A 72,089-nucleotide genomic window follows, 5' to 3' on the forward strand; every position below is an offset into this window, starting at 1 on the left:
TGCCACCTTGGGTCTGGGAACCATCCTGCGTATTGTGGATTGTCAGGAGCCAGCTGAACATTCTCGGCCACAGACCCCAATCAAAAACAACGGCCCGTTTCACAGGCAAACAAAACTCAGCTGCCCCTCTTCTGGATGGCAAATTGCAGGAGCCACTTGGTACTACGAAAACAGCCCGACTTGGCAGTGATGCCACCTTGGGTCAGGGAACCATCCTGCGTATCGTTGTTTTTAAGGAGTCAGCCGGCAACGTCCAGCCATATACCCCCAAAAAAAACCCACGGAACTTTTCTCCAGCAAGCAAAAATCCGCTGCCCCGCGTCTGGATGGCAGATTGCAGGAGCTATTTAGTATTATCAAACCAGCCCGACTTGGCACTGGTGCCACCATCGGTCTGGTCACCATCCTGCCTATCGTAGCTTTTCAGGAGCCAGCCGGTCACTCTCAGCCATAGGCCCCAAACACAAACCACGGCCCTTTTCTCTGGAAAACAAAATTCAACTGCCCCTCTTCTGGCTGGCAGATTGCAGGAGCCACTGGGTACTATGAAACCAGCCCGACTTGGCACTGGTGCCACCTTGGGTCTGGGAACCATGCTGCGTATCATGGATTTTCAGGAGCCAGCCGTCCACTGCCAGCCACAGGCCCCGAAAAACAAACAACAGCCTTTTTCTCTGGCAAACAAAATTCAGCTGCCCCGCTTCTGGATGGCAGATTGCAGGAACCACTTGGTACTAACAAACCAACCCGACTTGGCACTGGTGCCACCTTGGGTCTGGGAACCATCCTGCGTATCGTGGATTCTAAGGAGCCAGCTGGCCACTCCCAGCCACAGGCCCCAAAACACACACAACGGCGCTTTTCCCTGGAAAACAAAACTCGCCTGCCAACTTTTTGATGGCAGATTGCAGGAGCCACTTGGTACTATCAAACCAGCCCAACTTGGCACTGGTGCCACCATGGGTCTGGTCACCATCCTGCCTATCGTAGCTTTTCAGGAGCCAGCCGGTCACTCCCAGCCATAGGCCCCCAGAAAAAAACCTCGGTCCGTTTCCCTGGAAAACAAAAGTAAGCTACCCCGCTTCTGGATGGCAGATTGCAGGAGACACTTGGTGCTATCAAACCAGCCCGACTTGGCACTGGTGCCACCTTGGGTCTGGGAACCATCCTGCGTATCCTGTGTTCTAAGGAGCCAGCCGGCCACTCCCAGCCACAGTCCCCCAAACACAAACAACGGCGCTTTTCCCTGGAAAACAAAACTGACCTGCCAACTTTTTGATGGCAGATTGCAGGAGCCACTTGGTACTATCAAACCAGCCCAACTTGGCACTGGTGCCACCATGGGTCTGGTCACCATCCTGCCTATCGTAGCTTTTCAGGAGCCAGCCGGTCACTCCCAGCCATAGGTCCCCAGACAAATACCTCGGCCCGTTTCCCTGGCAAACAAAAGTAAGCTGCCCCGCTTCTGGATGGCAGATTGCAGGAGCCACTTGGTACAATCAAAGCAGCCCAACTTGACACTGGTGCCACCTTGGCTCTGGGAACCATGCTGCGTAACCCGGATTCTAAGACGACAGGCAGCCACTGCCAGCCACAGGCCTCCAAACAAAATCAACGGCGCTTTTCCCTGGAAAACAAAACTCGCCTGACAACTTTTAGATGGCAGATTGCAGGAGCCAGTTGGTACCATCAAACCAGCCCAACTTGGCACTGGTGCCACCTTGGGTCTGGGAACCATCCTGCCTATTGTTGCTTTTCAGGAGCCAGCCGGTCACTTCTAGCCCTAGGCCCCCAGTCATAAACCTCGGCCCGTTTCCCTGGCACACAAATGTAAGCTACCCCGCTTCAGGATGGCAGATTGCAGGAGCCACTTTGCACCATCAAACCAGCCCGACGTGGCACTGGTGCCACCTCCGGTCTGGGAACCATCCTGCGTATCGTGTGTTCTAAGGAGCCAGTCGGCCACTCCCACCAACAGTCCCCCAAACACAAACAACGGCGCTTTTCCCTGGAAAACAAAACTGGCCTGCAAACTTTTTGATGGCAGATTGCAGGAGCCACTTGGTACTATCAAACCAGCCCAACTTGGCACTGGTGCCACCATGGGTCTGGTAACCATCCTGCCTATCGTAGCTTTTCAGGAGCCAGGCGGTCACTCCCAGCCATAGGCCCTGAGACACAAACCTCGGCCCGTTTCCCTGGCAAACAAAAGTAAGCTGCCCCGCTTCTGCATGGCAGATTGCAGGTGCTATTTAGTACTATCAAACCAGCCCGACTTGGCACTGGTGCCACCTCTGGTCTGGGAACCATCCTGCCTATCGTGGATTTTCAGGTGCCAGACGGCCACTATCAGCCATATGCCCCCAAAAACAAACCACGGCCCTTTTCTCTGGTAAACAAAACTCAACTGCCCCTCTTCTGGATGGCAAATTTTAGGACGCACTTTGTACTACGAATACCGCCCGACTTGGCACTGGTGCCACCTTGGGTCAGGGAACCATCCTGCCTATCGTAGCTTTTTAAGGAGCCAGCAGGCCACGCCCAGCCATATAGCCCCAAAAACAAACCACGGACCATTTCTCTTGGAAACAAAAATCCGCTGCCCCGCGTCAGGATGGCAGATTGCAGGAGCCACTTTGCACCATCAAACCACCCCGACTTGGCACTGGTGCCATCTTGGATCTGGGAACCATCCTGCCTATCGTAGCTTTTCAGGAGCCAGCCGGTTACTCCCAACCATAGGCCCCCAGACAGAAAGCTCTGCCCGTTTCCCTGGCAAACAAAAGTAAGCTACCCCGCTTCTGGATGGCAGATTGCAGGAGCCACTTGGTACTATCAAACCAGCCCAACTTGGCACTGGTGCCACCATGGGTCTGGTCACCATCCTGCCTATCGTAGCTTTTCAGGAGCCAGGCGGTCACTCCCAGCCATAGGCCCCCAGACAAATACCTCGACCCGTTTCCCTGGCAAACAAATGTAAGCTACCCCGCTTCAGGATGGCAGATTGCAGGAGCCACTTTGCACCATCAAACCAGCCCGACGTGGCACTGGTGCCACCTTGGGTCTGGGAACCATCCTGCGTATGGTGGATTCTAAGGAGCCAGCCGGCCACTCCCACCAACAGTCCCCCAAACACAAACAACGGCTCTTTTCCCTGGAAAACAAAACTGGCCTGCCAACTTTTTGATGGCAGATTGCAGGAGCCACTTGGTACTATCAAACCAGCCCAACTTGGCACTGGTGCCACCATGGGTCTGGTCACCATCCTGCCTATCGTAGCTTTTCAGGAGCCAGCCGGTCACTCCCAGCCATAGGCCCCCAGACACAAACCTCGGCCCGTTTCCCTGGCAAACAAAAGTAAGCTGCCCCGCTTCTGCATGGCAGATTGCAGGTGCTATTTAGTACTATCAAACCAGCCCGACTTGGCACTGGTGCCACCTCTGGTCTGGGAACCATCCTGCCTATCGTGGATTTTCAGGCGCCAGACGGCCACTATCAGCCATATGCCCCCAAAAACAAACCACGGCCCTTTTCTCTGGTAAACAAAACTCAACTGCCCCTCTTCTGGATGGCAAATTTTAGGACGCACTTTGTACTACGAAAACCGCCCGACTTGGCACTGGTGCCACCTTGGGTCAGGGAACCATCCTGCCTATCGTAGCTTTTTAAGGAGCCAGCAGGCCACGCCCAGCCATATAGCCCCAAAAACAAACCACGGACCATTCCTCTTGGAAACAAAAATCCGCTGCCCCGCGTCAGGATGGCAGATTGCAGGAGCCACTTTGCACCATCAAACCACCCCGACTTGGCACTGGTGCCATCTTGGATCTGGGAACCATCCTGCCTATCGTAGCTTTTCAGGAGCCAGCCGGTTACTCCCAACCATAGGCCCCCAGACAAAAAGCTCTGCCCGTTTCCCTGGCAAACAAAAGTAAGCTACCCCGCTTCTGGATGGCAGATTGCAGGAGCCACTTGGTACTATCAAACCAGCCCAACTTGACACTGGTGCCACTTTGGGTCTGGGAACCATGCTGCGTAACGTAGATTCTAAGGCGCCAGGCGGCCACTCCCAGCCACAGGCCCCCAAATACAAACAACGGCGCTTTTCCCTGGAAAACAAAACTCGCCTGCCAGCTTTTTGATGGCAGATTGCAGGAGCCACTTGGTACTATCAAATCATCCCAACTTGGCACTGGTGCCACTATGGGTCTGGGAACCATCCTGCCAATTGTACCATTTCAGGAGCCAGCCGGTTACTCCCAGCCATAGGCCCCCATCACAAACCTCGGACCGTTTCCCTGGCAAACAAAATTAAGCTGCCCCGATTCTGGATGGTAGATTGCAGGAGCCACTTGGTAGTGTCAAAACAGCCCGACTTGGCACTGGTGCCACCTTGGGTCTGGGAACCATCCTGCGTATCGTGGATTCTAAGCAGCCACCCGGCCACTCCGTGCCACAGGCGCCCAAACACAAACAACGGCGCTTTTCCCTGGAAAACAAAACTCGCCTGCCAACATTTTGATGGCAGATTGCAGGAGCCACTTGGTACTATCAAACCAGCCCAACTTGGCACTGGTGCCACCATGGGTCTGGTCACCATCCTGCCTATCGTAGCTTTTCAGGAGCCAGCCGGTCACTCCCAGCCATAAACCCCAAGACACAAACCTCGGCCCGTATCCCTGGAAAACAAAAGTAAGCACCCCCGATTCTGGATGGCAGATTGAAGGAGCCACTTGGTAGTATCAAATTAGCCCAACTTGGCTCTGGTGCCCTCATGGGTCTGGTAAACATCCTGCCTATCTTAGCTTTTCAGGAGCCGGCCGGTCACTCCCTGCCATAGGCCCCCAGAGAAAAACCTCGGCCCGTTTCCCTGGCAAACAAAAGTAAGCTGCCCCGCTTCTGGATGGCAGATTGCAGGATCCACTTGTTATTATCAAACCAGCCCGACTTGGTACTGGTGCTACCTCTGGTCTGGGAACCATCCTGGGTATCGTGGATCCTAAGGAGCCAGCCGGCCACTCCCAGCCACAGGCCCCCAAACAAAAACAACGGCGATTTTCCCTGGAAAACAAAACTCGCCTGACAACTTTTTGATGGCAGATTGCAGGAACCACTTGGTACTATCAAACCAGCCCAACTTGGCACTGGTGCCACCTTGGGTCTGGGAACCATGCTGCGTATTGTGGATTCTAAGGAGCCAGCCGGCAACTCCAGCCACAGGCCCGCAGACACAAACAACGGCGCTTTTCCCTGGAAAAAAAAACTCGCCTGCCAACATTTTGATGGCAGAGTGCAGGAGCCACTTGGTACTATGAAATCAGCCGAACATGGCACTGGTGCCACCATGGGTCTGGTCACCATCCTGCCTATTGTAGCTTTTCAGGAGCCAGCCGGTCACTCCCAGCCATAGGCCCCCAGACACAAAGCTCGGCCCGTTTCCCTGGCAAACAAAAGTAAGCTGCCCCGCTTCTGGATGGCAGATTGCAGGAACCACTTGGTACTATCAAACCAGCCCAACTTGGGACTGGTGCCACCTTGGGTCTGGGAACCATCCTGCGTATCGTGGATTCTAAGGAGCCAGCCGGCCACTCCCAGCCACAGGCCCCCAAACACAAACAACGACGCTTTTCCCTGGAAAACAAAACTCGCCTGCCAACTTTTTGATGGCAGATTGCAGGAACCACTTGGTACTATCAAACCAGCCCGACTTGGCACTGGTGCCACCTTGGGTCTGGGAACCATCCTGCGTATCGTGGATTCTAAGGAGCCAGCCGGTCACTCCAGCCACAGGCCCGCAGACACAAACAACGGCGCTTTTCCCTGGAAAACAAAACTCGCCTGCCGACTTTTTGATGGCAGATTGCAGGAGCCACTTGGTACTATGAAATCAGCCGAACATGGCACTGGTGCCACCATGGGTCTGGTCACCATCCTGCCTATCGTAGCTTTTCAGGAGCCAGCCGGTCACTCCCAGCCATAGGCCCCCTGACACAAAGCTCGGCCCGTTTCCCTGGCAAACAAAAGTAAGCTGCCCCGCTTCTGGATGGCAGATTGCAGGACGCACTTGGTACTATCAAACCAGCCCGACTTGGCACTGGTGCCAACTCAGGTCTGGGAACCATCCTGCGTATCGTGGATTCTATGGAGCCATCCGTCCACTCCCAGCCACAGGCCCCCAAACACAAACAACGGCGCTTTTCCCTGGAAAACAAAACTCGCCTGCCAACATTTTGATGGCAGATTGCAGGAGCCACTTGGTACTATCAAACCAGCCCAACTTGGCACTGGTGCCACCATGGGTCTGGTCACCATCCTGCCTATCGTAGCTTTTCAGGAGCCAGCCGGTCACTCCCAGCCATAGGCCCCCAGACAAAAACCTCGGCCCGTTTCCCTGGCAAACAAAAGTAAGTTATCCCGCTTCTGGATGGCAGATTGCAGGAGCCACTTTTCACCATCAAACCAGCCCGACTTGGCACTGGTGCCACCTCTGGTCTGGGAACCATCCTGCGTATCGTGGATTCTAAGGAGCCAGCCGGCCACTCCCAGCCACAGGCCCCCAAACACAAACAACGGCGCTTTTCCCTGGATAACAAACTCGCCTGCCAACTTTTTGATGGCAGATTGCAGGAGCCACTTGGTACTATCAAACCAGCCCAACTTGGCACTGGTGCCACCATGGGTCTGGGAACCATCCTGCCTATCGTAGCTTTTCAGGAGCCAGGCGGTCACTCCCAGCCATAGGCCCCCAGACACAAACCTCGGCCCGTTTCCCTGGCAAACAAAAGTAAGCTGCCCCGCTTCTGGATGGCAGATTGCAGGACGCACTTGGTACTATCAAACCAGCCCAACTTGGCACTGGTGCCACCTTGGGTCTGGGAACCATGCCGCGTATCGTCGATTCTAAGGAGCCAGCCGGCCACTCCCAGCCACAGGCCCCCAAACAGAAACAACGGCGCTTTTCCCTGGAAAACAAAACTCGCCTGCCAACTTTTTCATGGCAGATTGCAGGAGCCACTTGGTACTATCAAACCAGCCCAACTTGGCACTGGTGCCACCATGGGTCTGGTCACCATCCTGCCTATCGTAGCTTTTCAGGAGCCAGCCGGTCACTCCCAGCCATAGGCCCCCAGACACAAACCTCGGCCCGTTTCCCTGGCAAACAAAAGTAAGCTACCCCGCTTCTGGATGGCAGATTGCAGGAACCACTTTGCACCATCAAACTAGCCCCACTTGGCACTGGTGCCACCTCTGGTCTGGGAACCATGCTGCGTATCGTGGATTCTAAGGAGCCATCCGTCCACTCCCAGACACAGGCCCCCAAACACAAACAACGGCGCTTTTCCCTGGAAAACAAAACTCGCCTGACAACTTTTTGATGGCAGATTGCAGGAGCCACTTGGTACTATCAAATCAGCCCAACTTGGCACTGGTGCCACCATGCGTTTGGTCACCATCCTGCCTATCGTAGCTTTTCAGGAGCCAGACGGTCACTCCCAGCTATAGGCCCCCATACAAAAACCTCGGCCCGTTTCCCTGGCATACAAAAGTAAGCTGCCCCGCTTCTGGATGGCAGATTGCAGGAACAAGTTGGTACTATCAAACCAGACCGACTTGGCACTGGTGCCACCTCTGGTCTGGGAACCATCCTGCGTATCGTGGTTCTAAGGAGCCATCCGTCCACTCCCAGCCACAGGCCCCCAAACACAAACAACGGCGCTTTTCCCTGGAAAACAAAACTCGCCTGCCAACTTTTTGATGGCAGATTGCAGGAGCCACTTGGTACTATCAAACCAGCCCAACTTGGCACTGGTGCCACCATGGATCTGGTCACCATCCTGCCTATCGTAGATTTTCAGGACCTAGCCGGTCACTCCAAGCCATAGGCGCCCAGACAAAAAGCTCGGCCCGTTTCCCTGGCAAACAAAGTAAGCTGCCCCGCTTCTGGATGGCAGATTGCAGGAACCACTTGGTACTATAAAACCAGCCCGACTTGGCACTGGTGCCACCTTGGGTCTGGGAACCATCCTGCGTATCGTGGATTCTAAGGAGCCATCCGTCCACTCCCAGCCACAGGCCCCCAAACAGAAACAACGGCGCTTTTCCCTGGAAAACAAAACTCGCCTGCCAACATTTTGATGGCAGATTGCAGGAGCCACTTGCTACTATCAAATCAGCCCAACTTGGCACTGGTGCCACCATGGGTCTGGTCACCATCCTGCCTATCGTAGCTTTTCAGGACCTAGCAGGTCACTCCCAGCCATAGGCGCCCAGACACAAAACTCGGCCCGTTTCCCTGGCAAACAAAAGTAAGCTGCCCCGCTTCTGGATGGCAGATTTCCGGAGCCACTTGGTACTATCAAACCAGCCCGACTTGGCACTGGTGCCACCTCTGGTCTGGGAACCATGCTGCGTATCGTCGATTCTAAGGAGCCAGCCGGCCACTCCCAGCCACAGGCCCCCAAACACAAACAACGGCGCTTTTCCCTGGAAAACAAAACTCGCCTGCCAACATTTTGATGGCAGATTGCAGGAGCCACTTGCTACTATCAAATCAGCCCATCTTGGCACTGGTGCCACCATGGGTCTGGTCACCATCCTGCCTATCGTAGCTGTTCAGGCGCCAGCCGGTCACTCCCAGCCATAGGCCCCCAGAGAAAAACCTCGGCCCGTTTCCCTGGCAAACAAAAGTAAGCTGCCCCGCTTCTGGATGGCAGATTGCAGGAGCCACTTTGCACCATCAAACCAGCCCGACTTGGCACTGCTGCCACCTCTGGTCTGGGAACCATGCTGCGTATCGTGGATTCCAATTAGCAAGCCGCCCACACCCAGCCACAGGCCTCCAAACACAAACAACGGCGCTTTTCCCTGGAAAACAAAACTCGCCTGCCAACTTTTTGATGGCAGATTGCAGGAGCCACTTGGTACTATCAAACCAGCCCAACTTGGCACTGGTGCCACCATGGGTCTGGTCACCATCCTGCCTATCGTAGCTTTTCAGGACCTAGACGGTCACTCCCAGCCATAGGCCCCGTGACACAAAGCTCGACCCGTTTCCCTGGCAAACAAAAGTAAGCTGCCCCGCTTCTGGATGGCAGATTGCAGGAGCCACTTGGTACTATCAAACCAGCCCGACTTGGCACTGGTGCCAACTCTGGTCTGGGAACCATCCTGCGTATCGTGGATTTTAAGGAGCCAGCCGGTCACTCCCTGCCATAGGCCCCCAGACAAAAACCTCGGCCCGTTTCCCAGGCAAACAAAAGTAAGCTGCCCCGCTTCTGGATGGCAGATTGCAGGAACCACTTGGTAGTATCAAACCAGCCCAACTTGGCACTGGTGGCACCTCTTGTCTGGGAACCATGCTGCGTATCGTGGTTTCTAAGGAGCCAGCCGGCCACTCCCAACCATAGACCCCCAGACACAAACCTCGGCCCGTTTCCCTGGAAAACAAAAGTAAGCTACCCCGATTCTGGATGGCAGATTGCAGGAGCCACTTGGTACTATCAAATCAGCCCAACTTGGCACTGGTGCCACCATGGGTCTGGTAAACATCCTGCCTATCGTAGCTTTTCAGGAGCCAGCCGGCCACTCTCAGCCATATGCCCCCAAAAACAAACCACGGCCCTTTTCTCTGGCAAACATAACTCAACTGCCCCTCTTCTGGATGGCAAATTTTAGGACGCACTTTGTACTACGAAAACCGCCCGACGTGGCACTGGTGCCACCTTGTGTCAGGGAACCATCCTGCATATCGAGCTTTTTAAGGAGCCAGCCGGCCACGCCCAGCCATAAACCCCCAAAAACAAACCACGGATCATTTCTCTTGGAAACAAATATCCGCTGCCCCGCGTCTGGATGGCAGATTGCAGGAGCCACTTTGCACCATCAAACCAGCCCGACTTGGCACTGGTGCCACCTTGGGTCTGGGAACAATCCTGCATATCGTGGATTCTAAGGAGCCAGCCGGCCACTCCCAGCCACAGGCCCCCACACACAAACAACGGCGCTTTTCCCTGGAAAACAAAATTCGCCTGCCAACATTTGATGGCAGATTGCAGGAGCCACTTGGTACTATCAAATCATCCCAACTTGGCACTGGTGCCACTATGGGTCTGGGAACCATCCTGCCTATTGTAGCATTTCAGGAGCCAGCCGGTCACTCCCAGCCATAGGCCCCCAGACACAAACCTCGGACCGTTTCCCTGGCAAACAAAATTAAGCTGCCCCGATTCTGGATGGCAGAGTGCAGGAGCCACTTGGTAGTGTCAAAACAGCCCGACTTGGCACTGGTGCCACCTTGGGTCTGGGAACCATCCTGCGTATCGTGGATTCTAAGCAGCCACCCGGCCACTCCGTGCCACAGGCCCCCAAACACAAACAACGGCGCTTTTCCCTGGAAAACAAAACTCGCCTGCCAACATTTTGATGGCAGATTGCAGGAGCCACTTGGTACTATCAAACAAGCCCAACTTGGCACTGGTGCCGCCATGGGTCTGGTCACCATCCTGCCTACCGTAGCTTTTCAGGAGCCAGCCGGTCACTCCCAGCCATAGGCCCCCAGACACAAACCTCGCCCCGTTTCCCTGGCAAACAAAAGTAACCTGCCCCGATTCTGGATGGCAGATTGCAGGAGCCACTTGGTACTATGAAATCAGCCCAACTTGGCACTGGTGCCACCATGGGTCTGGTAAACATCCTGCCTATCGTAGCTTTTCAGGAGCCAGCCAGTCACTCCCTGCCATAGGCCCCCAGACACAAACCTCGGCCCGTTTCCCTGGCAAACAAAAGTAAGCTGCCCCGCTTTTGGATGGCTGATTGCAGGATGCACTTAGTACTATCAAACCAGCCCGACTTGGCCCTGGTGCCACCTTGGCTCTGGGAACCATGCTGCGTAACGTAGATTCTACGAGGACAGGCGGCCACTCCCTGCCCCAGGCCTCTAAACAAAAACAACGGCGCTTTTCCCTGGAAAACAAAACTCGCCTGACAACTTTTTGATGGCAGATTGCAGGAGCCACTTGGTACTATCAAACCAGCCCAACTTGGCACTGGTGCCACCATGGATCTGGTCACCATCCTGCCTATCGTAGCTTTTCAGGACCTAGCCGGTCACTCCAAGCCATAGGCGCCCAGACAAAAAGCTCGGCCCGTTTCCCTGGCAAACAAAGTAAGCTGCCCCGCTTCTGGATGGCAGATTGCAGGAACCACTTGGTACTATAAAACCAGCCCGACTTGGCACTGGTGCCACCTTGGGTCTGGGAACCATCCTGCGTATCGTGGATTCTAAGGAGCCATCCGTCCACTCCCAGCCACAGGCCCCCAAACACAAACAACGGCGCTTTTCCCTGGAAAACAAAACTCGCCTGCCAACATTTTGATGGCAGATTGCAGGAGCCACTTGCTACTATCAAATCAGCCCAACTTGGCACTGGTGCCACCATGGGTCTGGTCACCATCCTGCCTATCGTAGCTTTTCAGGACCTAGCAGGTCACTCCCAGCCATAGGCGCCCAGACACAAAACTTGGCCCGTTTCCCTGGCAAACAAAAGTAAGCTGCCCCGCTTCTGGATGGCAGATTTCCGGAGCCACTTGGTACTATCAAACCAGCCCGACTTGGCACTGGTGCCACCTCTGGTCTGGGAACCATGCTGCGTATCGTCGATTCTAAGGAGCCAGCCGGCCACTCCCAGCCACAGGCCCCCAAACACAAACAACGGCGCTTTTCCCTGGAAAACAAAACTCGCCTGCCAACATTTTGATGGCAGATTGCAGGAGCCACTTGCTACTATCAAATCAGCCCATCTTTGCTCTGGTGCCACCATGGGTCTGGTCACCATCCTGCCTATCGTAGCTGTTCAGGCGCCAGCCAGTCACTCCCAGCCATAGGCCCCCAGAGAAAAACCTCGGCCCGTTTCCCTGGCAAACAAAAGTAAGCTGCCCCGCTTCTGGATGGCAGATTGCAGGAGCCACTTTGCACCATCAAACCAGCCCGACTTGGCACTGCTGCCACCTCTGGTCTGGGAACCATGCTGCGTATCGTGGATTCCAATTAGCAAGCCGCCCACACCCAGCCACAGGCCTCCAAACACAAACAACGGCGCTTTTCCCTGGAAAACAAAACTCGCCTGCCAACTTTTTGATGGCAGATTGCAGGAGCCACTTGGTACTATCAAACCAGCCCAACTTGGCACTGCTGCCACCATGGGTCTGGTCACCATCCTGCCAATCGTAGCTTTTCAGGACCTAGACGGTCACTCCCAGCCATAGGCCCCGTGACACAAAGCTCGACCCGTTTCCCTGGCAAACAAAAGTAAGCTGCCCCGCTTCTGGATGGCAGATTGCAGGAGCCACTTGGTACTATCAAACCAGCCCGACTTGGCACTGGTGCCAACTCTGGTCTGGGAACCATCCTGCGTATCGTGGATTTTAAGGAGCCAGCCGGTCACTCCCTGCCATAGGCCCCCAGACAAAAACCTCGGCCCGTTTCCCAGGCAAACAAAAGTAAGCTGCCCCGCTTCTGGATGGCAGATTGCAGGAACCACTTGGTAGTATCAAACCAGCCCAACTTGGCACTGGTGGCACCTCTTGTCTGGGAACCATGCTGCGTATCGTGGTTTCTAAGGAGCCAGCCGGCCACTCCCAACCATAGACCCCCAGACACAAACCTCAGCCCGTTTCCCTGGAAAACAAAAGTAAGCTACCCCGATTCTGGATGGCAGATTGCAGGAGCCACTTGGTACTATCAAATCAGCCCAACTTGGCACTGGTGCCACCATGGGTCTGGTAAACATCCTGCCTATCGTAGCTTTTCAGGAGCCAGCCGGCCACTCTCAGCCATATGCCCCCAAAAACAAACCACGGCCCTTTTCTCTGGCAAACATAACTCAACTGCCCCTCTTCTGGATGGCAAATTTTAGGACGCACTTTGTACTACGAAAACCGCCCGACGTGGCACTGGTGCCACCTTGTGTCAGGGAACCATCCTGCATATCGAGCTTTTTAAGGAGCCAGCCGGCCACGCCCAGCCATAAACCCCCAAAAACAAACCACGGATCATTTCTCTTGGAAACAAATATCCGCTGCCCCGCGTCTGGATGGCAGATTGCAGGAGCCACTTTGCACCATCAAACCAGCCCGACTTGGCACTGGTGCCACCTTGAGTCTGGGAACAATCCTGCATATCGTGGATTCTAAGGAGCCAGCCGGCCACTCCCAGCCACAGGCCCCCACACACAAACAACGGCGCTTTTCCCTGGAAAACAAAATTCGCCTGCCAACATTTGATGGCAGATTGCAGGAGCCACTTGGTACTATCAAATCATCCCAACTTGGCACTGGTGCCACTATGGGTCTGGGAACCATCCTGCCTATTGTAGCATTTCAGGAGCCAGCCGGTCACTCCCAGCCATAGGCCCCCAGACACAAACCTCGGACCGTTTCCCTGGCAAACAAAATTAAGCTGCCCCGATTCTGGATGGCAGAGTGCAGGAGCCACTTGGTAGTGTCAAAACAGCCCGACTTGGCACTGGTGCCACCTTGGGTCTGGGAACCATCCTGCGTATCGTGGATTCTAAGCAGCCACCCGGCCACTCCGTGCCACAGGCCCCCAAACACAAACAACGGCGCTTTTCCCTGGAAAACAAAACTCGCCTGCCAACATTTTGATGGCAGATTGCAGGAGCCACTTGGTACTATCAAACAAGCCCAACTTGGCACTGGTGCCGCCATGGGTCTGGTCACCATCCTGCCTACCGTAGCTTTTCAGGAGCCAGCCGGTCACTCCCAGCCATAGGCCCCCAGACACAAACCTCGCCCCGTTTCCCTGGCAAACAAAAGTAACCTGCCCCGATTCTGGATGGCAGATTGCAGGAGCCACTTGGTACTATGAAATCAGCCCAACTTGGCACTGGTGCCACCATGGGTCTGGTAAACATCCTGCCTATCGTAGCTTTTCAGGAGCCAGCCGGTCACTCCCTGCCATAGGCCCCCAGACACAAACCTCGGCCCGTTTCCCTGGCAAACAAAAGTAAGCTGCCCCGCTTTTGGATGGCTGATTGCAGGATGCACTTAGTACTATCAAACCAGCCCGACTTGGCCCTGGTGCCACCTTGGCTCTGGGAACCATGCTGCGTAACGTAGATTCTACGAGGACAGGCGGCCACTCCCTGCCCCAGGCCTCTAAACAAAAACAACGGCGCTTTTCCCTGGAAAACAAAACTCGCCTGACAACTTTTTGATGGCAGATTGCAGGAGCCACTTGGTACTATCAAACCAGCCCAACTTGACACTGGTGCCACCATGGGTCTGGTCACCATCCTGCCTATCGTAGCTTTTCAGGAGCCAGCCGGTCACTCGCAGCCATAGGCCCCCAGACACAAACCTCGGCCCGTTTCCCTGGCAAACAAAAGTAAGCTGCCCCGCTTCTGGATGGCAGATTGCAGGAGCCACTTTGCACCATCAAACTAGCCCGACTTGGCACTGGTGGCACCTCAGGTCTGGGAACCATCCTGCGTATCGTGGATTCTAAGGAACCAGCCGGCCACTCCCACCCACAGGCCCCCAAACACAAACAACGGCGCTTTTCCCTGGAAAACAAAACTCGCCTGCCAGCTTTTTGATGGCAGATTGCAGGAGCCACTTGGTACTATCAAACCAGCCCGACTTGGCACTGTTGCCACCTTGGGTCTGGGAACCATGCTGCGTATCGTGGATTCTAAGGAGCCAGCCGGCCACTCCCTACCACAGGCCCCCAAACACAAACAACGGCGCTTTTCCCTGGAAAACAAAATTCGCCTGCCGAATTTTGGATGGCAGATTGCAGGAGCCACTTGGTACTATCAAATCAGCCCAACTTGGAACTGGTGCCACCATGGGTCTGGTCACCATCCTGCCTATCGTAGCTTTTCAGGAGCCATCCGGTCATTCCCAGCCATAGGCCCCCAGACACAAACCTCGGGCCGTTTCCCTGGCAAACAAAAGTCAGCTGCCCCGCTTCTGGATGGCAGATTGCAGGAGCCACTTGGTACAATCAAATCAGCCCGACTTGGCACTGGTGCCACCTTGGGTCTGGGAACCATCCTGCGTATCGTGGATTGTAAGGAGCCAGCCGGCCACTCCCAGCCACAGGCCCCCAAACAGAAACAACGGCGCTTTTCCCTGGAAAACAAAACTCTCCTGCCAACTTTTTGATGGCAGATTGCAGGAGCCACTTGGTACTATCAAACCAGCCCAACTTGGCACTGGTGCCACCATGGGTCTGGTCACCATCCTGCCTATCGTAGCTTTTCAGGAGCCAGCCGGTCACTCCCAGCCATAGGCCCCCAAACACAAAGCTCGGCCCGTTTCCCTGGCAAACAAAAGTAAGCTGCCCCGCTTCTGGATGGCAGATTGCAGGAACCACTTGGTACTATCAAGCCAGCCCGACTTGGAACTGGTGCCACCTTGGGTCTGGGAACCATGCTGCGTATCGTGGATTTTAAGGAGCCAGGCGGCCACACCCTGCTAGAGGCGCCCAAACACAAACAACGGCGCTTTTCCCTGGAAAACAAAACTCGCCTGCCAAATTTGGATGGCAGATTGCAGGAGCCACTTGGTACTATCAAATCAGCCCAACTTGGCACTGGTGCCACCATGGGTCTGGTAACCATCCTGCCTATCGTAGCTTTTCAGGAGCCAGGCGGCCACTCCCAGCCATAGGCCCCCAGACAAAAACCTCGGCCCGTTTCCCTGGCAAACCAAAGTAAGCTACCCCGCTTCTGGATGGCAGATTGCAGGATCCACTTTTCACCATCAAACTAGCCCGACTTTGCACTGGTGCCACCTTGTGTCAGGGAACCATCCTGCCTGCCGTGGATTCTAATTAGCCAGCCGGCCACTCCCAGCCATAGGCCCCGAGACACAAAGCTCGGCCCGTTTCCCTGGCAAACAAAAGTAAGCTGCCCCGCTTCTGGATGGCAGATTGCAGGACGCACTTTGTACTATCAAACCAGCCCAAATTGGCACTGGTGCCACCTCAGGTCTGGGAACCATGCTGCGTATCGTGGATTCTAAGGAGCCAGCCGGCCACTCCCAGCCACAGGCCCCCAAACAAAAACAACGGCGCTTTTCCCTGGAAAACAAAACTCGCCTGCCAACTTTTGGATGGCAGATTGCAAGAGCCACTTGGTACTATCAAACCAGCCCGACTTGGCACTGGTGCCACCTTGGGTCTGGGAACCATCCTGCGTATCGTGGATTCTAAGGAGCCAGCCGGCCACTCCCTGCCACAGGGCCCCAAACACAAACAACGGCGCTTTTCCCTGGGAAACAAAACTCGCCTGCCAAGTTTTTGATGGCAGATTCCAGGAGCCACGTGGTACTATCAAACCAGCCCAACTTGGCACTGGTGCCACCATGGGTCTGGTCACCATCCTGCCTATCGTAGCTTTTCAGGAGCCAGGCGGTCACTCCCAGCCATAGGCCCCCAGACACAAACCTCGGCCCGTTTCCCTGGCAAACAAAAGTAAGCTGCCCCGCTTCTGGATGGCAGATTGCAGGAACAACTTGCTACTATCAAACCAGGCCAAATTGGCACTGGTGCCACCTTGGGTCTGGGAACCATCCTGCGTATCGTGGATTCTAAGGAGCCAGCCGGCCACTCCCAGCCACAGGCCCCCAAACAAAAACAACGGCGCTTTTCCCTGGAAAACAAAACTTGCCTGCCAACTTTTTGATGGCAGATTTCAGGAACCACTTGGTACTATCAAACCAGCCCAACTTGGCACTGGTGCCACCTTGGGTCTGGGAACCATCCTGCGTATCGTGAATTCTACGGAGCCAGCCGGCCACTCCAGCCACAGGCCCGCACACACAAACAACGGCGCTTTTCCCTGGAAAACAAAACTCGCCTGCCGACTTTTTGATGGCAGATTGCAGGAGCCACTTGGTACTATGAAATCAGCCGAACATGGCACTGGTGCCACCATGGGTCTGGTCACCATCCTGCCTATCGTAGCTTTTCAGGAGCCAGCCGGTCACTCCCAGCCATAGGCCCCCAGACACAAAGCTCGGCCCGTTTCCCTGGCAAACAAAAGCAAGCTGCCCCGCTTCTGGATGGCAGATTGCAGGAACCACTTGGTACTATCAAACCAGCCCAACTTGGCACTGGTGCCACCTCAGGTCTGGGAACCATCCTGCGTATCGTGGATTCTAAGGAGCCAGCCGGCCACTCCCAGCCACAGGCCCCCAAACAAAAACAACGGCGCTTTTCCGTGGATAAAAAATTCGCCTGCCAACTTTTTGATGGCAGATATCAGGAGCCACTTGGTACTATCAAACCAGCCCAACTTGGCACTGGTGCCACCATGGGTCTGGTCACCATCCTGCCTATCGTAGCTTTTCAGGAGCCAGCCGGTCACTCCCAGCCATAGGCCCCCAGACAAAAACCTCGGCCCTTTTCCCTGGCAAAAAAAAGTAAGCTGCCCCGCTTCTGGATGGCAGATTGTAGGAGCCACTTTTCACCATCAAACTAGCCCGACTTGGCACTGGTGTCACCTCTGGTCTGGGATCCATCCTGCCTGTCATGGATTCTAATTAGCCAGCCGGACACTCACAGCCACAGGCCCCCAAACAAAAACAACGGCGCTTTTCCCTGGAAAACAAAACTCGCCTGCCAACTTTTTGATGGCAGATTGCAGGAGCCACTTGGTACTATCAAACCAGCCCAACTTGGCACTGGTGCTACCAAGGGTCTGGTCACCATCCTGCCTATCGTAGCTTTTCAGGACCCAGCTGGTCACTCCCAGCCATAGGCCCCCAGACACAAACCTCGGCCCGTTTCCCTGGCAAAGAAAAGTAAGCTGTCCAGCTTCTGGATGGCAGATTGCAGGAGCCACTTGGTACTATCAAACCAGCCCAACTTGGCACTGGTGCCACCTCTGGTCTGGGAACCATCCTGCGTATCGTGGATTCTAAGGAGCCAGCCGGCCACTCCCAGCCACAGGCCCCCAAACACAAACAACGGCGCTTTTCCCTGGAAAACAAAATCGCCTGCCAACTTTTTGATGGCAGATTGCAGGAGCCACTTGGTACTATCAAACCAGCCCGACTTGGCACTGTTGCCACCTCAGGTCTGGGAACCATCCTGCGTATCGTGGATTCTAAGGAGCCAGCCGGCCACTCCCAGCCACAGGCCCCCATACAAAAACAACGGCCCTTTTCCCTGGAAAACATAATTCGCCTGCCGACTTTTTGATGGCAGATTGCAGGAGCCACTTGGTACTATCAAATCAGCCCAACTTGGCACTGGTGCCACCATGGGTCTGGTCACCATCCTGCCTATCGTAGCTTTTCAGGAGCCAGCCGGTCACTCCCAGCCATAGGCCCCCAGACACAAACCTCGGCCCGTTTCCCTGGCAAACAAAAGTAAGCTGCCCCGCTTCTGGATGGCAGATTGCAGGAGCCACTTGGTGCTATCAAACCAGCCCGACTTGGCACTGGTGCCACCTTGGGTCTGGGAACCATCCTGCGTATCGTGGATTCTAAGGAGCCAGCCGGCCACTCCCAGCCACAGGCCCCCAAACACAAACAACGGCGCTTTTCCCTGGAAAACAAAACTCGCCTGCCAACTTTTTGATGGCAGATTGCAGGAGCCACTTGGTACTATCAAACCAGCCCAACTTGGCACTGGTGCCACCATGGGTCTGGTCACCATCCTGCCTATCGTAGCTTTTCAGGAGCCAGCCGGTCACTCCCAGCCATAGGCCCCCAGACAAAATCCTCGGCCCGTTTCCCTGGCAAACAAAAGTAAGCAGCCCTGCTTCTGGATGGCAGATTGCAGGAGCCCCTTTGCACCATCAAACTGGCCCGACTTGGCACTGGTGCCACCTTGGGTCTGGGAACCATCCTGCGTATCGTGGATTCTAATTAGCCATCCGGCCACTCTCAGCCATATGCCCCCAAAAACAAAGAACGGCGCTTTTCCTTGGAAAACAAAACTCGCCTGCCAACATTTTGATGGCAGATTGCAGGAGCCACTTGGTACTATCAAACCAGCCCAACTTGGCACTGGTGCCACCATGGGTCTGGTCACCATCCTGCCTATCGTAGCTTTTCAGGACCTAGCCGGTCACTCCAAGCCATAGGCGCCCAGACACAAAGCTCGGCCCGTTTCCCTGACAAACAAAAGTAAGCTGCCCCGCTTCTGGATGGCAGATTGCAGGAACCACTTGGTACTATCAAACCAGCCCAACTTGGCACTGGTGCCACCTTGGGTCTGGGAACCATCCTGCGTATCGTGGATTCTAAGGAGCAAGCCGGTCACTCCCAGCCACAGGCCCCCAAACACAAACAACGGCGCTTTTCCCTGGAAAACAAAACTCGCCTGCCAACATTTTGATGGCAGATTGCAGGAGCCACTTGCTACTATCAAATCAGCCCAACTTGGCACTGGTGCCACCATGGGTCTGGTCACCATCCTGCCTATCGTAGCTTTTCAGGAGCCAGCCGGTCCCTCCCTGCCGTAGGCCCCCAGACAAAAACCTCGGCCCGTTTCCCTGGCAAACAAAAGTAAGCTACCCCGCTTCTGGATGGCAGATTGCAGGAGCCACTTTGCACCATCAAACTAGCCCGACTTGGCACTGGTGCCACCTCAGGTCTGGGAACCATCCTGCGTATAGTTCATTCTAAGGAGCCAGCCGGCCACTCCAGCCACAGGCCCCCAGACACAAACAACGGCGCTTTTCCCTGGAAAACAAAACTCGCCTGCCAACTTTTTGATGGCAGATTGCAGGAGCCACTTGCTACTATCAAATCAGCCCAACTTGGCACTGGTGCCACCATGGGTCTGGTCACCATCCTGCCTATCGTAGCTTTTCAGGAGCCAGCCGGTCACTCCCAGCCATAGGCCCCCAGACACAAAACTCGGCCCGTTTCCCTGGCAAACAAAAGTAAGCTACCCCGCTTCTGGATGGCAGATTGCAGGAGCCAATTTGCACCATCAAACCAGCCCGACTTGGCACTGGTGCCACCTCTGGTCTGGGAACCATCCTGCGTATCGTGGATTCTAAGGAGCCAGTTGGCCACTCCCAGCCACAGGCCCCCAAACACAAACCACAGCGCTTTTCCCTGGAAAACAAAACTCGCCTGCCAACTTTTTGATGGCAGATTGCAGGAGCCACTTGGTACTATCAAACAAGCCCAACTTGGCACTGGTGCCACCATGGATCTGGTCACCATCCTGCCTATCGTAGCTTTTCAGGACCTAGCCGGTCACTCCAAGCCATAGGCCCCCAGAGAAAAACCTCGGCCCGTTTCCCTGGCAAACAAAAGTAAGCTGCCCCGCTTCTGGATGGCAGATTGCAGGAGCCACTTGGTACTATCAAACCAGCCCAACTTGGCACTGGTGCCACCTTGGATCTGGGAACCATCCTGCGTATCGTGGATTCTAAGGAGCCAGCCGGTCACTCCCAGCCACAGGCCACCAAACACAAACAACGGCGCTTTTCCCTGGAAAACAAAACTCGCCTGCCAACTTTTTGATGGCAGATTGCAGGAGCCACTTGCTACTATCAAATCAGCCCAACTTGGCACTGGTGCCACCATGGGTCTGGTCACCATCCTGTCTATCGTAGCTTTTCAGGAGCCAGCCGGTCACTCCCAGCCATAGGCCCCCAGACACAAACCTCGGCCCGTTTCCCTGGCAAACAAAAGTAAGCTACCCCGCTTCTGGATGGCAGATTGCAGGACGCACTTGGTAGTATCAAACCAGCCCGACTTGGCACTGGTGCCACCTCAGGTCTGGGAACCATCCTGCGTATCGTGGATTCTAATTAGCCATCTGGCCACTCCCAGCCACAGGCCCCCAAACAAAAACAACGGCGCTTTTCCCTGGAAAACAAACCTCGCCTGCCAACATTTTGATGGCAGATTGCCGGAGCCACTTGGTACTATCAAACCAGCCCAACTTGACACTGGTGCCACCATGGGTCTGGTCACCATCCTGCCTATCGTAGCTTTTCAGGAGCCAGCCGGTCACTCCCAGCCATAGGCCCCCAGACAAAAACCTTGGCCCGTTTCCCTGGCAAACAAAAGTAAGTTATCCCGCTTCTGGATGGCAGATTGCTGGAGCCACTTTTCACCATCAAACCAGCCCGACTTGGCACTGGTGCCACCTCTGGTCTGGGAACCATCCTGCGTATCGTGGATTCTAAGGAGCTAGCCGGCCACTCCCAGCCACAGGCCCCCAAACACAAACCACAGTGCTTTTCCCTGGAAAACAAAACTCGCCTGCCAACTTTTTGATGGCAGATTGCAGGAGCCACTTGGTACTATCAAACCAGCCCAACTTGGCACTGGTGCCACCATGGATCTGGTTACCATCCTGCCTATCGTAGCTTTTCAGGACCTAGCCGGTCACTCCAAGCCATAGGCCCCCAGAGAAAAACCTCGGCCCATTTCCCTGGCAAACTAAAGTAAGCTGCCCCGCTTCTGGATGGCAGATTGCAGGAACCACTTGGTACTATCAAACCAGCCCAACTTGGCACTGGTGCCACCTTGGGTCTGGGAACCATCCTGCGTATCGTGGATTCTAAGGAGCCAGCCGGTCACTCCCAGCCACAGGCCACCAAACACAAACAACGGCGCTTTTCCCTGGAAAACAAAACTCGCCTGCCAACATTTTGATGGCAGATTGCAGGAGCCACTTGCTACTATCAAATCAGCCCAACTTGGCACTGGTGCCACCATGGGTCTGGTCACCATCCTGCCTATCGTAGCTTTTCAGGAGCCAGCCGGTCCCTCCCTGCCATAGGCCCCCAGAGAAAAACCTCGGCCCGTTTCCCTGGCAAACAAAAGTAAGCTGCCCCGCTTCTGGATGGCAGATTGCAGGAACCACTTGCTACTATCAAACCAGCCCAACTTGGCACTGGTGCCACCTTGGGTCTGGGAACCATCCTGCGTATCGTGGATTCTAAGGAGCCAGCCGGCCACTCCCAGCCACAGGCCACCAAACACAAACAACGGCGCTTTTCCCTGGAAAACAAAACTCGCCTGCCAACATTTTGATGGCAGATTGCAGGAGCCACTTGCTACTATCAAATCAGCCCAACTTGGCACTGGTGCCACCATGGGTCTGGTCACCATCCTGCCTATCGTAGCTTTTCAGGAGCCAGCCGGTCCCTCCCTGCCGTAGGCCCCCAGAGAAAAACCTCGGCCCGTTTCCCTGGCAAACAAAAGTAAGCTACCCCGCTTCTGGATGGCAGATTGCAGGAGCCACTTTGCACCATCAAACTAGCCCGACTTGGCACTGGTGCCACCTCAGGTCTGGGAACCATCCTGCGTATCGTTCATTGTAAGGATCCAGCCGGCCACTCCAGCCACAGGCCCCCAGACACAAACAACGGCGCTTTTCCCTGGAAAACAAAACTCGCCTGCCAACTTTTTGATGGCAGATTGCAGGAGCCACTTGCTGCTATCAAATCAGCCCAACTTGGCACTGGTGCCACCATGGGTCTGGTCACCATCCTGCCTATCGTAGCTTTTCAGGAGCCAGCCGGTCACTCCCAGCCATAGGCCCCCAGACACAATACTCGGCCCGTTTCCCTGGCAAACAAAAGTAAGCTACCCCGCTTCTGGATGGCAGATTGCAGGAGCCACTTTGCACCATCAAACTAGCCCGACTTGGCACTGGTGCCACCTCTGGTCTGGGAACCATCCTGCGTATCGTGGATTCTATGGAGCCAGCCGGCCACTCCCACCCACAGGCCCCCAAACAAAAACAACGGCGCTTTTCCCTGGAAAACAAAACTCGCCTGCCAATTTTTTGATGGCAGATTGCAGGAGCCACTTGGTACTATCAAACCAGCCCAACTTGGCACTGGTGCCACCATGGGTCTGGTCACCATCCTGCCTATCGTAGCTTTTCAGGAGCCAGCGGGTCACTCCCAGCCATAGGCCCCCAGAGACAAACCTCGGCCCGTTTCCCTGGCAAACAAAAGTAAGCTACCCCGCTTCTGGATGGCAGATTGCAGGACGCACTTGGTAGTATCAAACCAGCCCGACTTGGCATTGGTGCCACCTCAGGTCTGGGAACCATGCTGCGTATCGTGGATTCTATGGAGCCAGCCGGCCACTCCCACCCACAGGCCCCCAAACAAAAACAACGGCGCTTTTCCCTGGAAAACAAAACTCGCCTGCCAATTTTTTGATGGCAGATTGCAGGAGCCACTTGGTACTATCAAATCAGCCCAACTTGGCACTGGTGCCACCATGGGTCTGGTCACCATCCTGCCTATCGTAGCTTTTCAGGAGCCAGCGGGTCACTCCCAGCCATAGGCCCCCAGACACAAACCTCGGCCCGTTTCCCTGGCAAACAAAAGTAAGCTACCCCGCTTCTGGATGGCAGATTGCAGGACGCACTTGGTAGTATCAAACCAGCCCGACTTGGCATTGGTGCCACCTCAGGTCTGGGAACCATGCTGCGTATCGTGGATTCTAATTAGCCATCTGGCCACTCCCACCCACAGGCCCCCAAACAAAAACAACGGCGCTTTTCCCTGGAAAACAAAACTCGCCTGCCAAATTTTGATGGCAGATTGCAGGAGCCACTTGGTACTATCAAACCAGCCCAACTTGGCACTGGTGCCACCATGGGTCTGGTCACCATCCTGCCTATCGTAGCTTTTCAGGACCTAGCCGGTCACTCCCAGCCATAGGCCCCCAGACACAAAGCTCGTCCCGTTTCCCTGGCAAACAAAAGTATGTTATCCAGCTTCTGGATGGCAGATTGCAGGAGCCACTTTTCACGATCAAACCAGCCCGACTTGGCACTGGTGCCACCTCTGGTCTGGGAACCATCCTGCTTATCGTGGATTCTAAGGAGCCGGCCGGTCACTCCCAGCCACAGGCCACCAAACACAAACAACGGCGCTTTTCCCTGGAAAACAAAACTCGCCTGCCAACATTTTGATGGCAGATTGCAGGAGCCACTTGGTACTATCAAATCAGCCCAACTTGGCACTGGTGCCACCATGGGTCTGGTCACCATCCTGCCTATCGTAGCTTTTCAGGAGCCAGCCGGTCCCTCCCTGCCATAGGCCCCCAGACAAAAACCTCGGCCCGTTTCCCTGGCAAACAAAAGTAAGCTGCCCCGCTTCTGGATGGCAGATTGCAGGAGCCACTTGGTACTATCAAACCAGCCCAACTTGTCACTGGTGCCACCTTGGGTCTGGGAACCATCCTGCGTATCGTGGATTCTAAGGAGCCAGCCGGTCACTCCCAGCCACAGGCCACCAAACACAAACAACGGCGCTTTTCCCTGGAAAACAAAACTCGCCTGCCAACATTTTGATGGCAGATTGCAGGAGCCAATTGCTACTATCAAATCAGCCCAACTTGGCACTGGTGCCACCATGGGTCTGGTCACCATCCTGCCTATCGTAGCTTTTCAGGAGCCAGCCGGTCCCCTCTGCCGTAGGCCCCCAGAGAAAAACCTCGGCCCGTTTCCCTGGCAAACAAAAGTAAGCTACCCCGCTTCTGGATGGCAGATTGCAGGAGCCACTTTGCACCATCAAACTAGCCCGACTTGGCACTGGTGCCACCTCAGGTCTGGGAACCATCCTGCGTATCGTTCATTGTAAGGATCCAGCCGGCCACTCCAGCCACAGGCCCCCAGACACAAACAACGGCGCTTTTCCCTGGAAAACAAAACTCGCCTGCCAACTTTTTGATGGCAGATTGCAGGAGCCACTTGCTGCTATCAAATCAGCCCAACTTGGCACTGGTGCCACCATGGGTCTGGTCACCATCCTGCCTATCGTAGCTTTTCAGGAGCCAGCCGGTCACTCCCAGCCATAGGCCCCCAGACACAAAACTCGGCCCGTTTCCCTGGCAAACAAAAGTAAGCTACCCCGCTTCTGGATGGCAGATTGCAGGAGCCACTTTGCACCATCAAACTAGCCCGACTTGGCACTGGTGCCACCTCTGGTCTGGGAACCATCCTGCGTATCGTGGATTCTAATTAGCCATCTGGCCACTCCCACCCACAGGCCCCCAAACAAAAACAACGGCGCTTTTCCCTGGAAAACAAACCTCGCCTGCCAAATTTTGATGGCAGATTGCAGGAGCCACTTGGTACTATCAAACCAGCCCAACTTGACACTGGTGCCACCATGGATCTGGTCACCATCCTGCCTATCGTAGCTTTTCAGGAGCCAGCCGGTCACTCCCAGCCATAGGCCCCCAGACAAAAACCTTGGCCCGTTTCCCTGGCAAACAAAAGTAAGTTATCCCGCTTCTGGATGGCAGATTGCAGGAGCCACTTTTCACCATCAAACCAGCCCGACTTGGCACTGGTGCCACCTTGGGTCTGGGAACCATCCTGCGTATCGTGGATTCTAAGGAGCCAGCCGGTCACTCCCAGCCACAGGCCACCAAACACAAACAACGGCGCTTTTCCCTGGAAAACAAAACTCGCCTGCCAACATTTTGATGGCAGATTGCAGGAGCCACTTGCTACTATCAAATCAGCCCACCTTGGCACTGGTGCCACCATGGGTCTGGTCACCATCCTGCCTATCGTAGCTTTTCAGGAGCCAGCTGGTCACTCCCAGCCATAGGCCCCCAGACACAAACCTCGGCCCGTTTCCCTGGCAAACAAAAGTAAGCTACCCCGCTTCTGGATGGCAGATTGCAGGACGCACTTGGTAGTATCAAACCAGCCCGACTTGGCACTGGTGCCACCTCAGGTCTGGGAACCATGCTGCGTATCGTGGATTCTAATTAGCCATCTGGCCACTCCCACCCACAGGCCCCCAAACAAAAACAACGGCGCTTTTCCCTGGAAAACAAACCTCGCCTGCCAAATTTTGATGGCAGATTGCCGGAGCCACTTGGTACTATCAAACCAGCCCAACTTGACACTGGTGCCACCATGGGTCTGGTCACCATCCTGCCTATCGTAGCTTTTCAGGAGCCAGCCGGTCACTCCCAGCCATAGGCCCCCAGACAAAAACCTTGGCCCGTTTCCCTGGCAAACAAAAGTAAGTTATCCCGCTTCTGGATGGCAGATTGCAGGAGCCACTTTGTACTATCAAACCAGCCCGACTTGGCACTGGTGCCACCTCTGGTCTGGGAACCATCCTGCGTATCGTGGATTCTAAGGAGCCAGCTGGCCACTCCCCGCCACAGGCGCCCAAACACAAACCACAGCGCTTTTCCCTGGAAAACAAACCTCGCCTGCCAACTTTTTGATGGCAGATTGCAGGAGCCACTTGGTACTATCAAACCAGCCCAACTTGGCACTGGTGCCAACATGGATGTGGTTACCATCCTGCCTATCGTAGCTTTTCAGGACCTAGCCGGTCACTCCAAGCCATAGGCCCCCAGAGAAAAACCTCGGCCCGTTACCCTGGCAAACTAAAGTAAGCTGCCCCGCTTCTGGATGGCAGATTGCAGGAACCACTTGGTACTATCAAACCAGCCCAACTTGGCACTGGTGCCACCTTGGGTCTGGGAACCATCCTGCGTATCGTGGATTCTAAGGAGCCAGCCGGTCACTCCCAGCCACAGGCCACCAAACACAAACAACGGCGCTTTTCCCTGGAAAACAAAACTCGCCTGCCAACATTTTGATGGCAGATTGCAGGAGCCACTTGCTACTATCAAATCAGCCCAACTTGGCACTGGTGCCACCATGGGTCTGGTCACCATCCTGCCTATCGTAGCTTTTCAGGAGCCAGCCGGTCCCTCCCTGCCGTAGGCCCCCAGAGAAAAACCTCGGCCCGTTTCCCTGGCAAACTAAAGTAAGCTACCCCGCTTCTGGATGGCAGATTGCAGGAGCCACTTTGCACCATCAAACTAGCCCGACTTGGCACTGGTGCCACCTCAGGTCTGGGAACCATCCTGCGTATCGTTCATTGTAAGGATCCAGCCGGCCACTCCCACCCACAGGCCCCCAAACAAAAACAACGGCGCTTTTCCCTGGAAAACAAAACTCGCCTGCCAACTTTTTGATGGCAGATTGCAGGAGCCACTTGCTGCTATCAAATCAGCCCAACTTGGCACTGGTGCCACCATGGGTCTGGTCACCATCCTGCCTATCGTAGCTTTTCAGGAGCCAGCCGGTCACTCCCAGCCATAGGCCCCCAGACACAAAACTCGGCCCGTTTCCCTGACAAACAAAAGTAAGCTACCCCGCTTCTGGATGGCAGATTGCAGGAGCCACTTTGCACCATCAAACTAGCCCGACTTGGCACTGGTGCCACCTCTGGTCTGGGAACCATCCTGCGTATCGTGGATTCTAAGGAGCCAGCCGGCCACTCCCAGCCACAGGCCCCCAAACACAAACAACGGCGCTTTTCCCTGGATAACAACCTCGCCTGCCAACTTTTTGATGGCAGATTGCAGGAGCCACTTGGTACTATCAAACCAGCCCAACTTGGCACTGGTGCCACCATGGGTCTGGTCACCATCCTGCCTATCGTAGCTTTTCAGGAGCCAGCCGGTCACTCCCAGCCATAGGCCCTGAGACACAAACCTCGGCCCGTTTCCCTGGCAAACAAAAGTAAGCTGCCCCGCTTCTGGATGGCAGATTGCAGGAGCCACTTGGTACTATCAAACCAGCCCAACTTGGCACTGGTGCCACCTCTGGTCTGGGAACCATGCCGCGTATCGTGGATTCTAAGGAGCCAGCCGGCCACTCCCAGCCACAGGCCCCCAAACAGAAACAACGGCGCTTTTCCCTGGAAAACAAAACTCGCCTGCCAACATTTTGATGGCAGATTGCAGGAGCCACTTGGTACTATCAAATCAGCCCAACTTGGCACTGGTGCCACCATGGGTCTGGTCACCATCCTGCCTATCGTAGCTTTTCAGGACCTAGCCGGTCACTCCAAGCCATAGGCGCCCAGACACAAAGCTCGGCCCGTTTCCCTGGCAAACAAAAGTAAGCTACCCCGCTTCTGGATGGCAGATTGCAGGAACCACTTGGTACTATCAAACCAGCCCGACTTGGCACTGGTGCCACCTTGGGTCTGGGAACCATCCTGCGTATCGTGGATTCTAAGCAGCCAGCCGGCCACTCCCTGCCACAGGCACCCAAACAGAAACAACGGCGCTTTTCCCTGGAAAACAAAACTCGCCCTCCCACTTTTTGATGGCGGATTGCAGGAGCCACTTGGTACTATCAAACCAGCCCAACTTGGCACTGGTGCCACCATGGGTCTGGTCACCATCCTGCCTATCGTAGCTTTTCAGGACCTAGCAGGTCTCTCCCAGCCATAGGTGCCCAGACACAAAGCTCGGCCCGTTTCCCTGGCAAACAAAAGTAAGCTGCCCTGCTTCTGGATGGCAGATTGCCGGAGCCACTTGGTACTATCAAACCAGCCCAACTTGGCACTGGTGCCACCTCTAGTCTGGGAACCATGCTGCGTATCGTGGATTCTAAGGAGCCAGCCGGCCACTCCCAGCCACAGGCCCCCAAACACAAACAACGGCGCTTTTCCCTGGAAAACAAAACTCGCCTGCCAACATTTTGATGGCAGATTGCAGGAGCCACTTGCTACTATCAAACCAGCCCAACTTGGCACTGGTGCCACCATGGGTCTGGTCACCATCCTGCCTATCGTAGCTTTTCAGGAGCCAGCGGGTCACTCCCAGCCATAGGCCCCCAGACACAAACCTCGGCCCGTTTCCCTGGCAAACAAAAGTAAGCTACCCCGCTTCTGGATGGCAGATTGCAGGACGCACTTGGTAGTATCAAACCAGCCCGACTTGGCATTGGTGCCACCTCAGGTCTGGGAACCATGCTGCGTATCGTGGATTCTATGGAGCCAGCCGGCCACTCCCACCCACAGGCCCCCAAACAAAAACAACGGCGCTTTTCCCTGGAAAACAAAACTCGCCTGCCAATTTTTTGATGGCAGATTGCAGGAGCCACTTGGTACTATCAAACCAGCCCAACTTGGCACTGGTGCCACCATGGGTCTGGTCACCATCCTGCCTATCGTAGCTTTTCAGGAGCCAGCGGGTCACTCCCAGCCATAGGCCCCCAGACACAAACCTCGGCCCGTTTCCCTGGCAAACAAAAGTAAGCTACCCCGCTTCTGGATGGCAGATTGCAGGACGCACTTGGTAGTATCAAACCAGCCCGACTTGGCATTGGTGCCACCTCAGGTCTGGGAACCATGCTGCGTATCGTGGATTCTAATTAGCCATCTGGCCACTCCCACCCACAGGCCCCCAAACACAAACAACGGCGCTTTTCCCTGGAAAACAAAACTCGCCTGCCAAATTTTGATGGCAGATTGCAGGAGCCACTTGGTACTATCAAACCAGCCCAACTTGGCACTGGTGCCACCATGGGTCTGGTCACCATCCTGCCTATCGTAGCTTTTCAGGACCTAGCCGGTCACTCCCAGCCATAGGCCCCCAGACACAAAGCTCGTCCCGTTTCCCTGGCAAACAAAAGTATGTTATCCCGCTTCTGGATGGCAGATTGCAGGAGCCACTTTTCACCATCAAATCAGCCCGACTTGGCACTGGTGCCACCTCTGGTCTGGGAACCATCCTGCTTATCGTGGATTCTAAGGAGCCGGCCGGTCACTCCCAGCCACAGGCCACCAAACACAAACAACGGCGCTTTTCCCTGGAAAACAAAACTCGCCTGCCAACATTTTGATGGCAGATTGCAGGAGCCACTTGCTACTATCAAATCAGCCCAACTTGGCACTGGTGCCACCATGGGTCTGGTCACCATCCTGCCTATCGTAGCTTTTCAGGAGCCAGCCGGTCACTCCCTGCCATAGGCCCCCAGACAAAAACCTCGGCCCGTTTCCCTGGCAAACAAAAGTAAGCTGCCCCGCTTCTGGATGGCAGATTGCAGGAGCCACTTGGTACTATCAAACCAGCCCAACTTGGCACTGGTGCCACCTTGGGTCTGGGAACCATCCTGCGTATCGTGGATTCTAAGGAGCCAGCCGGTCACTCCCAGCCACAGGCCACCAAACACAAACAACGGCGCTTTTCCCTGGAAAACAAAACTCGCCTGCCAACATTTTGATGGCAGATTGCAGGAGCCACTTGCTACTATCAAATCAGCCCAACTTGGCACTGGTGCCACCATGGGTCTGGTCACCATCCTGCCTATCGTAGCTTTTCAGGAGCCAGCCGGTCCCTCCCTGCCGTAGGCCCCCAGAGAAAAACCTCGGCCCGTTTCCCTGGCAAACAAAAGTAAGCTACCCCGCTTCTGGATGGCAGATTGCAGGAGCCACTTTGCACCATCAAACTAGCCCGACTTGGCACTGGTGCCACCTCAGGTCTGGGAACCATCCTGCGTATCGTTCATTGTAAGGATCCAGCCGGCCACTCCAGCCACAGGCCCCCAGACACAAACAACGGCGCTTTTCCCTGGAAAACAAAACTCGCCTGCCAACTTTTTGATGGCAGATTGCAGGAGCCACTTGCTGCTATCAAATCAGCCCAACTTGGCACTGGTGCCACCATGGGTCTGGTCACCATCCTGCCTATCGTAGCTTTTCAGGAGCCAGCCGGTCACTCCCAGCCATAGGCCCCCAGACACAATACTCGGCCCGTTTCCCTGGCAAACAAAAGTAAGCTACCCCGCTTCTGGATGGCAGATTGCAGGAGACACTTTGCACCATCAAACTAGCCCGACTTGGCACTGGTGCCACCTCTGGTCTGGGAACCATCCTGCGTATCGTGGATTCTAATTAGCCATCTGGCCACTCCCACCCACAGGCCCCCAAACAAAAACAACGGCGCTTTTCCCTGGAAAACAAATCTCGCCTGCCAAATTTTGATGGCAGATTGCAGGAGCCACTTGGTACTATCAAACCAGCCCAACTTGACACTGGTGCCACCATGGATCTGGTCACCATCCTGCCTATCGTAGCTTTTCAGGAGCCAGCCGGTCACTCCCAGCCATAGGCCCCCAGACAAAAACCTTGGCCCGTTTCCCTGGCAAACAAAAGTAAGTTATCCCGCTTCTGGATGGCAGATTGCAGGAGCCACTTTTCACCATCAAACCAGCCCGACTTGGCACTGGTGCCACCTCTGGTCTGGGAACCATCCTGCGTATCGTGGATTCTAAGGAGCCAGCTGGCCACTCCCAGCCACAGGCGCCCAAACACAAACCACAGCGCTTTTCCCTGGAAAACAAAACTCGCCTGCCAACTTTTTGATGGCAGATTGCAGGAGCCACTTGGTACTATCAAACCAGCCCAACTTGGCACTGGTGCCACCATGGATCTGGTCACCATCCTGCCTATCGTAGCTTTTCAGGACCTTGCCGGTCACTCCAAGCCATAGGCCCCCAGAGAAAAACCTCGGCCCGTTTCCCTGGCAAACAAAAGTAAGCTGCCCCGCTTCTGGATGGCAGATTGCAGGAACCACTTGGTACTATCAAACCAGCCCAACTTGGCACTGGTGCCACCTTGGGTCTGGGAACCATCCTGCGTATCGTGGATTCTAAGGAGCCAGCCGGTCACTCCCAGCCACAGGCCACCAAACACAAACAACGGCGCTTTTCCCTGGAAAACAAAACTCGCCTGCCAACATTTTGATGGCAGATTGCAGGAGCCACTTGCTACTATCAAATCAGCCCAACTTGGCACTGGTGCCACCATGGGTCTGGTCACCATCCTGCCTATCGTAGCTTTTCAGGAGCCAGCCGGTCCCTCCCTGCCGTAGGCCCCCAGAGAAAAACCTCGGCCCGTTTCCCTGGCAAACAAAAGTAAGCTACCCCGCTTCTGGATGGCAGATTGCAGGAGCCACTTTGCACCATCAAACTAGCCCGACTTGGCACTGGTGCCACCTCAGGTCTGGGAACCATCCTGCGTATCGTTCATTGTAAGGATCCAGCCGGCCACTCCAGCCACAGGCCCCCAGACACAAACAACGGCGCTTTTCCCTGGAAAACAAAACTCGCCTGCCAACTTTTTGATGGCAGATTGCAGGAGCCACTTGCTGCTATCAAATCAGCCCAACTTGGCACTGGTGCCACCATGGGTCTGGTCACCATCCTGCCTATCGTAGCTTTTCAGGAGCCAGCCGGTCACTCCCAGCCATAGGCCCCCAGACACAATACTCGGCCCGTTTCCCTGGCAAACAAAAGTAAGCTACCCCGCTTCTGGATGGCAGATTGCAGGAGCCACTTTGCACCATCAAACTAGCCCGACTTGGCACTGGTGCCACCTCTGGTCTGGGAACCATCCTGCGTATCGTGGATTCTAAGGAGCCAGCTGGCCACTCCCAGCCACAGGCGCCCAAACACAAACCACAGCGCTTTTCCCTGGAAAACAAAACTCGCCTGCCAACTTTTTGATGGCAGATTGCAGGAGCCACTTGGTACTATCAAACAAGCCCAACTTGGCACTGGTGCCACCATGGATCTGGTCACCATCCTGCCTATCGTAGCTTTTCAGGACCTTGCCGGTCACTCCAAGCCATAGGCCCCCAGAGAAAAACCTCGGCCCGTTTCCCTGGCAAACAAAAGTAAGCTGCCCCGCTTCTGGATGGCAGATTGCAGGAACCACTTGGTACTATCAAACCAGCCCAACTTGGCACTGGTGCCACCTTGGGTCTGGGAACCATCCTGCGTATCGTGGATTCTAAGGAGCCAGCCGGTCACTCCCAGCCACAGGCCACCAAACACAAACAACGGCGCTTTTCCCTGGAAAACAAAACTCGCCTGCCAACATTTTGATGGCAGATTGCAGGAGCCACTTGCTACTATCAAATCAGCCCACCTTGGCACTGGTGCCACCATGGGTCTGGTCACCATCCTGCCTATCGTAGCTTTTCAGGAGCCAGCCGGTCACTCCCAGCCATAGGCCCCCAGACACAAACCTCGGCCCGTTTCCCTGGCAAACAAAAGTAAGCTACCCCGCTTCTGGATGGCAGATTGCAGGACGCACTTGGAAGTATCAAACCAGCCCGACTTGGCACTGGTGCCACCTCAGGTCTGGGAACCATGCTGCGTATCGTGGATTCTAATTAGCCATCTGGCCACTCCCACCCACAGGCCCCCAAACAAAAACAACGGCGCTTTTCCCAGGAAAACAAACCTCGCCTGCCAAATTTTGATGGCAGATTGCCGGAGCCACTTGGTACTATCAAACCAGCCCACCTTGACACTGGTGCCACCATGGGTCTGGTCACCATCCTGCCTATCGTAGCTTTTCAGGAGCCAGCCGGTCCCTCCCTGCCATAGGCCCCCAGAGAAAAACCTCGGCCCGTTTCCCTGGCAAACAAAAGTAAGCTGCCCCGCTTCTGGATGGCAGATTGCAGGAACCACTTGCTACTATAAAACCAGCCCAACTTGGCACTGGTGCCACCTTGGGTCTGGGAACCATCCTGCGTATCGTGGATTCTAAGGAGCCAGCCGGTCACTCCCAGCCACAGGCCACCAAACACAAACAACGGCGCTTTTCCCTGGAAAACAAAACTCGCCTGCCAACATTTTGATGGCAGATTGCAGGAGCCACTTGCTACTATCAAATCAGCCCAACTTGGCACTGGTGCCACCATGGGTCTGGTCACCATCCTGCCTATCGTAGCTTTTCAGGAGCCAGCCGGTCCCTCCCTGCCGTAGGCCCCCAGAGAAAAACCTCGGCCCGTTTCCCTGGCAAACTAAAGTAAGCTACCCCGCTTCTGGATGGCAGATTGCAGGAGCCACTTTGCACCATCAAACTAGCCCGACTTGGCACTGGTGCCACCTCAGGTCTGGGAACCATCCTGCGTATCGTTCATTGTAAGGATCCAGCCGGCCACTCCAGCCACAGGCCCCCAGACACAAACAACGGCGCTTTTCCCTGGAAAACAAAACTCGCCTGCCAACTTTTTGATGGCAGATTGCAGGAGCCACTTGCTGCTATCAAATCAGCCCAACTTGGCACTGGTGCCACCATGGGTCTGGTCACCATCCTGCCTATCGTAGCTTTTCAGGAGCCAGCCGGTCACTCCCAGCCATAGGCCCCCAGACACAAAACTCGGCCCGTTTCCCTGACAAACAAAAGTAAGCTACCCCGCTTCTGGATGGCAGATTGCAGGAGCCACTTTGCACCATCAAACTAGCCCGACTTGGCACTGGTGCCACCTCTGGTCTGGGAACCATCCTGCGTATCGTGGATTCTAAGGAGCCAGCCGGCCACTCCCAGCCACAGGCCCCCAAACACAAACAACGGCGCTTTTCCCTGGATAACAACCTCGCCTGCCAACTTTTTGATGGCAGATTGCAGGAGCCACTTGGTACTATCAAACCAGCCCAACTTGGCACTGGTGCCACCATGGGTCTGGTCACCATCCTGCCTATCGTAGCTTTTCAGGAGCCAGCCGGTCACTCCCAGCCATAGGCCCTGAGACACAAACCTCGGCCCGTTTCCCTGGCAAACAAAAGTAAGCTGCCCCGCTTCTGGATGGCAGATTGCAGGAGCCACTTGGTACTATCAAACCAGCCCAACTTGGCACTGGTGCCACCTCTGGTCTGGGAACCATGCCGCGTATCGTGGATTCTAAGGAGCCAGCCGGCCACTCCCAGCCACAGGCCCCCAAACAGAAACAACGGCGCTTTTCCCTGGAAAACAAAACTCGCCTGCCAACATTTTGATGGCAGATTGCAGGAGCCACTTGGTACTATCAAATCAGCCCAACTTGGCACTGGTGCCACCATGGGTCTGGTCACCATCCTGCCTATCGTAGCTTTTCAGGACCTAGCCGGTCACTCCAAGCCTTAGGCGCCCAGACACAAAGCTCGGCCCGTTTCCCTGGCAAACAAAAGTAAGCTACCCCGCTTCTGGATGGCAGATTGCAGGAACCACTTGGTACTATCAAACCAGCCCGACTTGGCACTGGTGCCACCTTGGGTCTGGGAACCATCCTGCGTATCGTGGATTCTAAGCAGCCAGCCGGCCACTCCCTGCCACAGGCACCCAAACAGAAACAACGGCGCTTTTCCCTGGAAAACAAAACTCGCCCTCCCACTTTTTGATGGCGGATTGCAGGAGCCACTTGGTACTATCAAACCAGCCCAACTTGGCACTGGTGCCACCATGGGTCTGGTCACCATCCTGCCTATCGTAGCTTTTCAGGACCTAGCAGGTCACTCCCAGCCATAGGTGCCCAGACACAAAGCTCGGCCCGTTTCCCTGGCAAACAAAAGTAAGCTGCCCTGCTTCTGGATGGCAGATTGCCGGAGCCACTTGGTACTATCAAACCAGCCCAACTTGGCACTGGTGCCACCTCTAGTCTGGGAACCATGCTGCGTATCGTGGATTCTAAGGAGCCAGCCGGCCACTCCCAGCCACAGGCCCCCAAACACAAACAACGGCGCTTTTCCCTGGAAAACAAAACTCGCCTGCCAACATTTTGATGGCAGATTGCAGGAGCCACTTGGTACTATCAAATCAGCCCAACTTGGCACTGGTGCCACCATGGGTCTGGTCACCATCCTGCCTATCGTAGCTTTTCAGGAGCCAGCCGGTCCCTCCCTGCCGTAGGCCCCCAGAGAAAAACCTCGGCCCGTTTCCCTGGCAAACAAAAGTAAGCTACCCCGCTTCTGGATGGCAGATTGCAGGAGCCACTTTGCACCATCAAACTAGCCCGACTTGGCACTGGTGCCACCTCAGGTCTGGGAACCATCCTGCGTATCGTTCATTGTAAGGATCCAGCCGGCCACTCCAGCCACAGGCCCCCAGACAAAAACAACGGCGCTTTTCCCTGGAAAACAAAACTCGCCTGCCAACTTTTTGATGGCAGATTGCAGGAGCCACTTGCTGCTATCAAATCAGCCCAACTTGGCACTGGTGCCACCATGGGTCTGGTCACCATCCTGCCTATCGTAGCTTTTCAGGAGCCAGCCGGTCACTCCCAGCCATAGGTCCCCAGACACAATACTCGGCCCGTTTCCCTGGCAAACAAAAGTAAGCTACCCCGCTTCTGGATGGCAGATTGCAGGAGCCACTTTGCACCATCAAACTAGCCCGACTTGGCACTGGTGCCACCTCAGGTCTGGGAACCATCCTGCGTATCGTTCATTGTAAGGATCCAGCCGGCCACTCCAGCCACAGGCCCCCAGACACAAACAACGGCGCTTTTCCCTGGAAAACAAAACTCGCCTGCCAACTTTTTGATGGCAGATTGCAGGAGCCACTTGCTGCTATCAAATCAGCCCAACTTGGCACTGGTGCCACCATGGGTCTGGTCACCATCCTGCCTATCGTAGCTTTTCAGGAGCCAGCCGGTCACTCCCAGCCATAGGCCCCCAGACACAAAACTCGGCCCGTTTCCCTGACAAACAAAAGTAAGCTACCCCGCTTCTGGATGGCAGATTGCAGGAGCCACTTTGCACCATCAAACTAGCCCGACTTGGCACTGGTGCCACCTCTGGTCTGGGAACCATCCTGCGTATCGTGGATTCTAAGGAGCCAGCCGGCCACTCCCAGCCACAGGCCCCCAAACACAAACAACGGCGCTTTTCCCTGGATAACAACCTCGCCTGCCAACTTTTTGATGGCAGATTGCAGGAGCCACTTGGTACTATCAAACCAGCCCAACTTGGCACTGGTGCCACCATGGGTCTGGTCACCATCCTGCCTATCGTAGCTTTTCAGGAGCCAGCCGGTCACTCCCAGCCATAGGCCCTGAGACACAAACCTCGGCCCGTTTCCCTGGCAAACAAAAGTAAGCTGCCCCGCTTCTGGATGGCAGATTGCAGGAGCCACTTGGTACTATCAAACCAGCCCAACTTGGCACTGGTGCCACCTCTGGTCTGGGAACCATGCCGCGTATCGTGGATTCTAAGGAGCCAGCCGGCCACTCCCAGCCACAGGCCCCCAAACAGAAACAACGGCGCTTTTCCCTGGAAAACAAAACTCGCCTGCCAACATTTTGATGGCAGATTGCAGGAGCCACTTGGTACTATCAAATCAGCCCAACTTGGCACTGGTGCCACCATGGGTCTGGTCACCATCCTGCCTATCGTAGCTTTTCAGGACCTAGCCGGTCACTCCAAGCCTTAGGCGCCCAGACACAAAGCTCGGCCCGTTTCCCTGGCAAACAAAAGTAAGCTACCCCGCTTCTGGATGGCAGATTGCAGGAACCACTTGGTACTATCAAACCAGCCCGACTTGGCACTGGTGCCACCTTGGGTCTGGGAACCATCCTGCGTATCGTGGATTCTAAGCAGCCAGCCGGCCACTCCCTGCCACAGGCACCCAAACAGAAACAACGGCGCTTTTCCCTGGAAAACAAAACTCGCCCTCCCACTTTTTGATGGCGGATTGCAGGAGCCACTTGGTACTATCAAACCAGCCCAACTTGGCACTGGTGCCACCATGGGTCTGGTCACCATCCTGCCTATCGTAGCTTTTCAGGACCTAGCAGGTCACTCCCAGCCATAGGTGCCCAGACACAAAGCTCGGCCCGTTTCCCTGGCAAACAAAAGTAAGCTGCCCTGCTTCTGGATGGCAGATTGCCGGAGCCACTTGGTACTATCAAACCAGCCCAACTTGGCACTGGTGCCACCTCTAGTCTGGGAACCATGCTGCGTATCGTGGATTCTAAGGAGCCAGCCGGCCACTCCCAGCCACAGGCCCCCAAACACAAACAACGGCGCTTTTCCCTGGAAAACAAAACTCGCCTGCCAACATTTTGATGGCAGATTGCAGGAGCCACTTGGTACTATCAAATCAGCCCAACTTGGCACTGGTGCCACCATGGGTCTGGTCACCATCCTGCCTATCGTAGCTTTTCAGGAGCCAGCCGGTCCCTCCCTGCCGTAGGCCCCCAGAGAAAAACCTCGGCCCGTTTCCCTGGCAAACAAAAGTAAGCTACCCCGCTTCTGGATGGCAGATTGCAGGAGCCACTTTGCACCATCAAACTAGCCCGACTTGGCACTGGTGCCACCTCAGGTCTGGGAACCATCCTGCGTATCGTTCATTGTAAGGATCCAGCCGGCCACTCCAGCCACAGGCCCCCAGACACAAACAACGGCGCTTTTCCCTGGAAAACAAAACTCGCCTGCCAACTTTTTGATGGCAGATTGCAGGAGCCACTTGCTGCTATCAAATCAGCCCAACTTGGCACTGGTGCCACCATGGGTCTGGTCACCATCCTGCCTATCGTAGCTTTTCAGGAGCCAGCCGGTCACTCCCAGCCATAGGTCCCCAGACACAATACTCGGCCCGTTTCCCTGGCAAACAAAAGTAAGCTACCCCGCTTCTGGATGGCAGATTGCAGGAGCCACTTTGCACCATCAAACTAGCCCGACTTGGCACTGGTGCCACCTCTGGTCTGGGAACCATCCTGCGTATCGTGGATTCTAATTAGCCATCTGGCCACTCCCACCCACAGGCCCCCAAACAAAAACAACGGCGCTTTTCCCTGGAAAACAAACCTCGCCTGCCAAATTTTGATGGCAGATTGCAGGAGCCACTTGGTACTATCAAACCAGCCCAACTTGACACTGGTGCCACCATGGATCTGGTCACCATCCTGCCTATCGTAGCTTTTCAGGAGCCAGCCGGTCACTCCCAGCCATAGGCCCCCAGACAAAAACCTTGGCCCGTTTCCCTGGCAAACAAAAGTAAGTTATCCCGCTTCTGGATGGCAGATTGCAGGAGCCACTTTTCACCATCAAACCAGCCCGACTTGGCACTGGTGCCACCTCTGGTCTGGGAACCATCCTGCGTATCGTGGATTCTAAGGAGCCAGCTGGCCACTCCCAGCCACAGGCGCCCAAACACAAACCACAGCGCTTTTCCCTGGAAAACAAAACTCGCCTGCCAACTTTTTGATGGCAGATTGCAGGAGCCACTTGGTACTATCAAACAAGCCCAACTTGGCACTGGTGCCACCATGGATCTGGTCACCATCCTGCCTATCGTAGCTTTTCAGGACCTTGCCGGTCACTCCAAGCCATAGGCCCCCAGAGAAAAACCTCGGCCCGTTTCCCTGGCAAACAAAAGTAAGCTGCCCCGCTTCTGGATGGCAGATTGCAGGAACCACTTGGTACTATCAAACCAGCCCAACTTGGCACTGGTGCCACCTTGGGTCTGGGAACCATCCTGCGTATCGTGGATTCTAAGGAGCCAGCCGGTCACTCCCAGCCACAGGCCACCAAACACAAACAACGGCGCTTTTCCCTGGAAAACAAAACTCGCCTGCCAACATTTTGATGGCAGATTGCAGGAGCCACTTGCTACTATCAAATCAGCCCACCTTGGCACTGGTGCCACCATGGGTCTGGTCACCATCCTGCCTATCGTAGCTTTTCAGGAGCCAGCCGGTCACTCCCAGCCATAGGCCCCCAGACACAAACCTCGGCCCGTTTCCCTGGCAAACAAAAGTAAGCTACCCCGCTTCTGGATGGCAGATTGCAGGACGCACTTGGTAGTATCAAACCAGCCCGACTTGGCACTGGTGCCACCTCAGGTCTGGGAACCATGCTGCGTATCGTGGATTCTAATTAGCCATCTGGCCACTCCCACCCACAGGCCCCCAAACAAAAACAACGGCGCTTTTCCCTGGAAAACAAACCTCGCCTGCCAAATTTTGATGGCAGATTGCCGGAGCCACTTGGTACTATCAAACCAGCCCAACTTGACACTGGTGCCACCATGGGTCTGGTCACCATCCTGCCTATCGTAGCTTTTCAGGAGCCAGCCGGTCCCTCCCTGCCATAGGCCCCCAGAGAAAAACCTCGGCCCGTTTCCCTGGCAAACAAAAGTAAGCTGCCCCGCTTCTGGATGGCAGATTGCAGGAACCACTTGCTACTATAAAACCAGCCCAACTTGGCACTGGTGCCACCTTGGGTCTGGGAACCATCCTGCGTATCGTGGATTCTAAGGAGCCAGCCGGTCACTCCCAGCCACAGGCCACCAAACACAAACAACGGCGCTTTTCCCTGGAAAACAAAACTCGCCTGCCAACATTTTGATGGCAGATTGCAGGAGCCACTTGCTACTATCAAATCAGCCCAACTTGGCACTGGTGCCACCATGGGTCTGGTCACCATCCTGCCTATCGTAGCTTTTCAGGAGCCAGCCGGTCCCTCCCTGCCGTAGGCCCCCAGAGAAAAACCTCGGCCCGTTTCCCTGGCAAACTAAAGTAAGCTACCCCGCTTCTGGATGGCAGATTGCAGGAGCCACTTTGCACCATCAAACTAGCCCGACTTGGCACTGGTGCCACCTCAGGTCTGGGAACCATCCTGCGTATCGTTCATTGTAAGGATCCAGCCGGCCACTCCAGCCACAGGCCCCCAGACACAAACAACGGCGCTTTTCCCTGGAAAACAAAACTCGCCTGCCAACTTTTTGATGGCAGATTGCAGGAGCCACTTGCTGCTATCAAATCAGCCCAACTTGGCACTGGTGCCACCATGGGTCTGGTCACCATCCTGCCTATCGTAGCTTTTCAGGAGCCAGCCGGTCACTCCCAGCCATAGGCCCCCAGACACAAAACTCCGCCCGTTTCCCTGACAAACAAAAGTAAGCTACCCCGCTTCTGGATGGCAGATTGCAGGAGCCACTTTGCACCATCAAACCAGCCCGACTTGGCACTGGTGCCACCTCTGGTCTGGGAACCATCCTGCGTATCGTGGATTCTAAGGAGCCAGCCGGCCACTCCCAGCCACAGGCCCCCAAACACAAACAACGGCGCTTTTCCCTGGATAACAACCTCGCCTGCCAACTTTTTGATGGCAGATTGCAGGAGCCACTTGGTACTATCAAACCAGCCCAACTTGGCACTGGTGCCACCATGGGTCTGGTCACCATCCTGCCTATCGTAGCTTTTCAGGAGCCAGCCGGTCACTCCCAGCCATAGGCCCTGAGACACAAACCTCGGCCCGTTTCCCTGGCAAACAAAAGTAAGCTGCCCCGCTTCTGGATGGCAGATTGCAGGAGCCACTTGGTACTATCAAACCAGCCCAACTTGGCACTGGTGCCACCTCTGGTCTGGGAACCATCCTGCGTATCGTGGATTCTAAGGAGCCAGCTGGCCACTCCCAGCCACAGGCGCCCAAACACAAACCACAGCGCTTTTCCCTGGAAAACAAAACTCGCCTGCCAACTTTTTGATGGCAGATTGCAGGAGCCACTTGGTACTATCAAACAAGCCCAACTTGGCACTGGTGCCACCATGGATCTGGTCACCATCCTGCCTATCGTAGCTTTTCAGGACCTTGCCGGTCACTCCAAGCCATAGGCCCCCAGAGAAAAACCTCGGCCCGTTTCCCTGGCAAACAAAAGTAAGCTGCCCCGCTTCTGGATGGCAGATTGCAGGAACCACTTGGTACTATCAAACCAGCCCAACTTGGCACTGGTGCCACCTTGGGTCTGGGAACCATCCTGCGTATCGTGGATTCTAAGGAGCCAGCCGGTCACTCCCAGCCACAGGCCACCAAACACAAACAACGGCGCTTTTCCCTGGAAAACAAAACTCGCCTGCCAACATTTTGATGGCAGATTGCAGGAGCCACTTGCTACTATCAAATCAGCCCACCTTGGCACTGGTGCCACCATGGGTCTGGTCACCATCCTGCCTATCGTAGCTTTTCAGGAGCCAGCCGGTCACTCCCAGCCATAGGCCCCCAGACACAAACCTCGGCCCGTTTCCCTGGCAAACAAAAGTAAGCTACCCCGCTTCTGGATGGCAGATTGCAGGACGCACTTGGTAGTATCAAACCAGCCCGACTTGGCACTGGTGCCACCTCAGGTCTGGGAACCATGCTGCGTATCGTGGATTCTAATTAGCCATCTGGCCACTCCCACCCACAGGCCCCCAAACAAAAACAACGGCGCTTTTCCCTGGAAAACAAACCTCGCCTGCCAAATTTTGATGGCAGATTGCCGGAGCCACTTGGTACTATCAAACCAGCCCAACTTGACACTGGTGCCACCATGGGTCTGGTCACCATCCTGCCTATCGTAGCTTTTCAGGAGCCAGCCGGTCCCTCCCTGCCATAGGCCCCCAGAGAAAAACCTCGGCCCGTTTCCCTGGCAAACAAAAGTAAGCTGCCCCGCTTCTGGATGGCAGATTGCAGGAACCACTTGCTACTATAAAACCAGCCCAACTTGGCACTGGTGCCACCTTGGGTCTGGGAACCATCCTGCGTATCGTGGATTCTAAGGAGCCAGCCGGTCACTCCCAGCCACAGGCCACCAAACACAAACAACGGCGCTTTTCCCTGGAAAACAAAACTCGCCTGCCAACATTTTGATGGCAGATTGCAGGAGCCACTTGCTACTATCAAATCAGCCCAACTTGGCACTGGTGCCACCATGGGTCTGGTCACCATCCTGCCTATCGTAGCTTTTCAGGAGCCAGCCGGTCCCTCCCTGCCGTAGGCCTCCAGAGAAAAACCTCGGCCCGTTTCCCTGGCAAACTAAAGTAAGCTACCCCGCTTCTGGATGGCAGATTGCAGGAGCCACTTTGCACCATCAAACTAGCCCGACTTGGCACTGGTGCCACCTCAGGTCTGGGAACCATCCTGCGTATCGTTCATTGTAAGGATCCAGCCGGCCACTCCAGCCACAGGCCCCCAGACACAAACAACGGCGCTTTTCCCTGGAAAACAAAACTCGCCTGCCAACTTTTTGATGGCAGATTGCAGGAGCCACTTGCTGCTATCAAATCAGCCCAACTTGGCACTGGTGCCACCATGGGTCTGGTCACCATCCTGCCTATCGTAGCTTTTCAGGAGCCAGCCGGTCACTCCCAGCCATAGGCCCCCAGACACAAAACTCCGCCCGTTTCCCTGACAAACAAAAGTAAGCTACCCCGCTTCTGGATGGCAGATTGCAGGAGCCACTTTGCACCATCAAACCAGCCCGACTTGGCACTGGTGCCACCTCTGGTCTGGGAACCATCCTGCGTATCGTGGATTCTAAGGAGCCAGCCGGCCACTCCCAGCCACAGGCCCCCAAACACAAACAACGGCGCTTTTCCCTGGATAACAACCTCGCCTGCCAACTTTTTGATGGCAGATTGCAGGAGCCACTTGGTACTATCAAACCAGCCCAACTTGGCACTGGTGCCACCATGGGTCTGGTCACCATCCTGCCTATCGTAGCTTTTCAGGAGCCAGCCGGTCACTCCCAGCCATAGGCCCTGAGACACAAACCTCGGCCCGTTTCCCTGGCAAACAAAAGTAAGCTGCCCCGCTTCTGGATGGCAGATTGCAGGAGCCACTTGGTACTATCAAACCAGCCCAACTTGGCACTGGTGCCACCTCTGGTCTGGGAACCATGCCGCGTATCGTGGATTCTAAGGAGCCAGCCGGCCACTCCCAGCCACAGGCCCCCAAACAGAAACAACGGCGCTTTTCCCTGGAAAACAAAACTCGCCTGCCAACATTTTGATGGCAGATTGCAGGAGCCACTTGGTACTATCAAATCAGCCCAACTTGGCACTGGTGCCACCATGGGTCTGGTCACCATCCTGCCTATCGTAGCTTTTCAGGACCTAGCCGGTCACTCCAAGCCATAGGCGCCCAGACACAAAGCTCGGCCCGTTTCCCTGGCAAACAAAAGTAAGCTACCCCGCTTCTGGATGGCAGATTGCAGGAACCATTTGGTACTATCAAACCAGCCCAACTTGGCACTGGTGCCACCTTGGGTCTGGGAACCATCCTGTGTATCGTGGATTCTAAGCAGCCAGCCGGCCACTCCCTGCCACAGGCACCCAAACAGAAACAACGGCGCTTTTCCCTGGAAAACAAAACTCGCCCTCCCACTTTTTGATGGCGGATTGCAGGAGCCACTTGGTACTATCAAACCAGCCCAACTTGGCACTGGTGCCACCATGGGTCTGGTCACCATCCTGCCTATCGTAGCTTTTCAGGACCTAGCAGGTCACTCCCAGCCATAGGTGCCCAGACACAAAGCTCGGCCCGTTTCCCTGGCAAACAAAAGTAAGCTGCCCTGCTTCTGGATGGCAGATTGCCGGAGCCACTTGGTACTATCAAACCAGCCCAACTTGGCACTGGTGCCACCTCTAGTCTGGGAACCATGCTGCGTATCGTGGATTCTAAGGAGCCAGCCGGCCACTCCCAGCCACAGGCCCCCAAACACAAACAACGGCGCTTTTCCCTGGAAAACAAAACTCGCCTGCAAACTTTTTGATGGCAGATTGCCGGAGCCACTTGGTACTATCAAACCAGCCCAACTTGGCACTGGTGCCACCATGGGTCTGGTCACCATCCTGCCTATCGTAGCTTTTCAGGAGCCAGCGGGTCACTCCCAGCCATAGGCCCCCAGACACAAACCTCGGCCCGTTTCCCTGGCAAACAAAAGTAAGCTACCCCGCTTCTGGATGGCAGATTGCAGGACGCACTTGATATTATCAAACCAGCCCGACTTGGCATTGGTGCCACCTCAGGTCTGGGAACCATGCTGCGTATCGTGGATTCTATGGAGCCAGCCGGCCACTCCCACCCACAGGCCCCCAAACAAAAACAACGGCGCTTTTCCCTGGAAAACAAAACTCGCCTGCCAATTTTTTGATGGCAGATTGCAGGAGCCACTTGGTACTATCAAACCAGCCCAACTTGGCACTGGTGCCACCATGGGTCTGGTCACCATCCTGCCTATCGTAGCTTTTCAGGAGCCAGCGGGTCACTCCCAGCCATAGGCCCCCAGACACAAACCTCGGCCCGTTTCCCTGGCAAACAAAAGTAAGCTACCCCGCTTCTGGATGGCAGATTGCAGGACGCACTTGGTAGTATCAAACCAGCCCGACTTGGCATTGGTGCCACCTCAGGTCTGGGAACCATGCTGCGTATCGTGGATTCTAATTAGCCATCTGGCCACTCCCACCCACAGGCCCCCAAACAAAAACAACGGCGCTTTTCCCTGGAAAACAAAACTCGCCTGCCAAATTTTGATGGCAGATTGCAGGAGCCACTTGGTACTATCAAACCAGCCCAACTTGGCACTGGTGCCACCATGGGTCTGGTCACCATCCTGCCTATCGTAGCTTTTCAGGACCTAGCCGGTCACTCCCAGCCATAGGCCCCCAGACACAAAGCTCGTCCCGTTTCCCTGGCAAACAAAAGTATGTTATCCCGCTTCTGGATGGCAGATTGCAGGAGCCACTTTTCACCATCAAACCAGCCCGACTTGGCACTGGTGCCACCTCTGGTCTGGGAACCATCCTGCGTATCGTGGATTCTAAGGAGCCGGCCGGTCACTCCCAGCCACAGGCCACCAAACACAAACAACGGCGCTTTTCCCTGGAAAACAAAACTCGCCTGCCAACATTTTGATGGCAGATTGCAGGAGCCACTTGCTACTATCAAATCAGCCCAACTTGGCACTGGTGCCAACATGGGTCTGGTCACCATCCTGCCTATCGTAGCTTTTCAGGAGCCAGCCGGTCCCTCCCTGCCATAGGCCCCCAGACAAAAACCTCGGCCCGTTTCCCTGGCAAACAAAAGTAAGCTGCCCCGCTTCTGGATGGCAGATTGCAGGAGCCACTTGGTACTATCAAACCAGCCCAACTTGGCACTGGTGCCACCTTGGGTCTGGGAACCATCCTGCGTATCGTGGATTCTAAGGAGCCAGCTGGCCACTCCCAGCCACAGGCCACCAAACACAAACAACGGCGCTTTTCCCTGGAAAACAAAACTCGCCTGCCAACATTTTGATGGCAGATTGCAGGAGCCACTTGCTACTATCAAATCAGCCCAACTTGGCACTGGTGCCACCATGGGTCTGGTCACCATCCTGCCTATCGTAGCTTTTCAGGAGCCAGCCGGTCACTCCCAGCCATAGGCCCCCAGACACAATACTCGGCCCGTTTCCCTGGCAAACAAAAGTAAGCTACCCCGCTTCTGGATGGCAGATTGCAGGAGCCACTTTGCACCATCAAACTAGCCCGACTTGGCACTGGTGCCACCTCTGGTCTGGGAACCATCCTGCGTATCGTGGATTCTAATTAGCCATCTGGCCACTCCCACCCACAGGCCCCCAAACAAAAACAACGGCGCTTTTCCCTGGAAAACAAACCTCGCCTGCCAAATTTTGATGGCAGATTGCAGGAGCCACTTGGTACTATCAAACCAGCCCAACTTGACACTGGTGCCACCATGGATCTGGTCACCATCCTGCCTATCGTAGCTTTTCAGGAGCCAGCCGGTCACTCCCAGCCATAGGCCCCCAGAGAAAAACCTCGGCCCGTTTCCCTGGCAAACAAAAGTAAGCTGCCCCGCTTCTGGATGGCAGATTGCAGGAACCACTTGGTACTATCAAACCAGCCCAACTTGGCACTGGTGCCACCTTGGGTCTGGGAACCATCCTGCGTATCGTGGATTCTAAGGAGCCAGCCGGTCACTCCCAGCCACAGGCCACCAAACACAAACAACGGCGCTTTTCCCTGGAAAACAAAACTCGCCTGCCAACATTTTGATGGCAGATTGCAGGAGCCACTTGATACTATCAAATCAGCCCACCTTGGCACTGGTGCCACCATGGGTCTGGTCACCATCCTGCCTATCGTAGCTTTTCAGGAGCCAGCCGGTCACTCCCAGCCATAGGCCCCCAGACACAAACCTCGGCCCGTTTCCCTGGCAAACAAAAGTAAGCTACCCCGCTTCTGGATGGCAGATTGCAGGACGCACTTGGTAGTATCAAACCAGCCCGACTTGGCACTGGTGCCACCTCAGGTCTGGGAACCATGCTGCGTATCGTGGATTCTAATTAGCCATCTGGCCACTCCCACCCACAGGCCCCCAAACAAAAACAACGGCGCTTTTCCCTGGAAAACAAACCTCGCCTGCCAAATTTTGATGGCAGATTGCCGGAGCCACTTGGTACTATCAAACCAGCCCAACTTGACACTGGTGCCACCATGGGTCTGGTCACCATCCTGCCTATCGTAGCTTTTCAGGAGCCAGCCGGTCACTCCCAGCCATAGGCCCCCAGACAAAAACCTTGGCCCGTTTCCCTGGCAAACAAAAGTAAGTTATCCCGCTTCTGGATGGCAGATTGCAGGAGCCACTTTGTACTATCAAACCAGCCCGACTTGGCACTGGTGCCACCTCTGGTCTGGGAACCATCCTGCGTATCGTGGATTCTAAGGAGCCAGCTGGCCACTCCCAGCCACAGGCGCCCAAACACAATCCACAGCGCTTTTCCCTGGAAAACAAACCTCGCCTGCCAACTTTTTGATGGCAGATTGCAGGAGCCACTTGGTACTATCAAACCAGCCCAACTTGGCACTGGTGCCAACATGGATCTGGTTACCATCCTGCCTATCGTAGCTTTTCAGGACCTAGCCGGTCACTCCAAGCCATAGGCCCCCTGAGAAAAACCTCGGCCCGTTTCCCTGGCAAACTAAAGTAAGCTGCCCCGCTTCTGGATGGCAGATTGCAGGAACCACTTGGTACTATCAAACCAGCCCAACTTGGCACTGGTGCCACCTTGGGTCTGGGAACCATCCTGCGTATCGTGGATTCTAAGGAGCCAGCCGGTCACTCCCAGCCACAGGCCACCAAACACAAACAACGGCGCTTTTCCCTGGAAAACAAAACTCGCCTGCCAACATTTTGATGGCAGATTGCAGGAGCCACTTGCTACTATCAAATCAGCCCAACTTGGCACTGGTGCCACCATGGGTCTGGTCACCATCCTGCCTATCGTAGCTTTTCAGGAGCCAGCCGGTCCCTCCCTGCCATAGGCCCCCAGAGAAAAACCTCGGCCCGTTTCCCTGGCAAACAAAAGTAAGCTGCCCCGCTTCTGGATGGCAGATTGCAGGAACCACTTGCTACTATAAAACCAGCCCAACTTGGCACTGGTGCCACCTTGGGTCTGGGAACCATCCTGCGTATCGTGGATTCTAAGGAGCCAGCCGGTCACTCCCAGCCACAGGCCACCAAACACAAACAACGGCGCTTTTCCCTGGAAAACAAAACTCGCCTGCCAACTTTTTGATGGCAGATTGCAGGAGCCACTTGCTACTATCAAATCAGCCCAACTTGGCACTGGTGCCACCATGGGTCTGGTCACCATCCTGCCTATCGTAGCTTTTCAGGAGCCAGCCGGTCCCTCCCTGCCGTAGGCCCCCAGAGAAAAACCTCGGCCCGTTTCCCTGGCAAACTAAAGTAAGCTACCCCGCTTCTGGATGGCAGATTGCAGGAGCCACTTTGCACCATCAAACTAGCCCGACTTGGCACTGGTGCCACCTCAGGTCTGGGAACCATCCTGCGTATCGTTCATTGTAAGGATCCAGCCGGCCACTCCAGCCACAGGCCCCCAGACACAAACAACGGCGCTTTTCCCTGGAAAACAAAACTCGCCTGCCAACTTTTTGATGGCAGATTGCAGGAGCCACTTGCTGCTATCAAATCAGCCCAACTTGGCACTGGTGCCACCATGGGTCTGGTCACCATCCTGCCTATCGTAGCTTTTCAGGAGCCAGCCGGTCACTCCCAGCCATAGGCCCCCAGACACAAAACTCGGCCCGTTTCCCTGACAAACAAAAGTAAGCTACCCCGCTTCTGGATGGCAGATTGCAGGAGCCACTTTGCACCATCAAACTAGCCCGACTTGGCACTGGTGCCACCTCTGGTCTGGGAACCATCCTGCGTATCGTGGATTCTAAGGAGCCAGCCGGCCACTCCCAGCCACAGGCCCCCAAACACAAACAACGGCGCTTTTCCCTGGATAACAACCTCGCCTGCCAACTTTTTGATGGCAGATTGCAGGAGCCACTTGGTACTATCAAACCAGCCCAACTTGGCACTGGTGCCACCATGGGTCTGGTCACCATCCTGCCTATCGTAGCTTTTCAGGAGCCAGCCGGTCACTCCCAGCCATAGGCCCTGAGACACAAACCTCGGCCCGTTTCCCTGGCAAACAAAAGTAAGCTGCCCCGCTTCTGGATGGCAGATTGCAGGAGCCACTTGGTACTATCAAACCAGCCCAACTTGGCACTGGTGCCACCTCTGGTCTGGGAACCATGCCGCGTATCGTGGATTCTAAGGAGCCAGCCGGCCACTCCCAGCCACAGGCCCCCAAACAGAAACAACGGCGCTTTTCCCTGGAAAACAAAACTCGCCTGCCAACATTTTGATGGCAGATTGCAGGAGCCACTTGGTACTATCAAATAAGCCCAACTTGGCACTGGTGCCACCATGGGTCTGGTCACCATCCTGCCTATCGTAGCTTTTCAGGACCTAGCCGGTCACTCCAAGCCATAGGCGCCCAGACACAAAGCTCGGCCCGTTTCCCTGGCAAACAAAAGTAAGCTACCCCGCTTCTGGATGGCAGATTGCAGGAACCACTTGGTACTATCAAACCAGCCCGACTTGGCACTGGTGCCACCTTGGGTCTGGGAACCATCCTGCGTATCGTGGATTCTAAGCAGCCAGCCGGCCACTCCCTGCCACAGGCACCCAAACAGAAACAACGGCGCTTTTCCCTGGAAAACAAAACTCGCCCTCCCACTTTTTGATGGCGGATTGCAGGAGCCACTTGGTACTATCAAACCAGCCCAACTTGGCACTGGTGCCACCATGGGTCTGGTCACCATCCTGCCTATCGTAGCTTTTCACGACCTAGCCGGTCACTCCCAGCCATAGGCCCCCAGACACAAAGCTCGTCCCGTTTCCCTGGCAAACAAAAGTATGTTATCCCGCTTCTGGATGGCAGATTGCAGGAGCCACTTTTCACCATCAAACCAGCCCGACTTGGCACTGGTGCCACCTCTGGTCTGGGAACCATCCTGCGTATCGTGGATTCTAAGGAGCCGGCCGGTCACTCCCAGCCACAGGCCACCAAACACAAACAACGGCGCTTTTCCCTGGAAAACAAAACTCGCCTGCCAACATTTTGATGGCAGATTGCAGGAGCCACTTGCTACTATCAAATCAGCCCAACTTGGCACTGGTGCCACCATGGGTCTGGTCACCATCCTGCCTATCGTAGCTTTTCAGGAGCCAGCCGGTCCCTCCCTGCCATAGGCCCCCAGACAAAAACCTCGGCCCGTTTCCCTGGCAAACAAAAGTAAGCTGCCCCGCTTCTGGATGGCAGATTGCAGGAACCACTTGCTACTATAAAACCAGCCCAACTTGGCACTGGTGCCACCTTGGGTCTGGGAACCATTCTGCGTATCGTGGATTCTAAGGAGCCAGCCGGTCACTCCCAGCCACAGGCCACCAAACACAAACAACGGCGCTTTTCCCTGGAAAACAAAACTCGCCTGCCAACATTTTGATGGCAGATTGCAGGAGCCACTTGCTACTATCAAATCAGCCCAACTTGGCACTGGTGCCACCATGGGTCTGGTCACCATCCTGCCTATCGTAGCTTTTCAGGAGCCAGCCGGTCCCTCCCTGCCGTAGGCCCCCAGAGAAAAACCTCGGCCCGTTTCCCTGGCAAACAAAAGTAAGCTACCCCGCTTCTGGATGGCAGATTGCAGGAGCCACTTTGCACCATCAAACTAGCCCGACTTGGCACTGGTGCCACCTCAGCTCTGGGAACCATCCTGCGTATCGTTCATTGTAAGGATCCAGCCGGCCACTCCAGCCACAGGCCCCCAGACACAAACAACGGCGCTTTTCCCTGGAAAACAAAACTCGCCTGCCAACTTTTTGATGGCAGATTGCAGGAGCCACTTGCTGCTATCAAATCAGCCCAACTTGGCACTGGTGCCACCATGGGTCTGGTCACCATCCTGCCTATCGTAGCTTTTCAGGAGCCAGCCGGTCACTCCCAGCCATAGGCCCCCAGACACAATACTCGGCCCGTTTCCCTGGCAAACAAAAGTAAGCTACCCCGCTTCTGGATGGCAGATTGCAGGAGCCACTTTGCACCATCAAACTAGCCCGACTTGGCACTGGTGCCACCTCTGGTCTTGGAACCATCCTGCGTATCGTGGATTCTAATTAGCCATCTGGCCACTCCCACCCACAGGCCCCCAAACAAAAACAACGGCGCTTTTCCCTGGAAAACAAACCTCGCCTGCCAAATTTTGATGGCAGATTGCCGGAGCCACTTGGTACTATCAAACCAGCCCAACTTGACACTGGTGCCACCATGGATCTGGTCACCATCCTGCCTATCGTAGCTTTTCAGGAGCCAGCCGGTCACTCCCAGCCATAGGCCCCCAGAGAAAAACCTCGGCCCGTTTCCCTGGCAAACAAAAGTAAGCTGCCCCGCTTCTGGATGGCAGATTGCAGGAACCACTTGGTACTATCAAACCAGCCCAACTTGGCACTGGTGCCACCTTGGGTCTGGGAACCATCCTGCGTATCGTGGATTCTAAGGAGCCAGCCGGTCACTCCCAGCCACAGGCCACCAAACACAAACAACGGCGCTTTTCCCTGGAAAACAAAACTCGCCTGCCAACATTTTGATGGCAGATTGCAGGAGCCACTTGATACTATCAAATCAGCCCACCTTGGCACTGGTGCCACCATGGGTCTGGTCACCATCCTGCCTATCGTAGCTTTTCAGGAGCCAGCCGGTCACTCCCAGCCATAGGCCCCCAGACACAAACCTCGGCCCGTTTCCCTGGCAAACAAAAGTAAGCTACCCCGCTTCTGGATGGCAGATTGCAGGACGCACTTGGTAGTATCAAACCAGCCCGACTTGGCACTGGTGCCACCTCAGGTCTGGGAACCATGCTGCGTATCGTGGATTCTAATTCGCCATCTGGCCACTCCCACCCACAGGCCCCCAAACAAAAACAACGGCGCTTTTCCCTGGAAAACAAACCTCGCCTGCCAAATTTTGATGGCAGATTGCCGGAGCCACTTGGTACTATCAAACCAGCCCAACTTGACACTGGTGCCACCATGGGTCTGGTCACCATCCTGCCTATCGTAGCTTTTCAGGAGCCAGCCGGTCACTCCCAGCCATAGGCCCCCAGACAAAAACCTTGGCCCGTTTCCCTGGCAAACAAAAGTAAGTTATCCCGCTTCTGGATGGCAGATTGCAGGAGCCACTTTGTACTATCAAACCAGCCCGACTTGGCACTGGTGCCACCTCTGGTCTGGGAACCATCCTGCGTATCGTGGATTCTAAGGAGCCAGCTGGCCACTCCCAGCCACAGGCGCCCAAACACAAACCACAGCGCTTTTCCCTGGAAAACAAACCTCGCCTGCCAACTTTTTGATGGCAGATTGCAGGAGCCACTTGGTACTATCAAACCAGCCCAACTTGGCACTGGTGCCAACATGGATCTGGTTACCATCCTGCCTATCGTAGCTTTTCAGGACCTAGCCGGTCACTCCAAGCCATAGGCCCCCAGAGAAAAACCTCGGCCCGTTTCCCTGGCAAACTAAAGTAAGCTGCCCCGCTTCTGGATGGCAGATTGCAGGAACCACTTGGTACTATCAAACCAGCCCAACTTGGCACTGGTGCCACCTTGGGTCTGGGAACCATCCTGCGTATCGTGGATTCTAAGGAGCCAGCCGGTCACTCCCAGCCACAGGCCACCAAACACAAACAACGGCGCTTTTCCCTGGAAAACAAAACTCGCCTGCCAACATTTTGATGGCAGATTGCAGGAGCCACTTGCTACTATCAAATCAGCCCAACTTGGCACTGGTGCCACCATGGGTCTGGTCACCATCCTGCCTATCGTAGCTTTTCAGGAGCCAGCCGGTCCCTCCCTGCCATAGGCCCCCAGAGAAAAACCTCGGCCCGTTTCCCTGGCAAACAAAAGTAAGCTGCCCCGCTTCTGGATGGCAGATTGCAGGAACCACTTGCTACTATAAAACCAGCCCAACTTGGCACTGGTGCCACCTTGGGTCTGGGAACCATCCTGCGTATCGTGGATTCTAAGGAGCCAGCCGGTCACTCCCAGCCACAGGCCACCAAACACAAACAACGGCGCTTTTCCCTGGAAAACAAAACTCGCCTGCCAACATTTTGATGGCAGATTGCAGGAGCCACTTTGCACCATCAAACTAGCCCGACTTGGCACTGGTGCCACCTCAGGTCTGGGAACCATCCTGCGTATCGTTCATTGTAAGGATCCCGCCGGCCACTCCAGCCACAGGCCCCCAGACACAAACAACGGCGCTTTTCCCTGGAAAACAAAACTCGCCTGCCAACTTTTTGATGGCAGATTGCAGGAGCCACTTGCTGCTATCAAATCAGCCCAACTTGGCACTGGTGCCACCATGGGTCTGGTCACCATCCTGCCTATCGTAGCTTTTCAGGAGCCAGCCGGTCACTCCCAGCCATAGGCCCCCAGACACAAAACTCGGCCCGTTTCCCTGACAAACAAAAGTAAGCTACCCCGCTTCTGGATGGCAGATTGCAGGAGCCACTTTGCACCATCAAACTAGCCCGACTTGGCACTGGTGCCACCTCTGGTCTGGGAACCATCCTGCGTATCGTGGATTCTAAGGAGCCAGCCGGCCACTCCCAGCCACAGGCCCCCAAACACAAACAACGGCGCTTTTCCCTGGATAACAACCTCGCCTGCCAACTTTTTGATGGCAGATTGCAGGAGCCACTTGGTACTATCAAACCAGCCCAACTTGGCACTGGTGCCACCATGGGTCTGGTCACCATCCTGCCTATCGTAGCTTTTCAGGAGCCAGCCGGTCACTCCCAGCCATAGGCCCTGAGACACAAACCTCGGCCCGTTTCCCTGGCAAACAAAAGTAAGCTGCCCCGCTTCTGGATGGCAGATTGCAGGAACCACTTGGTACTATCAAACCAGCCCAACTTGGCACTGGTGCCACCTCTGGTCTGGGAACCATGCCGCGTATCGTGGATTCTAAGGAGCCAGCCGGCCACTCCCAGCCACAGGCCCCCAAACAGAAACAACGGCGCTTTTCCCTGGAAAACAAAACTCGCCTGCCAACATTTTGATGGCAGATTGCAGGAGCCACTTGGTACTATCAAATAAGCCCAACTTGGCACTGGTGCCACCATGGGTCTGGTCACCATCCTGCCTATCGTAGCTTTTCAGGACCTAGCCGGTCACTCCAAGCCATAGGCGCCCAGACACAAAGCTCGGCCCGTTTCCCTGGCAAACAAAAGTAAGCTACCCCGCTTCTGGATGGCAGATTGCAGGAACCACTTGGTACTATCAAACCAGCCCGACTTGGCACTGGTGCCACCTTGGGTCTGGGAACCATCCTGCGTATCGTGGATTCTAAGCAGCCAGCCGGCCACTCCCTGCCACAGGCACCCAAACAGAAACAACGGCGCTTTTCCCTGGAAAACAAAACTCGCCCTCCCACTTTTTGATGGCGGATTGCAGGAGCCACTTGGTACTATCAAACCAGCCCAACTTGGCACTGGTGCCACCATGGGTCTGGTCACCATCCTGCCTATCGTAGCTTTTCAGGACCTAGCAGGTCACTCCCAGCCATAGGTGCCCAGACACAAAGCTCGGCCCGTTTCCCTGGCAAACAAAAGTAAGCTGCCCTGCTTCTGGATGGCAGATTGCCGGAGCCACTTGGTACTATCAAACCAGCCCAACTTGGCACTGGTGCCACCTCTAGTCTGGGAACCATGCTGCGTATCGTGGATTCTAAGGAGCCAGCCGGCCACTCCCAGCCACAGGCCCCCAAACACAAACAACGGCGCTTTTCCCTGGAAAACAAAACTCGCCTGCCAACATTTTGATGGCAGATTGCAGGAGCCACTTGCTACTATCAAATCAGCCCAACTTGGCACTGGTGCCACCATGGGTCTGGTCACCATCCTGCCTATCGTAGCTGTTCAGGCGCCAGCCGGTCACTCCCAGCCATAGGCCCCCAGAGAAAAACCTCGGCCAGTTTCCCTGGCAAACAAAAGTAAGCTGCCCCGCTTCTGGATGGCAGATTGCAGGAGCCACTTTGCACCATCAAACTAGCCAGACTTGGCACTTGTGCCACCTCTGGTCTGGGAACCATGCTGCGTATCGTGGATTCTAAGGAGCCAGCCGGCCACTCCAAGCCACAGGCCCCCAAACACAAACAACGGCGCTTTTCCCTGGAAAACAAAACTCGCCTGCCAAATTTTGATGGCAGATTGCAGGAGCCACTTGGTACTATCACACCAGCATAACTTGGCACTGCTGCCACCATGGGTCTGGTCACCATCCTGCCTATCTTAGCTTTTCAGGACCTAGCCGGTCACTCCCAGCCATAGGCCCCCAGACACCAATCTCGACCCGTTTCCCTGGCAAACAAAAGTAAGCTGTCCCGCTTCTGGATGGCAGATTGCAGGAGCCACTTGGTACTATCCAACCAGCCCAAGTTGGCACTGGTGCCACCTTGGGTCTGGGAACCATCCTGCGTATCGTGGATTCTAAGGAGCCAGCCGGCCACTCCCAGCCACAGGCCCCCAAACACAAACAATGGCGCTTTTCCCTGGAATACAAAACCCGCCTGCCAACATTTTGATGGCAGATTGCAGGAGCCACTTGGTACTATCAAATCAGCCCAACTTGGCACTGGTGCCAACATGGGTCTGGTCACCATCCTGCCTATCATAGCTTTTCAGGAGCCAGCCGGTCCCTCTCTGCCATAGGGCCCCAGAGAAAAACCTCGGCCAGTTTCCCTGGCAAACAAAAGTAACCTACCCCGCTTCTGGATGGCAGATTGCAGGAGCCACTTTGCACCATCAAACTAGCCCGACTTGGCACTGGTGCCACCTCAGGTCTGGGAACCATCCTGCGTATCGTGGATTCTAAGGAGCCAGCCGGCCCCTCCAGCCACAGGCCCCCAGACACAAACAACGGCGCTTTTCCCTGGAAAACAAAACTCACCTGCCAACATTTTGATGGCAGATTGCAGGAGCCACTTGGTACTATCAAATCAGCCCAACTTGGCACTTGTGCCACGATGGGTCTGGTCACCATCCTGCCTATCGTAGCTTTTCAGGACCTAGCTGGTCACTCCCTGCCACAGGCCCCCAGACACAAAGCTCGGCCCGTTTCCCTGGCAAACAAAAGCAAGCTGCCCCGCTTCTGGATGGCAGATTGTAGGACGCACTTGGAACTATCAAACCAGCCCGACTTGGCACTGGTGCCACCTCTGGTCTGGGAACCATGGTGCGTATCGTGGATTCTAAGGAGCCAGCCGGCCACTCCCAGCCACAGGCCCCCAAACACAAACAACGGCGCATTTCCCTGGATAACAAACTCGCCTGCCAAATTTTGATGGCAGATTGCAGGAGCCACTTCGTACTATCAAACCAGCCCAACTTGACACTGGTGCCACCATGGGTCTGCTCACCATCCTGCCTATCGTAGCTTTTCAGGAGCCAGCCGGTCACTCCCAGCCATAGGTCCCCAGACACAAACCTCGGCCCGTTTCCCTGGCAATAAAAGTAAGCTACCCCGCTTCTGGATGGCAGATTGCAGGACGCACTTGGTACTATCAAACCAGCCCAACTTGGCACTGGTGCCACCTTGGGTCTGGGAACCATCATGCGTATCGTGGATTCTAATTAGCCATCCGTCCACTCCCAGCCACAGGCCCGCAAACACAAACAACGGCGCTTTTCCCTGGAAAACAAAACTCGCCTGCCAAATTTTGATGGCAGATTGCCGGAGCCACTTAGTACTATCAAACCAGCCCAACTTGACACTGGTGCCACCATGGGTCTGGTCACCATCCTGCCTATCGTAGCATTTCAGGAGCCAGCCGGTCACTCCCAGCCATAGGCCCCCAGACAAAAATCTTGGCCCGTTTCCCTGGCAAACAAAAGTAAGTTATCCCGCTACTGGATGGCAGATTGCAGGAGCCACTTTTCACCATCAAACCAGCCCAACTTGGCACTGGTGCCACCTCAGGTCTGGGAACAATGCTGCGTATCGTGGATTCTAAGGAGCCAGCCGGCCACTCCCAGCCACAGGCCCCCAAACACAAACAACGGCGCATTTCCCTGGATAACAAACTCGCCTGCCAAATTTTGATGGCAGATTGCAGGAGCCACTTGGTACTATCAAACCAGCCCAACTTGACACTGGTGCCACCATGGGTCTGGTCACCATCCTGCCTATCGTAGCTTTTCAGGAGCCAGCCGGTCACTCCCAGCCATAGGCCCCCAGACACAAACCTCGCCGGTTTCCCTGGCAAACAAAAGTAAGCTGCCCCGCTTCTGGATGGCAGATTGCAGGACGCACTCGGTACTATCAAACCAGCCCAACTTGGCACTGGTGCCACCTCTGGTCTGGGAACCATGCTGCGTATCGTGGATTCTAAGGAGCCAGCCGGCCACTCCCAGCCACAGGCCCCCAAACAAAAACAACGGCGCTTTTCCCTGGAAAACAAAACTCGCCTGCCAACTTTTTGATGGCAGATTGCAGGAGCCACTTGGTACTATCAAACCAGCCCAACTTGACACTGGTGCCACCATGGGTCTGGTCACAATCCTGCCTATCGTAGCTTTTCAGGAGCCAGCCGGTCACTCCCAGCCATAGGCCCCCAGACACAAAGCTCGGCCCGTTTCCCTCACAAACAAAAGTAAGCTGTCCCGCTTCTGGATGGCAGATTCCAGGAGCCACTTGGTACTATCAAACCAGCCCAACTTGGCACTGGTGCCACCTCTGGTCTGGGAACCACCCTGCATATCGTGGATTCTCATTAGCCATCCGTCCACTCCCAGCCACAGGCCCCCAAACGCAAACAACGGCGCTTTACCCTGGAACACAAAACTCGTCTGCCAACTTTTTGATGGCAGATTGCCGGAGCCACTTGGTACTATCAAACCAGCCCAACTTGGCACTGGTGCCACCTTGGGTCTGGGAACCATGCTGCGTATCGTGGATTATAAGGAGCCAGCCGGCCACTCCCTGCCACAGGCCCCCAAACAGAAACAACGGCGCTTTTCCCTGGAAAACATAATTCGCCGGCCAACTTTTGATGGCAGATTGCAGGAGCCACTTGGTACTATCAAATCAGCCCAACTTGGCACTGGTGCCACCTCAGGTCTGGGAACCATCCTGCCTATCGTAGCTTTTCAGGAGCCAGCCGGTCACTCCCAGCCATAGGCGCGCAGACAAAAAGCTCTGCCCGTTTCCCTGGCAAACCAAAGTAAGCTGCCCCGCTTCTTGATGGCAGATTGCAGGAACCACTTTTCACCATCAAAGTAGCCCGACTTGGAACTGGTGCCACCTCTGGTCTGGGAACCATGCTGCGTATCGTGGATTCTAAGGAGCCAGCCGGCCACTCCCAGCCACAGGCCCCCAAACACAAACAACGGCGCTTTTCCCTGGAAAACAAAACTCGCCTGCCAACTTTTTGATGGCAGATTGCAGGAGCCACTTGCTACTATCAAATCAGCCCAACTTGGCACTGGTGCCACCATGGGTCTGGTCACCATCCTGCCTATCGTAGCTTTTCAGGAGCCAGCCGGTCACTCCCAGCCATAGGCCCCCAGACAAAAACCTCGGCCCGTTTCCCTGGCAAACAAAAGTCAGCTGCCCCGCTTCTGGATGGCAGATTGCAGGACGCACTTGGTACTATAAAACCAGCCCAAGTTGGCACTGGTGCCACCTTGGGTCTGGGAACCATCCTGCGTATCGTGGATTCTAAGGAGCCAGCCGGCCACTCCCAGCCAAAGGCCCCCAAACACAAACAACGGCGCTTTTCCCTGGAAAACAAAACTCGCCTGCCAACTTTTTGATGGCAGATTGCAGGAGCCACTTGGTACTATCAAACCAGCTCAACTTGGCACTGGTGCCACCATGGGTCTGGTCACCATCCTGCCTATCTTAGCTTTTCAGGACCTAGCCGGTCACTCCCAGTCATAGGCTCGCAGACACAAAGCTCGGCCCGTTTCCCTGGCAAACAAAAGTAAGCTGCCCCGCTTCTGGATGGCAGATTGCAGGAACCACTTGGTACTATCAAACCAGCCCAACTTGGCACTGGTGCCACCTTGGATCTGGGAACCATCCTGCGTATCGTGGATTCTAAGGAGCCAGCCGGTCACTCCCAGCCACAGGCCCCCAAACACAAAACACAGCGCTTTTCCCTGGAAAACTAATCCTGCCTGCCAACTTTTTGATGGCAGATTGCAGGAGCCACTTGCTACTATCAAATCAGTCCAACTTGGCACTGGTGCCACCATGGGTCTGGTCACCATCCTGCCTATCGTAGCTTTTCAGGAGCCAGCCGGTCACTCCCAGCCATAGGCCCCCAGACACAAACCTCGGCCCGTTTCCCTGGCAAACAAAAGTAAGCTGCCCCGCTTCTGGATGGCAGATTGTAGGACGCACTTGGTACTATCAAACCAGCCCGACTTGGCACTGGTGCCACCTCTGGTCTGGGAACCATGCTGCGTATCGTGGATTCTAAGGAGCCAGCCGGCCACTCCCAGCCATAGGCCCCCAAACACAAACAACGGCGCATTTCCCTGGATAACAAACTCGCCTGCCAAATTTTGATGGCAGATTGCAGGAGCCACTTGGTACTATCAAACCAGCCCAACTTGGCACTGGTGCCACCATGGGTCTGGTCACCATCCTGCCTATCGTAGCTTTTCAGGAGCCAGCCGGTCACTCCCAGCCATAGGCCCCCAGACACAAACCTCGCCGGTTTCCCTGGCAAACAAAAGTAAGCTGCCCCGCTTCTGGATGGCAGATTGCAGGACGCACTCGGTACTATCAAACCAGCCCAACTTGGCACTGGTGCCACCTCTGGTCTGGGAACCATGCTGCGTATCGTGGATTCTAAGGAGCCAGCCGGCCACTCCCACCCACAGGCCCCCAAACAAAAACAACGGCGCTTTTCCCTGGAAAACAAAACTCGCCTGCCAACTTTTTGATGGCAGATTGCAGGAGCCACTTGGTACTATCAAACCAGCCCAACTTGACACTGGTGCCACCATGGGTCTGGTCACCATCCTGCCTATCGTAGCTTTTCAGGAGCCAGCCGGTCACTCCCAGCCATAGGCCCCCAGACACAAAGCTCGGCCCGTTTCCCTGACAAACAAAAGTAAGCTGTCCCGCTTCTGGATGGCAGATTCCAGGAGCCACTTGGTACTATCAAACCAGCCCAAATTGGCACTGGTGCCACCTCTGGTCTGGGAACCACCCTGCATATCGTGGATTCTCATTAGCCATCCGTCCACTCCCAGCCACAGGCCCCCAAACGCAAACAACGGCGCTTTACCCTGGAACACAAAACTCGTCTGCCAACTTTTTGATGGCAGATTGCCGGAGCCACTTGGTACTATCAAACCAGCCCAACTTGGCACTGGTGCCACCTTGGGTCTGGGAACCATGCTGCGTATCGTGGATTATAAGGAGCCAGCCGGCCACTCCCTGCCACAGGCCCCCAAACAGAAACAACGGCGCTTTTCCCTGGAAAACATAATTCGCCGGCCAACTTTTTGATGGCAGATTGCAGGAGCCACTTGGTACTATCAAATCAGCCCAACTTGGCACTGGTGCCACCTCAGGTCTGGGAACCATCCTGCCTATCGTAGCTTTTCAGGAGCCAGCCGGTCACTCCCAGCCATAGGCGCGCAGACAAAAAGCTCTGCCCGTTTCCCTGGCAAACCAAAGTAAGCTGCCCCGCTTCTTGATGGCAGATTGCAGGAACCACTTTTCACCATCAAAGTAGCCCGACTTGGAACTGGTGCCACCTCTGGTCTGGGAACCATGCTGCGTATCGTGGATTCTAAGGAGCCAGCCGGCCACTCCCAGCCACAGGCCCCCAAACACAAACAACGGCGCTTTTCCCTGGAAAACAAAACTCGCCTGACAACTTTTTGATGGCAGATTGCAGGAGCCACTTGGTACTATCAAATCAGCCCGACTTGGGACTGGTGCCACCATGGGTCTGGTCACCATCCTGCCTATCGTAGCTTTTCAGGAGGCAGCCGGTCACTCCCAGCCATAGGCCCCCGGACAAAAACCTCGGCCCGTTTCCCTGGCAAACAAAAGTAAGCTGCCCTGCTTCTGGATGGCAGATTGCAGGAACCACTTGGTACTATCAAAACAGCAAAACTTGGCACTGGTGCCACCTTGGGTCTGGATACCATGCTGCGTATCGTGGATTCTAAGGAGCCAGCCGGCCACTCCCAGCCACAGGCCCCCAAACACAAACAACGGCGCTTTTCCCTGGAAAACAAAACTCGCCTGCCAAATTTTGACGGCAGATTGCAGGAGCCACTTGGTACTATCAAACCAGCCCGACTTGGGACTGGTGCCACCATGGGTCTGGTCACCATCCTGCCTATCGTAGCTTTTCAGGAGGCAGCCGGTCACTCCCAGCCATAGGCCCCCGGACAAAAACCTCGGCCCGTTTCCCTGGCAAACAAAAGTATGCTGCCCTGCTTCTGGATGGCAGATTGCAGGAGCCACATGGTACTATCAAACCAGCAAAACTTGGCACTGGTGCCACCTTGGGTCTGGGAACCATCCTGCGTATCGTGGATTCTAAGGAGCCAGCCGGCCACTCCCACCCACAGGCCCCCAAACACAAACAACGGCGCTTTTCCCTGGAAAACAAAACTCTCCTGCCAACTTTTTGATGGGAGATTGCAGGAGCCACTTGGTTTCATCAAATCAGACCAACTTGGCACTGGTGCCACCATGGGTCTGGTCACCATCCTGCCTATCGTAGCTTTTCAGGAGCCAGCCGGTCACTCCCAGCCATAGGCCCCCAGACACAAATCTCGGCCCGTTTCCCTGACAAACAAAAGTAAGTTATCCCGCTTCTGGATGGCAGATTGCAGGAACCACTTGGTACTATCAAACCAGCCCGACTTGGCACTGGTGCCACCTCTGGTCTGGGAACCATCCTGCGTATCGTGGATTCTAAGGAGCCATCCGTCCACTCCCAGCCACAGGCCCCCAAACAAAAACAACGGCGCTTTTCCCTGGAAAACAAAACTCGTCTTCCAACTTTTTGATGGCATATTGACAGAGACACTTGGTACTATCAAACCAGCCCAACTTGGCACTGGTGCCACCTTGGGTCTGGGAACCATGCTGCGTATCGTGGATTATAAGGAGCCAGCCGGTCACTCCCAGCCACAGGCCCCCAAACACAAACCACAGCGCTTTTCCCTGGAAAACAAAACTCGCCTACCAACTATTTGATGGCAGATTACAGGAGCCACTTGGTACTATCAAACCAGCCCAACTTGGCACTGGTGCCACCATGGGTCTGGTCACAATCCTGCCTATCGTAACTTTTCAGGAGCCAGCCGGTCACTCCCAGCCATAGGTCCCCAGTCACAAACCTCGGCCCGTTTCCCTGGCAAACAAAAGTAAGCTGCCCCGCTTCTGGATGGCAGATTGCAGGAGCCACTTGGTACTATCAAACCAGCCCAACTTGGCACTGGTGCCACCTCTGGTCTGGGACCCATCCTGCGTATCGTGGATTCTAAGGAGCCAGTCGGCCACTCCCAGCCACAGGCCCCCAAACACAAACAACGGCCCGTTTCCGTGGCAAACAAAAGTAAGCTGCCCCGCTTCTGGATGGTAGATTGCAGGAACCACTTGGTACTATCAAATCAGCCCGACTTGGCACTGGTGGCACCTCTTGTCTGGTAACCATGCTGCGTATCGTGGTTTCTAAGGAGCCAGCCGGGCACTCCCAACCACAGGTCCCCAAACAAAAACAATGGCGCTTTTCCCTGGAAAACAAAACTCGTCTGCCAACTTTTTGATGGCAGATTGCAGGAGCCACTTGGTACTATCAAACCAGCCCAACTTCGCACTGGTGCCACCATGGGTCTGGTCACCATCCTGCCTATCGTAGCTTTTCAGGAGCCAGCCGGTCACTCCCTGCCATAGGCCCCGAGACAGAAAGCCCGGCCCGTTTCCCTGGCAAACAAAAGTAAGCTGCCCCGCTTCTGGATGGCAGATTGCAGGAGCCACTTTGTACTATCAAACCAGCCCGACTTGGCACTGGTGCCACCTCTGGTCTGGGAACCATGCTGCGTATTGTGGATTTTAAGGAGTCAGTCGGCCACTCCCAACCAAACGACTCCAATCACAAACAACGGTCCATTTCCCTGGCAAACAAAAGTAAGCTGCCCCGCTTCTGGATGTCAGATTGCAGGAACCACTTGTTGCCAAGTTGGGGTGGTTTGATAGTACCAAGTGGCTCCTGCAATCTGCCATCAAAAAGTTGGCAAGCGAGTTTTGTTTTCCAGGGAAAAGCGTCGTTGTTTGTGTTTGGGGGCCTGTGGCTGGGAGTGGCCAGCTGTCTCCTTAGAATCCACGATATGCAGGATGGGTCCCAGACCAGAGGTGGCACCAGTGCCAAGTTGGGCTGGTTTGATGGTGCAAAGTGGCTCCTGCAATCTGCCATCCAGAAGCGGGGTAGCTTACTTTTGTTTGCCAGGGAAACGGGCCGAAATATTTGTCTAGGGGCCTCTGGCTGGGGGTGGCTGGCTGGCACCTGAAAAGCTACGATAGGCAGGATGGTGACCAGACCCATGGTGGCACCAGTGCCAAGTTGGGCTGGTTTGATAGTACCAAGTGGCTCCTGCAATCTGCCATCAAATGTTTGGCAGGCGAGTTTTGTTTTCCATGGAAAAGCACCGTTGTGTGTGTTTTGGGGCCTGTGGCTGGGAGTGGCCAGCTGGCTCCTTTGAACCCACAATACGCAGGATTGTTCCCAGACCCAAGGTGGCACCAGTGCCAAGTCGGGCTGGTTTGACACTACCAAGTGGCTCCTGCAATCTGCCATCCAGAAGCGGGGCAGCTGAATTTTGTTTGCCAGAGAAAAAGGCTGTTGTTTGTGTTTCGGGGCCTGTGGCTGGCAGTGGACGGCTGGCTCCTGAAAATCCATGATACGCAGGATGGTTCCCAGACCCAAGGTGGCACCAGTGCCAAGTCGGGCTGGTTTGATGGTGCAAAGTGGCTCCTGCAATCTGCCATCCAGAAGCGGGGCAGCTGATTTATGTTTGCCAGAGAAAAATTCCGTGGATTGTTTTTGGGGGCATATTGCTGGGAGTGGCCGGCTGGCTCCTTAAAATGCTCGATACGCATGATGGTTCCCAGGCCCAAGGTGTCACCACTACCAAGTCGGCCTGCGGTTTTAGTATCAAGTTCATCCTGCAATTTGCCATCCAGAAGAGGGGCAGTTGAGTTTTGTTTGCCAGAGAAACGGGCCGAGGTTTCTGTTTGGGGACATATGGCTGAGAGTGGCCGGGTGGCCCCTGAATATCCACGATACACAGCATGGTTCCCAGATCCAAGGTGGCACCAGTGCCAAGTTGGGCTGGTTTGATAGTACCAAGTGTCTCCTGCAATCTGCCATCCAGAAGCGGGGCAGCTTACTTTTGTTTGCCAGAGAAATAGGCCTAGGTTTTTGTCTGGGGGCCTGTGGCTAGGAGTGGCCGGCTGGCTCCTTAGAATCCACGATACGCAGGATGTTTCCCAGACCCAAGGTGGCACCAGTGCCAAGTCGGGCTGGTTTGATAGTACCAAGTGGCTCCTGCAAACTCCATCAAAATGTTGGCAGACGTGTTTTGTTTTCCAGGGAACAGCGCCGTTGATTTTGTTTGGGGACCTGTGGCTGGGAGTGGCCGGCTGGCTCCTTAGAATCCACGATACGCAGGATGGTTCCCAGACCCAAGGTGGCACCAGTGCCAAGTCGGGCTGGTTTGATTACACCAAGTGGCTCCTGCAATCTGCCATCCAGAAGTGAGGCAGCTAAGTTTTGTTTGCCAGAAAAAAGGGCCGTGGTTTTTGTTGGGGGCCTGTGGCTGGGAGTAGCCGGCTGGCTCCTTAAAATCCACGATAGGCTGGATGGTTCCCAGACCCAAGGTGGCACCAGTGCCAAGTCGGGCTGGTTTGATAGTACCAAGTGGCTCCTGCAATCTGCCATCCAGAAGCGGTGCAGTTGAGTTTTGTTTGCCAGAGAAAAGGGCCGTGGGTTGTGTTTGGGGGCATATGGCTGGGAGTGGCCGGCTGTCTCATTAAAAAGATCGATAGGCAGGATTGTTCCCTGACCCAAGGTGGCATCACTGCCAAGTCGGGCTGTTTTCGTAGTACCAAGTGCGTCCTGTAATTTGCCATCCAGAAGAGGGGCAGTTGAGTTTTGTTTGCCAGAGCAAAGGGCCGTGGTATGAGTTTGGGGGCATATGGCTGAGAGTGGCCGGCTGGCCCCTGAAAATCCACGATAGGCAGGATGGTTCCCAGAGCCAAGGTGGCACCAGTGCCATGTTGGCCTGGTTTGATAGTACCATGTGGCTGCTGTAATCTGCCATCCAGAAGCGGGGCAGCTTACTTTTGTTTGCCAGGGAAACGGGCCGAGATATTTGTCTGGGGGCCTATGGCTGGGAGTGGCCGGCTGGCTCCTGAAAAGCTACGATAGGCAGGATGGTGACCAGACCCATGGTGGCAAAAGTACCAAGTTGGGCTGGTTTGATAGTACCAAGTGGCTCCTGCAATCTGCCATCAAAAAGTTGTCAGGCGACTTTTGTTTTCCAGGGAAAAGCGCCGTTGTTCTTGTTTAGAGGCCTGTGGCTGGGAGTGGCCGCCTGTCCTCGTAGAATCTACGTTACGCAGCATGGTTCCCAGAGCCAAGGTGGCACGAGGGCCAAGTCGGGCAGGTTTGATAGTACCAAATGCATCCTGCAATCTGCCATCCAAAAGCGGGGCAGTTTACTTTTGTTTGCCAGGGAAACGGGCCGAGGTTTGTGTCTGGGGGCCTATGGCAGGGAGTGACCGGCTGGCTCCTGAAAAGCTACGATAGGCAGGATGTTTACCAGACCCATGGTGGCACCAGTGCCAAGTTGGGCTGATTTGATAGTACCAAGTGGCTCCTGCAATCTGCCATCCAGAATCGGGGCAGCTTACTTTTGTTTTCCAGGGAAACGGGCCGAGGTTTGTGTCTGGGGGTCTATGGCTGGGAGTGACCGGCTGGCTCCTGAAAAGCTACGATAGGCAGGATGGTGAGCAGACCCATGGTGGCACCAGTGCCAAGTTGGGCTGGTTTGATAGCACCAAGTGGCTCCTGCAATCTGCCATCAAAATGTTGGCAGGCGAGTTTTGTTTTCCAGGGAAAAGCGCCGTTGTTTGTGTTTGGGCGCCTGTGGCTCAGAGTGGCCGGGTGGCTGCTTAGAATCCACGATACGCAGGATGGTTCCCAGACCCAAGGTGGCACCAGTGCCAAGTCGGGCTGGTTTGACACTACCAAGTGGCTCCTGCAATCTGCCATCCAGAATCGGGGCAGCTTAATTTTGTTTGCCAGGGAAACGGTCCGAGGTTTGTGTCTGGGGGCCTATGGCTGGGAGTGACCGGCTGGCTCCTGAAATGCTACAATAGGCAGGATGGTTCCCAGACCCATAGTGGCACCAGTGCCAAGTTGGGATGATTTGATAGTACCAAGTGGCTCCTGCAATCTGCCATCAAAAATCTGGCAGGCGAGTTTTGTTTTCCAGGGAAAAGCGCCGTTGATTGTGTCTGGGGGCCTGTGGCTGGGAGTGACCGGCTGGCTCCTTAGAATCCACGATATGCAGGATTGTTCCCAGACCCAAGGTGGCACCAGTGCCAAGTCGGGCTGGTTTGATGGTGCAAAGTGGCTCCTGCAATCTGCCATCCAGACGCGGGGCAGCGGATTTTTGTTTCCATGAGAAATGGTCCGTGGTTTGTTTTTGGGGGTATATGGCTGGGCGTGGCCGGCTGGCTCCTTAAAAAGATCGATATGCAGGATGGTTCCCTGACACAAGGTGGCACCAGTGCCACGTCGGGCGGTTTTTATAGTACCAAGTGCGTCCTGCAATTTGCCATCCAGAAGAGGGGCAGTGGAGTTTTGTTTGCCAGAGAATAGCGCCGTTGTTTGTGTTTGGGGGCTTGTGGCTGAGAGTGGCCGGCTGGCGCCTTAGAATCTGTGTTACGCAGCATGGTTCCCAGACCAGAGGTGGCACCAGTGCCAAGTTGGGCTGGTTTGATAGTACCAAGTGGCTCCTGCAATCTGCCATCCAGAAGTGGGGCAGCTTACTTTTGTTTGCCAGGGAAACGGGCCGAGGTTTGTGACTGGGGACCTATGGCTGGGAGTGACCGGCTGCCTCCTGAAAAGCTACGATAGGCAGGATGGTGACCAGACCCATGGTGGCACCAGTGCCAAGTTGGGCTGGTTTGATAGTACCAAGTGGCTCCTGCAATCTGCCATCAAAAAGTTGTCAGGCGAGTTTTGTTTTCCAGGGAAAAGCGCCGTTGTTTGTATTTGGGGGCCTGTGGCTGGGAGTGGCCGGCTGGCTCCTTTGAACCCACGATACGCAGGATGGTTCCCAGACCCAAGGTGGCACCAGTGCCAAGTCGGGCTGGTTTGATACTACCAAGTGCGTCCTGCAATCTGCCATCCAGAAGCGGGGCAGCTTAATTTTGTTTGCCAGGGAAACGGGCCGTGGGTTTTGTTTGGGGGCCTATGGCTGAGAGTGGCCGGCTGGGTCCTGAAAATCCACGCTAGGCAGCATGGTTCCCAGATGCAAGGTGGCACCAGTGCCAAGTCGGGCTGGTTTGATGGTGCAAAGTGGCTCCTGCAATCTGCCATCCAGAAGCGGGGCAGCTGATTTTTGTTTGCCAGAGAAAAATTCCGTGGATTGTTTTTGGGGGCATATTGCTGGGAGTGGCCGGCTGGCTCCTTAAAATGCTCGATACGCATGATGGTTCCCAGGTCCAAGGTGTCACCACTACCAAGTCGGCCTGCGGTTTTAGTATCAAGTTCATCCTGCAATTTGCCATCCAGAAGAGGGGCAGTTGAGTTTTGTTTGCCAGAGAAACGGGCCGAGGTTTCTGTTTGGGGACATATGGCTGAGAGTGGCCGGCTGGCCCCTGAATATCCACGATACACAGCATGGTTCCCAGATGCAAGGTGGCACCAGTGCCAAGTTGGGCTGGTTTGATAGTACCAAGTGTCTCCTGCAATCTGCCATCCAGAAGCGGGGCAGCTTACTTTTGTTTGCCAGAGAAATAGGCCTAGGTTTTTGTCTGGGGGCCTGTGGCTAGGAGTGGCCGGCTGGCTCCTAAGAATCCACGATACGCAGGATGTTTCCCAGACCCAAGGTGGCACCAGTGCCAAGTCGGGCTGGTTTGATAGTACCAAGTGGCTCCTGCAAACTCCATCAAAAAGTTGGCAGGCGTGTTTTGTTTTCCAGGGAACAGCGCCGTTGATTTTGTTTGGGGACCTGTGGCTGGGAGTGGCCGGCTGGCTCCTTAGAATCCACGATACGCAGGATGGTTCCCAGACCCAAGGTGGCACCAGTGCCAAGTCGGGCTGGTTTGATTACACCAAGTGGCTCCTGCAATCTGCCATCCAGAAGTGAGGCAGCTAAGTTTTGTTTGCCAGAAAAAAGGGCCGTGGTTTTTGTTGGGGGCCTGTGGCTGGGAGTGGCCGGCTGGCTCCTTAGAATCCACCATACGCAGGATGGTTCCCAGACCCAAGGTGGCACCAGTGCCAAGTCGGGCTGGTTTGATAGTACCAAGTGGCTCCTGCAATCTGCCATCCAGAAGCGGTGCAGTTGAGTTTTGTTTGCCAGAGAAAAGGGCCGTGGGTTGTGTTTGGGGGCAGATGGCTGGGAGTGGCCGGCTGTCTCATTAAAAAGATCGATACGCAGGATGGTTCCCAGACCCAAGGTGGCACCAGTGCCAAGTCGGGCTGTTTTTATAGTACCAAGTGCGTCCTGCAATTTGCCATCCAGAAGAGGGGCAGTGGAGTTTTGTTTGCCAGAGAATAGCGCCGTTGTTCGTGTTTGGGAGCTTGTGGCTGGGAGTGGCCGACTGGCGCCTTAGAATCTGTGTTACGCAGCATGGTTCCCAGACCAGAGGTGGCACCAGTGCCAAGTTGGGCTGGTTTGATAGTACCAAGTGGCTCCTGCAATCTGCCATCCAGAAGTGGGGCAGCTTACTTTTGTTTGCCAGGGAAACGGGCCGAGGTTTGTGACTGGGGACCTATGGCTGGGAGTGACCGGCTGCCTCCTGAAAAGCTACGATAGGCAGGATGGTGACCAGACCCATGGTGGCACCAGTGCCAAGTTGGGCTGGTTTGATAGTACCAAGTGGCTCCTGCAATCTGCCATCAAAAAGTTGTCAGGCGAGTTTTGTTTTCCAGGGAAAAGCGCCGTTGTTTGTATTTGGGGGCCTGTGGCTGGGAGTGGCCGGCTGGCTCCTTTGAACCCACGATACGCAGGATGGTTCCCAGACCCAAGGTGGCACCAGTGCCAAGTCGGGCTGGTTTGATACTACCAAGTGCGTAGTGCAATCTGCCATCCAGAAGCGGGGCAGCTTAATTTTGTTTGCCAGGGAAACGGGCCGTGGGTTTTGTTTGGGGGCCTATGGCTGAGAGTGGCCGGCTGGGTCCTGAAAATCCACGCTAGGCAGCATGGTTCCCAGATGCAAGGTGGCACCAGTGCCAAGTCGGGCTGGTTTGATGGTGCAAAGTGGCTCCTGCAATCTGCCATCCAGAAGCGGGGCAGCTGATTTTTGTTTGCCAGAGAAAAATTCCGTGGATTGTTTTTGGGGGCATATTGCTGGGAGTGGCCGGCTGGCTCCTTAAAATGCTCGATACGCATGATGGTTCCCAGGTCCAAGGTGTCACCACTACCAAGTCGGCCTGCGGTTTTAGTATCAAGTTCATCCTGCAATTTGCCATCCAGAAGAGGGGCAGTTGAGTTTTGTTTGCCAGAGAAACGGGCCGAGGTTTCTGTTTGGGGACATATGGCTGAGAGTGGCCGGCTGGCCCCTGAATATCCACGATACACAGCATGGTTCCCAGATGCAAGGTGGCACCAGTGCCAAGTTGGGCTGGTTTGATAGTACCAAGTGTCTCCTGCAATCTGCCATCCAGAAGCGGGGCAGCTTACTTTTGTTTGCCAGAGAAATAGGCCTAGGTTTTTGTCTGGGGGCCTGTGGCTAGGAGTGGCCGGCTGGCTCCTAAGAATCCACGATACGCAGGAGGTTTCCCAGACCCAAGGTGGCACCAGTGCCAAGTCAGGCTGGTTTGATAGTACCAAGTGGCTCCTGCAAACTCCATCAAAAAGTTGGCAGGCGTGTTTTGTTTTCCAGGGAACAGCGCCGTTGATTTTGTTTGGGGGCCTGTGGCTGGGAGTGGCCGGCTGGCTCCTTAGAATCCACGATACGCAGGATGGTTCCCAGACCCAAGGTGGCACCAGTGCCAAGTCGGGCTGGTTTGATTACACCAAGTGGCTCCTGCAATCTGCCATCCAGAAGTGAGGCAGCTAAGTTTTGTTTGCCAGAAAAAAGGGCCGTGGTTTTTGCTGGGGGCCTGTGGCTGGGAGTGGCCGGCTGGCTCCTTAGAATCCACCATACGCAGGATGGTTCCCAGACCCAAGGTGGCACCAGTGCCAAGTCGGGCTGGTTTGATAGTACCAAGTGGCTCCTGCAATCTGCCATCCAGAAGCGGTGCAGTTGAGTTTTGTTTGCCAGAGAAAAGGGCCGTGGGTTGTGTTTGGGGGCATATGGCTGGGACTGGACGGCTGTCTCATTAAAAAGATCGATACGCAGGATGGTTCCCAGACCCAAGGTGGCACCAGTGCCAAGTTGGGCTGGTTTGATAGTACCAAGTGGCTCCTGCAATCTGCGATCCAGAGGAGGGGCAGTGGAGTTTTGTTTGCCAGAGAATAGCGCCGTTGTTTGTGTTTGGGGGCTTGTGGCTGGGAGTGGCCGACTGGCGCCTTAGAATCTGTGTTACGCAGCATGGTTCCCAGACCAGAGGTGGCACCAGTGCCAAGTTGGGCTGGTTTGATAGTACCAAGTGGCTCCTGCAATCTGCCATCCAGAAGCGGGGCAGCTTACTTTTGTTTGCCAGGGAAACGGGCCGAGGTTTGTGTCTCAGGGCCTATGGCTGGGAGTGACCGGCTGGCTCCTGAAAAGCTACGATAGGCAGGATGGTGACCAGACCCATGGTGGCACCAGTGCCAAGTTGGGCTGGTTTGATAGTACCAAGTGGCTCCTGCAATCTGCCATCAAAAAGTTGTCAGGCGAGTTTTGTTTTCCAGGGAAAAGCGCCGTTGTTTGTATTTGGGGGCCTGTGGCTGGGAGTGGCCGGCTGGCTCCTTTGAACCCACAATACGCAGGATGGTTCCCAGACCCAAGGTGGCACCAGTGCCAAGTCGGGCTGGTTTGATACTACCAAGTGCGTCCTGCAATCTGCCATCCAGAAGCGGGGCAGCTTAATTTTGTTTGCCAGGGAAACGGGCCGTGGGTTTTGTTTGGGGGCCTATGGCTGAGAGTGGCCGGCTGGCTCCTGAAAATCCACGCTAGGCAGCATGGTTCCCAGATGCAAGGTGGCACCAGTGCCAAGTCGGGCTGGTTTGATGGTGCAAAGTGGCTCCTGCAATCTGCCATCCAGAAGCGGGGCAGCTGATTTTTGTTTGCCAGAGAAAAATTCCGTGGATTGTTTTTGGGGGCATATTGCTGGGAGTGGCCGGCTGGCTCCTTAAAATGCTCGATACGCATGATGGGTCCCAGGTCCAAGGTGTCACCACTACCAAGTCGGCCTGCGGTTTTAGTATCAAGTTCATCCTGCAATTTGCCATCCAGAAGAGGGGCAGTTGAGTTTTGTTTGCCAGAGAAACGGGCCGAGGTTTCTGTTTGGGGACATATGGCTGAGAGTGGCCGGGTGGCCCCTGAATATCCACGATACACAGCATGGTTCCCAGATGCAAGGTGGCACCAGTGCCAAGTTGGGCTGGTTTGATAGTACCAAGTGTCTCCTGCAATCTGCCATCCAGAAGCGGGGCAGCTTACTTTTGTTTGCCAGAGAAATAGGCCTAGGTTTTTGTTTGGGGGCCTGTGGCTAGGAGTGGCCGGCTGGCTCCTAAGAATCCACGATACGCAGGATGTTTCCCAGACCCAAGGTGGCACCAGTGCCAAGTTGGGCTGGTTTGATAGTACCAAGTGGCTCCTGCAAACTCCATCAAAAAGTTGGCAGGCGTGTTTTGTTTTCCAGGGAACAGCGCCGTTGATTTTGTTTGGGGGCCTGTGGCTGGGAGTGGCCGGCTGGCTCCTTAGAATCCACGATACGCAGCATGGTTCCCAGACCCAAGGTGGCACCAGTGCCAAGTCGGGCTGGTTTGATTACACCAAGTGGCTCCTGCAATCTGCCATCCAGAAGTGAGGCAGCTAAGTTTTGTTTGCCAGAAAAAAGGGCCGTGGTTTTTGTTGGGGGCCTGTGGCTGGGAGTGGCCGGCTGGCTCCTTAGAATCCACCATATGCAG

The sequence above is a fragment of the Melospiza melodia genome, chromosome 2, assembly GCF_035770615.1.
Source record: "Melospiza melodia melodia isolate bMelMel2 chromosome 2, bMelMel2.pri, whole genome shotgun sequence".
Taxonomy (NCBI): Eukaryota; Metazoa; Chordata; class Aves; order Passeriformes; family Passerellidae; genus Melospiza; species Melospiza melodia.